Source organism: Paramormyrops kingsleyae, chromosome 13 (genome assembly GCF_048594095.1).
Source record: "Paramormyrops kingsleyae isolate MSU_618 chromosome 13, PKINGS_0.4, whole genome shotgun sequence".
In the NCBI taxonomy this organism is placed as follows: domain Eukaryota; kingdom Metazoa; phylum Chordata; class Actinopteri; order Osteoglossiformes; family Mormyridae; genus Paramormyrops; species Paramormyrops kingsleyae.
The window spans coordinates 13,990,554-14,062,642 of record NC_132809.1 but is presented as its reverse complement, the minus strand read 5'-3'; the positions used below and the strand labels follow the sequence as shown (position 1 = coordinate 14,062,642).

The 72,089-nt window shown below is 44.3% G+C and overlaps 2 protein-coding genes and 1 long non-coding RNA gene across 5 annotated transcripts in view; all 3 read left to right on the top strand.

Moving 5' to 3' along the window:
- The window catches only part of LOC111849710 (dispanin subfamily A member 2b-like), an 11,260-nt gene extending 4,586 nt beyond the window's left edge, over positions 1 to 6,674 (top strand). The window contains exon 2 of one of the 2 annotated variants that reach the window (XR_002839617.1): positions 6,258 to 6,373. Coding sequence is in view for 1 of the 2 variants with exons in the window: in XM_023822827.2 (XP_023678595.1) it covers positions 6,258 to 6,482 (225 nt within the window). In the remaining variant the exon portion in view is untranslated. Of the gene's footprint in view, positions 1 to 6,257 lie in introns of both variants that reach the window. The other variant, XM_023822827.2, reaches the window with a different exon arrangement.
- A 37,407-nt stretch (positions 6,675 to 44,081) lies between these two features.
- LOC140578168 (uncharacterized) lies at positions 44,082 to 47,543 on the top strand. 2 transcript variants are annotated; one of them, XR_011982225.1, is made up of 3 exons: positions 44,105 to 44,366; positions 44,849 to 46,241; positions 47,529 to 47,543. It is a non-coding gene; the product is annotated as an uncharacterized lncRNA (long non-coding RNA). The 2 variants fall into 2 exon arrangements; XR_011982224.1 differs by lacking the exon at positions 47,529 to 47,543 and having other exon boundaries at positions 44,082 to 44,366; positions 44,849 to 45,362.
- A 21,216-nt stretch (positions 47,544 to 68,759) lies between these two features.
- LOC111859487 (interferon-induced transmembrane protein 5-like) lies at positions 68,760 to 71,084 on the top strand. Its single transcript, XM_023842200.2, has 2 exons — positions 68,760 to 69,117; positions 70,606 to 71,084. The coding sequence occupies exons 1-2, from the start codon at positions 68,914 to 68,916 to the stop codon at positions 70,825 to 70,827; spliced, it is 426 nt and encodes a 141-aa protein (XP_023697968.1). The 5' UTR covers positions 68,760 to 68,913; the 3' UTR covers positions 70,828 to 71,084.
- The last annotated feature ends 1,005 nt before the right edge of the window (positions 71,085 to 72,089 follow it).

Sequence of the window (72,089 nt, the reverse complement as noted above, 5' to 3'; positions counted from 1 at the left end):
CCTCCTCCATGTTTCGTGTGTTTCTTGAATGTTACGCTTCCACACGTACTTCCCACGTACTTTTCACGTACGCAGTTTAATGACGTACAGAACGCAATGCCTCAGAAAATCCGATCTGCCTGTTTACATTACAGTCGCATTGGCCCATATCTGATTTATATCTGATTTATTTCCACATATGAATGAGGCCTGAAACCGATCTCGAAATATCCGAATGCATGCGTTTTTTTCCCGTTTACACTGTCACAGAACAGATCCGATCTGTGTCACATATGAGCAAAAAAAATCGGAATTAGGTCGCATTTAACAGACAGTGTAAACGGGGCCTTAGTTCTTGAGGCCAATGTGAACGGTATGTTGTTTTACTATCTGTATTACTGAATGATATAGTTACAAGTTTATTTCATGCCATACATTATTGCAATGTAAATGTTTTGATGTTTTGTGTAAACACATATGATACGTGGATGTTGGGCTAAGAATATAAGTGACATAAAATATGAACATTTCTGGTGGTATTCTAATGTTTCTAGTAATGTAAATTAATTCTTTGGTCCTTGTTCAACTTCATCAACTGTAATCCATGTTGCTTGGGACTCATCGCCCTTTACTACTCTATCAAGGTGAGTGCAGGAAATCTGACCTGATGATAGAAAGATAATCATCATGTAACAGTTAAACACGTCTTTGTCTTTTTTATGGACCACCATTCAAAGAGTAAGATTGTCACCAATTTATAAAAGTTATTATTTTTTGATTTTCTTTTTGGATTAAGTGTTCTGATTGAGCCATATTTTGAAACAAACGTGGAACTTTAGATTGAATACTGGGCGGGATGAGGTCCAAAACCATTCATCATGACAGTATGATTATTCTGGGGGGGGGGGAGTTTGCATTAACAGTTGTTATGCCGAAAACAGCATGCCTGCTGCAAAATGCAGTTTGTTATCTACTACTTAGACTACCACAGGCATGTTTATGTCGAGTGGGTGGATATAAAAAGTGAACCCACCAATATTAAAATTCAGTTGAAAAACAAACAAATCTGTTATAGGGAAAAAACAAACAAACACTAAGCTGGTTACATGAGTATGTACACTCTTAAACTAATACTTTACTGAAGCACCTTTTGAGCTAATTACAGCATTCAGTCTTTTTGGGTAGGAGTCTATCAGCATGCCACATCTTGGCTTGGCAGTATTTATTATTATAGTTTATTATTATTTTGTTTCATTGCAATATTATTAGCCTATTTCTAACTGTTCTGAGTGTATTTCTATGTTCTGAAAAGCTCCTCGTTCGTGTCCATGTTCATCATTCCATTTAATTAAATTCAAATAAAACAAAACCTATTTGTTTATTTTCCGTTTCTTTTCTATATACACCCAAAAGGGAAGCAAGTGAAACAAATAACAGAGTAGCCGCAGTGGTAAAAATAAAACTACTTATATGTTTACCTGTGGGATTTTGCGGGTGGGAGCGGGACAAAACTTGAATACTGCGGGCGGGAGCTGGAGAAAATAATATATATTTTTTTGCGGGAGCGGGAGAAAATAATATATATTTTTTTGCGGGAGCGGGACAGAATCTTGCGGGAGCGGGCAGGAGCGGGACTGAATAATTCATCCCGCGCAGCTCTCTAGATCACAAGCCTAATTATTAAACACATTAAAAATTTTCAGACGTCTTCTATGATGTTGAAATGTCATTGGTTGTTGCTTGGCGCGCCTGCTGCTTTGGTTTGACTATACTCGATGGTAGCCCCCCCCCCCCCCCAGTCGTTAACATGGCACGCGGACTAACAAGAAAATATACAGTATAATTGGCACTCCATGTCAAAAAGATTGCCGACCCCTGCTTTACATCCTTGCTGTATTGCAGATGGCTTTTTGCGAAATTTATTTTGAACTGTGTAAAAAATGTACCTGGTAGATCGTTCCTTGTTTTCCTCTTAATTTCTTCTTTACTAGCTGGCAAATAATCACCATGAGAATAAGTGAAGCAGTTCCGAAGAATACAGAAGAGAAACAGTGTCCCTGTTCCAAAGAGGTGGCACACCCAAAACAAAGAAAAGTTTATATACCTTTACTGAGTTTCCCTAAAAGGGCATTCCTTATGCTATTAGTTATTGCAGTACGCGATTCTCTACGCGAAGGACTATTGTAGTACGTGATTAAAACATTCAAAGACTTTCTCTTTTCACAAAAGGCATCTTCTCTTCAACCCCAAACCCTCTTCTCAGCGTTTTTTTTTGGGGGGGGGGGGGGGGGGGGCGGAGTAGCAGTGCCGTCACGACAAAACCTCAGTGGTATGTTTTTATCTCGACAGGTTCTGAGACATACCCAGTAGTTTCCCTTCATTTCTCTGCTTGCTAACCGCAACTGCGACCCTGACCCAGATTACGAGTTTCATACAAACAACTTCTTTTTGCCTTATGCCTAAGATATGACAGCAATCCCATAATGCCTCCCTCCCAGCTGATCTGGTCAATTTCCTATCCACAGAACTCCTTTTTTGCTTTATAAATATCCCAGTATTTATTGTAACAATATAACATTGCAACATCTGAATTATTTCTAAAATAGTATATTATAGCCCTTTTTTAAAAAAAATTGTCATCCCATCCACATCACGTTGCATGTGTTATTCCGACCAAATCGCAATTTCAGAATGGTGGATATATTTTATGTCCATCCATCCATCCATCATCTACCGCTTGTCCGGGGTTCGGGTCGCGGGGGTAGCAGCTTCAGGAGAGATATAATCCCTCCAGCGAGTCCTGGGTCTGCCCCAGGGCCTCCTCCCTGTAGGACATACACGGAAAACCTCTCCGGGTAGCCGCCCAGGAAGCATCTGCACCAGATGTCCAAACCACCTCAACTGGCTCCTTTCGACGTGGAGAAGCAGCGGTTCTACTATGAGGCCCTCCCGGATATCCGAACTTCTCACCCTATCCCTAAGGGAGAGCCCAGACACCCTGAGGAGAAACCTCATTTCGGCCGCCTGTATTCGCGATCTCATTCTTTCGGTCATTACCCATAGCTCATGACCATAGGTAAGGGTAGGGATGAAGATGGACCAATAGATCGAGAGCTTCGCTTTTTGGCTCAGTTCTTTCTTAGCCACGACAAACCGGTTAAGCGCCTGAAAAACTGTAAACGTCGCTCCGATTCATCTATCCAGCTCCCGATCTCGCCTACCCTCACTCGTGAAGACCCCGAGATACTTAAACTCCTCCACTTGAGGCAGTACATCTTCCCTGACATGAAGAGGGCAATCCACCCATTTCCGTCTGAGAACCATGGTCTCGGACTTGGAGGTGCTAATCTTCATCCCCACCACTTCGCACTCGGCTGCGAACCAACCCAGAGCACGCTGGAGGTCCCCAACAGATGAAGCCAACAGGACGACATCGTCTGCAAAAAGTAGCGAGGCAATCCTGAGGCCACCGAACTGGACACCCTCAACACCCTGACTGTGCCTAGAAATCCTGTCCATAAATATTATAAACAGGATCAATGACAAAGGGCAGCCCTGGCGGAGCCCAACCCGCACTGGGAACATGTCCGACTTATAACCAGCAATGCGGACCAAGCTTCTGCCCCGTTCATACAGGGACAGAATCGCCCACAACAATGGACCCGGACCCCATACTCCCGAAGCACCCCCCACAGAGCATCTCGGGGAACCCAGTTGTAAGCCTTTTCCAAATCCACAAAACACATGTAGACTGGATAGGCAAACTCCCAGGCCCCCTCCAGTACCCTTGCAAGGGTATAAAGCTGGTCCAGTGTTCCACGGCCAGGACGAAAACCACATTGTTCCTCCTGAATCCGAGATTCGACTATCGACCTCACCTTCCTCTCCAGTACCCCGGAATAGACTTTCCCAGGAAGGCTGAGAAGTGTGATCCCCCTATAGTTGGAACACACCTTCCGGTCCCCCTTCTTAAATAAGGGGACCACCACCCCGGTCTGCCAATCCAGCGGCACTGTCCCTGACCTCCACGCACTGTTGAGAAGGCGTGTCCGCCATGACAGCCCCACAACATCCAGAGCCTTCAGGTACTCTGGGCGGATCTCGTCCACCCCCGGGGCCCGGCCTCCACGTAGCTCCCCAACCACCATGGCCACCTCAGCCCCAGTGATGGGCAAGCCCTTCCCAGCACCCTCGGGCTCTGTGCCCTCAGATGTCTCAAAGGCAGTGTGCATAGATGTATCTGAGGCAGGGTTGAGGAGGTCCTCAAAGTATTCCTTTCACCTCCGGGTGATGTCCCCAGGTGAGGTCAACAGCACCCCCTCCCCACTATAAATAGTAGGAACCAGGAGCTACTTCCCCCTCCTGATATTCCGGATGGTTTGCCAGAACCTTTTTGAGGACATGTCACTTTCCATGGCCTCACCGAACTCCTCCCACGCCCGGGTTTTTGCTTCTGCAACCGCCCGAGCTGCGTTCAGCCTGGCCTGCCGGTATCCGTCAGCTGCCTCCGGAGACCCCCGGACTAATAATTCCCGGTAAGCCTCCTTCTTCAGCTTGACAGCCGCCCTCACCTCTGGTGCCCACCATCGGGTACGGGGGTTACCGCCACGACTGGCACCGACCACCCTGCAGCCACAGCTCCGTACGGCCGCTTCCACAATGGAGGTCCGGAACAGTGTCCATTCAGATTCAATGTCCCCAACCTCCCCCGGTATGCAGTTGGAATTCTGCCAGAGGTGCGATTTAAAGCTCCAGCAAATAGGAGCCTCTGCCAGACGTTCCCAGCAGACCCTATGCGCTTGGGCCTACCAGGTCTGATCGGCTTCCTCCCCCACCACCTGAGCTAACTCACCACCAGGTGGTGATCAGTTGACAGCTCTGCCCCTCTCTTTACCCGAGTGTCCAAGACGGAAGGCCGCAGATCAGATGATACGATTATGAAATCGATCATCGACCTGTAGCCCCGGGCATGTTCGTACCATGTCCACTTATGGACACCCTTATGCTTGAACATGGTGTTCGTTATGGACAAACCATGCATTGCACAGAAGTCCAATAACAGAACATCACTCGGGTTTAGATCAGGGAGGCCGTTCCTCCCAATCACCCCCCTCCAGGTCACACTGTCATTGCCCACGTGAGCGTTGAAGTCCCCCAGCAAAACGATGGAATCCCCTCGTGGCACGCTAACCAGCATACCACTAAGGGAATGCAAGAAGGCCGGGTACTCTGAACTGACATTCGGCGCATAAGCGCAGATGACAGTCAGAGACCTGTCCCCGACACGAAGGCACAGGGAAACAGCCCTCTCTTTCACCGGGGTAAACTCCGTTGTTAATGCACCGAGCTGTGGGGCCACCAGTAACCCCACCCCAGCCCGGCGTCGCTCACCCGCAGCAACTCCAGAAGAAAAGAGCGTCCAGCCCCTCTCCAGGAGATTGGTTCCAGAACCCACGCTATGCGTTGAGGTGAGCCCGACTATATCTAGTCGATATTTCTCAACCTCACGCACAAGCTCAGGCTCCTTCCCCACCAGAGAGGTGACATTCCATGTCCCGAGAGCCAGTTTCGTCAGCTGGGAATCGGACCGCCAGGGCCTCCCTTGGCGGCCACCCGATCCACAATGCACCGAACCCCTGACATTCCCCTTGCGGGTGGTGGGCCCACCTGGGGACAGTCCCGCGTGCCTCTTTCGGGTTATGCCCGGCCGGGCCCCACGGGCCAAGGCCCGGCCTCCAGGCGCTCGCCAACAGGCCCCTCCCCCAGGCCTGGCTCCAGGGTGGGGCCCCGGTGACCCTAGTCCGGGCAAGGGAAACAGGACTTTGCTTGAATGCCTTATCATAGGGTTCTTTTTGGATTGCTCTTTGTCTGGCCCCTCCCCTGGGACCTTTTTGCCTTGGGAGACCCTACCAAGGGCAATTGCCCCCGACAACATAGCCCCCAGGGTCACTGAGGCACGCAAACCCCTCCACCATGATAAGGTGGCAATCCAAAGAGGGGTATATTTTATGTTTGCAAGGCAAACAATAACCGGAAAAGTACTCCAGCTGATTTGGTAGCTTTGTTACTGTTACCTTGACCAAAAGTCAATGGAAAAGGGAAAGTACTGAACTTTTAGTACCAAAAATATGGTACCTTGTGCAATGGAAAAGCATCCCTCGTGGTTAGGCCTGCTGGTATTAGTTTTAGTCAAATAACACTGAACAAGTCACATTTTCCTTAGGTGGTTGGGTTGCAATTTACCTTTGCTTTTGTGTTTTTGTTATCTCCTCATTCAGGCCAGGGACCAGAAGGTGCTGGGCGACCTGGAAGCCGCCCGGGAGCACGGATCTAAGGCTCGCTCATTTAATATAGCTGCCCTCTGCATCTCCTTGGTCATCCTGTTCATCTTCATTTTGCTCTTCTGGATACAGATTTCCATACTAATAAGTATGCTTGAAGAATTCAAAAAAGGCCAGAATCGTGGTTTGAAGGAGAATCCCTTTCTTCGTGGGCATTATTAGGCCTACTTTAAAATAAATGAGCTAATTACATAGGCCTCTTATGTGCAGAATGTTCATAGATTCTCATACGTACCCACTTTTAAAACAAATAGATGCTCTGACAATTTGTTGCAGTAGTTTGGTATTCCTTTATATAACGATGTGACACTTTAATATGGAAACAAATTCATTAAATTTTCACTATAAAATCTTTACATGTTTCTTTGTTGTAAATTTGTATAACTGATGAACATGGTGTGCTCTTAGATTTGTGCGTAAATCTCTTTTGAAGTCAACATTTGTAAAAAGGTAAAAATCTCAATTATGGCACATTGAGTTTCCTGTCATAAATTTTTCTTATGATGCTTTAGTTTATTGTCAATCATGACACATTCATGCACCACCCTCATGCAATAGAATATATCGAGAACCCCACCCCCCAATGTACCATTGCCACATTGCCATGTATGTTACATTTTTTGACACGGTATACTGAAAAAGTCTAAAGGCCTATTTGCACTGACACTATGGCTGTATCTCGGAAATGTGGATCATGACAAGCAACTCAAAAGAGCAACAGAACCCACCAAATGATCAAATAATTTATGGTGAAGAAAAAGACCAACACAAACACAACCACGGATTGTAACCGCTTAAAAATTGCACAGCATTCCCAGAATTCACATGGTCTGGCCACAGCTACCCAGGTCAGCTTACTTCCAGCAATGTAATGAGTTCAATCTGAATTGACTGGCCTTCATTAACTGGTAAAATACTCATGGCAATCAATAGCATTGGAGAGAGTTTGAGATTGGGAGGGCACAACTTAGTTTAAATACAACTGTCTGTTTATTGAGGGAATGGATGATGAAGCTAATTAAATATTGGGAGACACTGTCCGCCCCCCCCCCCCCCCCCCCCCCCCCCCCGGTTGGTATGCTCTGATGGAAATGCAAAGTCACCAAAAACATGTAGCTTGAATATAAACTATAGCAGGATGAATTTAAACACTTTAACTTTTATTCCCAGCATCCTAGTTCTTTGTACTTGCGGATACTCTTAAAATGATGTTGAATAACGACTTACGAACATTTCAAGATACGAACGGCCATTCGGAGAAGGTAATCATCAGGGGCCTCGTATAAATGGTGCGTACGCACGAAAATGTTGCGTACATCCGTTTCCACACTCACAGCAAGATGTATAAAAACTAAACTAAACCGCTACGCACATTCTCACTTCAACTCCAGACACGGCATACGCACGTTTCTGCTCGGTTTTGTAAACGGACGGCACCCAGTGGCAAGTCATTGCTACTGCATGTGGTTTCCCTTTTTAAACTCACAATCATGCCGCTGACTTTATCCAATACACCAACATTAATTGTATGTTGTTTACAAATGCACAGCACCTGATTTTTAATCAATTTGTAACAATAAAACGGTGCAGAAAATGACTGAACTATTACAACTACCATGGCAGCTCTTGCGTTATTGGAAGACATAGCTTATGGAAGAATTAGAAGAGATCATAGTGATTTCTTGGCCCATGATGATGACTGGCTTCTAAGTCGATTCAGATTTCCAAGAGCAATCCATTTGGAGCTGTGTGCTGAACTGGGGCCAGCATTGCAAAGGCAGACGATGAGGAATTACGCTATACCTGTTCCTTTACAAGTTCTGTCCACTCTCGGGTTCTTAGACACAGGTGCTTTTCAGTGAGAACTTACGGACCGATTGGATATTTCTCAGTCAACACCAAGTCGCACCCTGCCAGCTGTATGGGACGGCATAATCCGCTTGTCACCCAGAATTTCCTTACACTGTGGTTGAACAGGCAAACGTTAAAGCGCAATTTGCAGCGATGTCCGGTTTTCCCAATGTAATCGGAGCCATCGACTGTACGCACATTGCTATAAAGGCACCTTCAGAGAACGAATTTGCTTATGTAAATAGAAAGCACAAATTATGTGCGATTCGAACATGCATCTCATTAATGCAAGGGCGTCGCCCCCATTAAATCTGAGGGGGACGTGTCACCCTCACATTTCATAATTATTCGGTAGGATCCCCCCACATTTAACATAAAATATTAGTTTTATGCCAGTGTGCCCCCCCCCCCACACATTCAAAATGCTTCTGACGCCCCTGCATTAATGTTGTGGCTAGATGGCCTGACTCAACCCATGATTCGTTCATTCTCAGAAGCAGTAGTGTTGGAAACAAACTTGAAAATGGGGTGGTACGTGATGGCTGGCTGCTCGGTAAGAAGATTTTTCCCATTTTATAATATTGTAATCGTTGCCACTGCGTCAAGTTTCATTTATTGCTGATGCCACTACTTAAACCTCCAAATAATATCACTTTTCTTTTCTTGATTTCTGTTAACATGACCTCCACTTCGCACTCACTGAAATACCTATTTTTCCCACGTGGTTTATCCATTGTTGTATAAGAAATATATAGAACAAAGCGGGTATTTATACAGATTTACATATGCAAATATACATAATCATGGGCGGGTCAGGGGAGTGGCTGTGGGCTCGTTCATGCGCGTAAAATTTCACGCTCATTGGGATTTATAAAGGGAATGTACATAGATCTGTGCTTACGCACAGTTTTGTGCATCTGGATTTTTTCTTGCGTACGCACATTCCTAGTTTTCTCCATATGCCGTGTTTTAGTGTGAATTCTACGCACGTTGTTATACATGAGGCTCCAGGACTCTATTAAGAAGCTGATGTAAACCGTATAGAGAGTGGCTTTGTAACCTTCAGAGAATGCAGACCAATTACTGCTGTGCACAATGTGACGAAAAACAAGTACGAAATAGCACCTTGTGTTGGCTTAGAAGTTTCTGTATCTGTTAGCTATCTTATGTTAGCCTTTGATATGAATATGTATTTTATTAGTGCTGCAGCTTATAACTACTGTATATTGAAGAACAAATATATTATTAATCCTCTAGCTAGACAATGTGCAACAAGTTGAAGTTGCTAAGGTTGTAAGTTGAGCATCAAGGTGCAGAAATAGTTGTTTCAGTAATAAAAATTGTATGGAGTCTAAATTAGTAGGAGGTGAATTGATGAGACGCAGAATGAAGTATTTGCAAGCTTTAATGCAAAAACATTCTCTGTAGTATAACTATGATGATGATGATGATGATGATGATGAAACCCCTTTATTGCTGTTGCAATACACCATGTCACTAGTCACAAGTACCAGCGAAAACTGGCCATCAACCCCCCTTATATATACAAACATCACATTATAGGGGGTAGACAGGTCAGGAAGACGGGGGATATAGGAAGAACAGAGACAACAGAATTACATGAGGAGAGAAGAGGAGAATAAAAAAACAGCCCCCAGACTGTACTCCAGTAGGGAGTACAATGTAGGAACAGAAAAAAACACCTCAGCAACATAAGCACATGGTCACTACACCTTACAACATAAAAAGTCGTGACTCACAACAGGGGAGGGGAATGGGGAGGTGGAGGTAGTCCAGCATAGACAACCACCATCCAGTCCTGCAGCCACTTTTCCAGCGCCGGTCACAGACCCGCCTGTTCACGCTGGGGGTATGAAGCAGCGAAGGCATGGGATGCGGTGAGTGCGTATCTGTACGTATGTATATGTGTGTGTGTGTCCAGGTGTCCTTGGGTTTGGGGGAGAGGAATGCAAGAGAGTCTCACTGCCTTGTTCTTCAGGGGGAGTTGTTGAGCTCAGCAGAGGCCTTGGCCAAGGCCAGTGCTGATTAGGGGGGAGCCAAAAGCAGATAGGATAGGGTTGTTTGGGTTTTCGGGCGAGAAGCTGTAATTTCGCAGCTCCTCTAATGTCCACGCTGGTCTCCGCCATCCAAAATCCTTTGCAAAGCCGTGAGCTTCTCCGTGATGTTATCAAATTTGCAATCAATAGTCACAATAGTCACAGTTAGGGGTGTAACGGTTCACAAAAATCACGGTTCGGTTCGATACGACACAGTGGTGTCATGGTTCGGTATGTTTTCGATGCAGCAAAAATAAAAAAAAATGCCAGATAATTTCTTTTATTTTTTCACTTTTTTATTTATTAAAACATCAAAAAAGTATGATCTCTAAACAATGATGACGCTATTCGTCACCCATCTTCTGAGGTTTCTTTTTAGCAGCAAATAAAACAAAACCTCCTTTATAACCAAAACCAAAAAGCTCCTGATAAAAAAATTTAATGTAATTTTGTAGTAATTATAAACTAATAGAAAGAAAAGAACAATTTTGTTTTTATATGGAACTCATTTTCAATCAATTTTTAAGTTTTTTTTCCAGAAAGATGAGTGTGTCCAAATTTTATCCACCACTCTCTTGCCATCACCCTCATAACTTACAGGGAAACCAAAGTGCTCCCAAACTCCAGACCTGTTGGTTATAGGAGGATCCTCTATTTCTGGTCTGATAATTGCATTAACGTTACTAGCCATTTTGCAACGAGCTAGTGCAGCAAATGCCTGACTGACTGGAGTAGTGTTTGGGGGTGGGAGGGGCAGTCAGCATGTTGCCTGTCACGTCGTTTGGGCTGCCTTGTTGAGCGTAGTAGCACTGAAAACATATTGTACACACTTTATTCTCTTTTATTTTTTTCAAATGTAACCCTCTGGAGTCTTGGGGTAGGGAACACAATTTCACTGATTGGGGCATGATCACACATTTCATTCAATATCATAAACTTAATTCATGGCAAATAAATTATTTCTTATATATTTGTTTTGGCATTAAACTCATCTTTATCTTAGTGTACTTTGTAAATATGTCGGATTTATATTAAGTTTGTAATTTGACATAAAAGTATAGACATTGCAAAATGCAGCTTGGTATAATTGCAGACACATAATAAAAGAACATAGTAAGCAATGCTGGCAGTTAGTTTTGATCCAAGATATCTGATCAACAAAGTCTTGGCTACATGAAGATGACTAAATGGTATAGTTGCAACATTCAGTTGGATAAATTAATAAGAAAAACGAACTCATGTCACTATTTCTGGCTCCTTTCATTGAATATGTATCAACTTTCATGTGTATGAATGAGAGCCATTGTCACCTGGCCACGTCCCTCCCCCCCCCTTTTCATGGCTACAGGAACGTTTCTGGATCGCGTTTCACCGTTGCGCTGTTAATAAAATTACCATGCGAATGCGATTTGAATACGCGCTAATGCGGCTAGTACTACACGCCCCCGATGCAGGTAAAACAAAGTAAGGTGACATGGTTTAATTTCTTGCCGATTTAACCTAATTTTAAAAACTTTAATACTTCTGACAATGGACGTTTTGAAAAGAAGACCGATTAAGGATTTAGTCAGCGTTTTTTTCATGTTTCTATAATAAGATTTCAGCGAGTTATGAACTGAAATAGACAAGAAAGATATTCGGTATCTTTCGCTGACGATGCCGTCGACTCCAGAGGGATAAAAGTATTTTTCTGAATCGTTCGGTTTGTAATGCGTACCGAACCGAAAGCCTCATACCGAACGGTTCAATACGAATACGCGTATCGTTACACCTCTAGTCACAGTGATGTTATCCAATTTGCGATCCATAACCACAATCTGAGTGCCAACAGCTCTGGCAACTCTGTCAATCATCCCGGCCAGCCTAGTGGGGCTTTGAGCGGCTGTCACCGTTTTCTTCAATTTTCGATAAACCAAGGCAATGCCTAATCCAATCAGCATAAGACCTGTAATCATGGTTCCGAATAGGTAGATATCTTCGATGTCCTCCACGGAAAGAGCTACCAGACACACGACCCTCCACTTCTCCCGTCGGTCCATCGTGTAGCCAGCTGCATACGTTCCTGCAGGACAGTCAGGTTCCCCCAAACCTGTGCTTCTCTTTGAGAAGATGGTGTCAATTGCGTTGAGAGACCAGCTGATCAAATCCATGATTTTCTTAGTTTTGAAGAGCAGGGCTGAGAGAGTCTCTCAAGTATGGGTAGGTTACTGTAAAATTTGGACAAATCTTAAATTTAAAGCAGTAATGTGTTGTGATTGGAGAATACAGTATAGGATTAAGCACGCAAGGGAAGAAGTAGTGAAATTAGTGAAACTTTTTTTTCGGGCTGAAGATCTGAGGAGTTATACATAGATGTATGGCACAGGTGCCTGAGAGAAGCAAAACTGAGGTAAAGATATTACAGGAGACTAAGGATATTAACACACATTTTGTGAGAGAGCAGGAGCACATAAAACGTAGAGAAACAAAGCTATGAATGGGGGGGGCATGGAAACGTAAGAATGTAACTCCCGGGTGGGAACCACCGAGACAGGTAGGGAGGGAGAACCCTCACTCCGAGAAAAGATAGAGAGGGTGTCCTAACAGTGGGAGAATAGAACAAAGATACTGGGAACTAGATGGCCTAAGGGGGTCACATGGGATGTGGCAGCGTGTGAGGAGACGGAGACTCTGATAAAGTATCATAAGGCTAATAAGAAGACAGAAAGGCGTAAAAAGGAAAGGAGTGAGGAACTGGAGGGTCTGAGGTTAAAGCAAAGGGAGAGGCCTGGAGAAGAGAGCAGAATGTGGTGAGAAAGGTGATGAGTGAGAATCAGGCAGGAGTCAAAGGTGAAACAGAGCAGGAGGAGTTACGACCTCCGCAGTATCAGGGACAGTATCTGTTACCGGAAGGGCCACCTCTGTTAAATAAGGGCCATTTTCCAGTAATAGTGGGCAAGGTAAAGTTCAGAGGGGATGAAACAGAAGGATGAAGCAAGTAGGGAACAGAAAGAAATGGCAAGTTGTTTAGATGGATACAGGGAAGTGAGCGTCCTGTGGCGGCAGGCGGTGGAGGAAGGACTGTGAGAGAGTGAGATAATAATAGAAGGACAGGCATGTGGGTCTGAGAAAAAAGGGAGTGAGATAAAGGTGGGGTGTGGAGTAAGTGGTAGTAATGCAGAAGGACTGAGATACCCCTAACCATGGGCGTAAATCCCGGGGGGGACGGAGGGGACATGTCCCCCCCTATTCAAGGGTTGTCCCCCCAAAAAAAAATATATATATAAATAAAAAAAAAATCGCACTATCTATTGTGAAAAATATATGTATGTATATCTAAAATAATTCTGTAAGTAGAAAAAAAACAAACGCAAAAAATGCATTTAGAAACAGTTAAGTTCCCCCTCCCGTTCCTCACAGTGGTTTGGCCAACTGCCTGCTTTCCCAGTTCATATCGCCTACTCCACGCACACGAGTCAGGGGTGTGGCTCAATTAATGTTGAACTCTAGTAAGTAGGGTATTTTATTCACTTTAAATAAAGCGATTCTCTTTAATGTAGTTGGTGCAGAATCATTCATAAATTAGTTGCGGCAAAAATGCTGATTACCGATGTAATTTTCCATGAATCTGCTATATTAGCGATTAAAATATTACTTATCTAGTTAACGTTAGCTTGTTTACAATAGCTTGTTGCATAGTGCACTGCAACTAACACGCCAAAGCCGTTTCCCATGCATTGTTTTATTTGTGACGACTTGGCATAATGTTAACTTAACATTAACGGCCACAATTAGCATATTGTTTAGCTGTGCATTTACTAGGCTAAATGAGCACTGTGCTACGTCCGAACTGACCCCACTGTATTTTTTGTATAATCAATTTCTATTATGCATTTAAAGTCATGTTTAAATTTTATTGTATGTTGATGGCTTGACTGTAAACAACATAACAAACAATGCAATAAATAGTTTTGAAGAAAAATCTGCTTTGTCATTGAACCTGAGAAAACCTTTGAAAATAACCATAATGACGCAGTCTCCATGCTACAATGATAATGATAGAAGCAAAGTTTTTCATTGTGGGGACATACCTTCATAAGTACAATTTGACTGTATTATTTGTGTCCCCTTCAAAAATTGCTCATGAGAAATTTTATATTTATTGTCCCCCCCTACTGTTAAATGAAATTTACGCCCATGCCCCTAACCCTCCATCTAAAGGATGGAGTCAGATTCAGGAGAAGGAGATAGAAACTGAGGATGAGGAAGGAATAGAGGAGGATAAAGCAAATAGAACAGTGGGAATCAGGAGGGCTGTGAGGCCCCCCGATAGGGACACTCTGATGCTGCCCCTGGTGGTGAAAGGAGCACAGACACAGTATGTGCCGTGGGCAGGACAGGATCTAGAGGGCCTGCTCCTCAGACTCTCATTCCTGGCAGACGGGGCTGGTAAGTAGATGAAAGTATTTGAGGAGGAAACCATGGGACAGCTCCTGGTGATGGGGGATATAAAGGCGGTTCAGGCTCGTGTCCTGGGGGCAGACGGAATGGAGAGGGTGCTGTGAAGGAGCACAGTCCCTAATTGGAACAGAGTGAGTAGATACAATGGATGGGGGCTTCCTCAGAGGGGACCCATTTACCCACAAATCTGATGATCCAGACTCTGGATATACTGGGGAACAGGTGGTGTGCTGGAGCTGTGATCAGCCTGGACGCACCTGTCCAACCTGCATGTTCCATAATCTTGTTTAGTAGAAGTTCAGATAGGGGACAAAAATGTAAATATGCCCATGCTAATATCAGAGTATATCCCAGTGAATTTGTTAGGCAGAGATGCTTTGTGTCAGCTGTTACATGCTGTAACTTTCTGGAGGATGCCTTGCAAATCTTCGGACGTCCTGCCCACTCGCCCATCCGTCAGCCATTATTTCGACTCTGCCTTCTCAACCTGGCCCCGCCTCCCTCACCTTCATAGCAGTTTCCGGTTCGCCGACAGAAGAGGCCACCGCTTCATCACTTCGTCAGCTCCCCTCATCCCTTTTTGTACCTTCACCCTGGTTTTGACTGCTTGCTTGGTTTTGGAACTTTCGCCTGTACTTCGACTTCGCCTCTTTGATACTCCCTTTGGATACCTTCGCTTTGGCTGTGTGTGTTGACGTGTTTCACTAGGTGTGTGTAAGGGTGACTGCCTTTTTGTTTTTGCGTGTCGTGGCGATTACTGTTTGTTTGGTTAGAAAGTTAGGCTTAGGCATTGTTGTTTTGTTTTACACCTTTTGTTTTCACTTAGATTGGGACTGTGTTCGGTAGATGTGTTTTGTTTGTTTCTTTGGCCTTTGTCACACCTGAAGTCTGTTACACCTATTGTTTGTGAAGTGTCTGTGAAAAAAAACTATTAAAAAAAACCATAAAAAAGACTCCCTTCTCCTAGTCCCTGGTTGTCTTGTCCTTCCCATTCCCTCCTTCCCTTCCACACTGTTAGGCTCCAACCCTAGACTGGAGCGTAACACAGCTGCAGATAAAAATAAAGTGTACAGAGGGGGCGTAGTGGTGCTCAGTAGACAGTACAACCTTCTGTGACAAAATTTGTTGTCCAGTAGGGATAGTATAGCTTATACGAGGTAGAAGATGTTATTGGAGAGGTTTGGGAAATCTTAGAACAGTGGGGACCATTTAAACAGAAACAATATAGCAGCAGCCTAAATTGGAAACAGGACAAATGTAGTAGTTTGTTACGATGGGAGATTTCAGTGATCCTGGAGTGCAGGAAGAGTGAGGTTGGCTAATAGATTCGGTGCCTGGCCAAGAGAAAGACCAGATCCGCATGACAGCAGATGGGATAATATTAGGCCCTGAGGGAGTGGCCATTCTGATACAGAGGACGGGAATAGTGGGAGAATGGTACAACATACCAGACGAGGAGCCTGCAGTAGCAGTGGCTTTTAATCAGTCCACGGTGGATCTGGGAGAAATGATGGGGCAAGAAAAGCAGGTGGTTTGGATGCCGACAGAAAACGAAGGAGTGCAGGCAGCGGCAGGAGAGAAGTTTACGGGAGTCAGTGGAGTGCAGAGAGTGTAGGACATTTAAGAGGTTTGTGGCTATGGGGTATGATAGGAGTGCAGTGTGAAGGAAAATAAAGCACAGAGTAATGTCAGAAGGAGTTGGAAAGGGAAGTGCCTGAGGAGGTGTGGACCACCCGTGATATGGATGTAGGCCTGGTAACATCAGCTAACCCAGGAATAAGGGAGACAATAGAAGGGTCACTGCAGGTAAAGCGTGGTGGTGCTTATCACCAGCACAAGCAAAACTTCCTTCCTGCCTGTAACAAAGGCAGGAGGCAAAATGTGGAGGTTAGTTTATGATTTGTGTGCAGTGAAATCGTTAGTGGAGATTCAATCAGCGGAAGATCCCAGTCCTCACACCCTGCTATCTAATGTGCTGCCCAGTGCAAAGTGGTTTACAGTAGTGGATTTCTTGTCGGTATTTTTCAGTGTGTCCCTAGCAGAATGGTCACAGTTTTTGTTTGCATTCACCTATAATATGGCAGGGATGTGAACACTTGCTTAGGGCAGATTTGGATGGGTTGACTTTATGAAGTACGGTGATGTGGGTGATCTGCTCTGTGCTGCCACACAGTTATATATACAGGTACTGAAGCTGCCGTTGCTGAATGTCTTAGCGAAAGGAGGGCTTGAGGTGCCCAAAGCTAAGCTGCAATACTGATAAGAACAGGCTGCATACTTGGGGTATGAGTTCAGTCAGGGGAGGGGCCCTTATGAGGCCTCTGTGTGGAAACAAAGATGGACGCTAAGGACACTGATGGTCTGTTTCACAACCATGATGGATTTTTGGTTGTGTCTCTGTCGGTGTCTGACACCTTGATAATGAATGCGCATGGTCTTGAACACTGCACAAGGGGGTAGTAGTACGAAAAAAAACAAGGTTTATGGGTTGAAGTTGTACATGGGGTGTCTAACTCAAATATGCAAAGCTATTTTCAAGCAGTTAAAGGGGGAAAGCACAGATGGCACAGGAAGACACAGACGAGGAAAAGCCAACATTACCAATAGTAATGTTAACTAGCTAGCTAACTATCTCAGAGTGAACTATACCACTACTAGCAAAGATCCTTATTCAATGTTACAGCAAACTACAGCATATATATATATATATATATATATATATATATATATATATATATATATACACTGGCGTGCACAGATAGAGACGAGGTGGTGCTGAAGCACTTGCCCTTTTGCCCTCAGTCCAAAAAAGTGCCCTTTTGAAAGACGTGATTTTTATTTTTTTTTTTAAAGCTGCGCGATTTAAAAAGGTGTGAAAATAATGGCTTGATTTGTGCCCCTTCTTCAAAGACACCCGAACCCTGTCGCTTTTTCACTGTCACCGTGTCACGTGAACACGCTTGCAGTTCATTTGTTGTGAGGCGTGTAGCAGCGGCATGACATAGGACTACTTGGAGTAGGCATAGTAGGCTAACTATAGCGACTGGGAGCCACGGCGGACAACACGGCAGCTCTTTCCCTTCCCAACCAGTCAGGTAACCCATGAATCGAGTGAAATTATTCTGTTTGCCCTCTAAGACCAACCTGCAATTGTTTTGTTGTGAAGTAGCCTGTCAGAAACTGCACATGACAAACTTTGCCAGCTTGCCCCCTCCATCCATCCATATGGATAAACAAAAAAACGACACATTTAAAATGTAACCTAAACCATTTAGGCAACCCCACTCTCCATCAATTCCGACCTTTTTGCATACACTATTGAAAATATCACGTTATGCTATAGGCTACATGCCGTTAGGCAGAGGGCTCTTTTGAGCCCATTTTTCGTTACAAATTTTAGGATGATCTCACGGAAATCTGTGAATAAATACAAAGTTTTCAAACTGAAGTCAGTGACGGGAAGACATCACACTTTTTAGAGATGGAACTGCAGAAAAACCTAAAACCTTGACATGATTATGAATAATAGAATTATGGACGTTTCTCCGTTTTTGTGGATTAGCCTTTCCATAACTAACGTCAACTACTGTCCTACTTTGGTAAGATTGAAATTAATGTCTTTGACTGTCTTTAGTAGGTGTGATTTTTGATTTTTAGAGAATGTTTTGAAATAAAAGTCAAATTGCATTTAACCTGTGCGTTTTTTTTATTATAAAAAGAAAAGGTTTTCCACATATGCAAAAAGTGCCCTTTTTTCCCCCTGGAGCACTTGCCCCCCAAAATGTCTGTGCACGCCACTGTATATATATATATATTAACAAGACGGAGCATTAATAGGAATAAGGTAACATTTCTCCTCCACTTTCACAGGCGACTACCAAAGCTCCGCAAAAGGATAGACAGTTGAAATAAACGTGATTGGCAGATTCAGATGGCTGAAGCTGACCAATTTGTTGGGCAGAGCCGAAATTGCGGTGGACATTGCCCACCCTGCCCACTTCTAGATGGGGGAGGGGAGAACATGCAAACTCCACTCTCTACGGCGGAGACGCGAAGCCTTGTCACAGATAACAGGACCACGGCGCCACCCCTAGTCAAATGAAAAGAAACGCAAACGCAGTGGAACATATTAGCGCGGATTTTTCTCAGTTCGATATGCAACCGGAACCAGAATGCAAAATTCTGTAGGGCGGGATCAAAGTAAATATTTAAAAATTAGTCCGTAAAGTTTTTTTTCTGCCTTTGGCTGGGTGGAACTTAAAAGTTGACTTCAGTACAGCCCTGCATATTGTCATTGGCTTAAAATGCCAGCACGCCCCCTTCCTGAATACCAAAGAGCTGGAGGAGTATTATTACACCGAGAAATAACTCGCACTTTGTATTTCAATCCAAGACCACCTCTCTTCCCCAGCGAGATTACTACTAGGTCCGACGTGCAGCACCGACCAGACTTCCTACAAATGGAGGGCGCTAAGTATGAGCAGAGCAATATTGCTGGAAACCAGATTGGGCTGCGGATGTCATCCGCCCCCCCACCGCGGGATCATATTCTTTGGTCTTTGCTCAACTTTGTATACTGTAATCCGTTTTGCTTGGGGTTCATAGCACTTTACTACTCAATCAAGGTGAGCGAGTTTCATTTCTTCCATCAACATCTGTGGAAAAACAATAGGCTATATTATGCAACCCTGAAAGTTCAACACAATTGAACAGTTATTTGTCTTTTTATATGTGTGTGTGTTTTTATAAATCGCCACAGCCAACATTTTTATCCTATGAGAATGATATTTTCCGCGGTTACAAGGCTGGATATTTTCTGAATTCTTTTATTCCGCTTTACTGACCTAGACCAGCAGCCTTCAGGGACACTTAAGTTAATTTTTGCTGTTTTAAGACTTATTTACAAGCGGACATAAATTAGCATAAAATAGGCCTATAAGTTCACCCAGCGCTGTCCCCCCCCCCCCCCCCCCACACATTCAAAATGCTTCGGACGCCCCTGCTTAAGGGTATAGGCTGCCTAACATAATTTTCGGTTTTTTGTCCCCCTCATTCAGGCAAGGGACCGCAAGGTGCTGGGGGACATGGAAGGTGGGCTGGAATACGGATCTAAAGCTCACTGCCTTAACATCGCCTCACTCTGCATCCTTGTGTTTTTCCTGCTCGTGATAATTGTGATCCTTTGCGTTAACCTAACTAAACTTGCCCAAGCATACGAAGAAGCGATTAATCAGATCAGACAGAATGGCTAGAAAGACATTACATTTTCTTACCGCTCGATCATTAAAATGGAGCAAAGACATATAACTATCAAATGCTACTGTAAACAGAATATTTAGTCTCATAATATTGTACCTACCTTAAAGATATACAGCCTATTTGTTTTGTTTGACGTAGTTCCTTTTATTCAATCCATATTCGCCTGTTTAAAGATATGGCATGCAATGTTTATATAAAAGCAAATATACTTAAGGTCCAGTACACAAACCTTAAGTTTCTCTCACTATGATTTTATTAGATAAATGTGAATAAACAGCAGAGTACACATACAAAGTCCGTGTTCACAATTTGTTATTGGAAGAATCTGTATTAACACACATTAACCCTCCGTTTGGCTGCCATCCACCATGGAGTTCGCCCCGAAGTGTATTAAGAAAAGCTGAAACGCTGAAAATCATTCTCATAATCACAGCCAGGGCGTCGAAGATAGGGGGTACTTGTCCCCCCCATATCAACAGATCCCCCCGCCCCCGAGTTCCTTTGTGAAACTGCATCATAAACAGTGTTAATATTATTTTAAATTATGAAATCTTATTTAAAAATATTTCTCACATCACATTCTTTTATGTGCTTGTTAGAAATTCGGTTCCCCCTCATGTCAGACTCCTTTCGACGCCACTGATCACAGGTAAACTGCATGAACCTTAAACTGAGTTAAACATTGGCAAATTTCAGCTATCGGTTAATTACCTTTCACTTGGGATATTGCGATAACCAAAAGTTAAAAAAAATGAGCATTTAAAGAATAAAACGCATGTATTGTGAAATCTTAAATATATATAAGAGCCCCCCTGTGCATCGGGTCCGGTAAAATCCTGGACACGCAGTTATTCACCAAAAATATCGGCACCATTCCAAAGGATTGTTTACGTCTGTTCGATATGAAAATTGATAAGGACATTACGTGTTCTGGAATGAAATTAGTTATTTTTCCCAGAACAAATGACCAAAATCTGGGGTGATCCCAGGAAATCCTGGACGGGTGCATGGCAACCCTACTGGATGATGCATTGCCGGGCACATTAAACTAGCTCGAGGATATAGACCTATATATACAATGACCGAAGGACAAAAAAAGGCAAAAAGTGCCCAACATATGTTTAGAAATGGGACACAAGGCAAATGGTGTAAGAATATACACCGAGCTTGTAATCTCTCTTATGCGTAATTTATGAACACTTTCTATAACCATTAATTATAGCAGTCATACAAACTCGTGTTGCTCCACTGTATGCAGGAATTCTGTAGCTGCACTGATCTAATAAAATGCACGGTTCCTACTGATGTTTTGAAGACTTATTTATTCGTTCCGATCTCCAACGACACCGTGAAAACTACACGAAACAAAGGAAAATTAAAAATACAAAGTATTAGCGTAAGTCCCCCATTCACACGCGAGTGTACATACATCAGTAAATATAACATATAAATAACAAACTTAATAAAACCACAAATTGCTGACAATGTACACACATCATGAAATTTATATATTTACACAGTGCATAATATTACCGTGTGCGCCCCATGACCATGCGCAGACTATTGGCATCCATGTATGGGGCGCCGTTTGTAAAGTTACGAAACATTTTTGTACTTGCCACTTTTTCAACATTTAGTGCAATTTTCTGACATTTAGCTAGAAGTGAATGGTGTTGTGGATCATCATATTTTTTGCTGTGTAGATTATTTGCACAATTGTTCATCATATATGTAAATATAAATGGTAGGCCTATGTCTATATATAAATATTAAATGTAAATGTCAAATATAAATGTTAAATGTAAACGTAAATATAAAAGTTAAATGTAAATATTAAAGTTAAATGTAAATATTGTTGAAGTTCACCGCAGAGTCGTGCTGCTCACGGTACATTCAGAAGAAGACAAGGAGAAGGATTTCTTCTTTAGCCATTTGGCGGCTTATTTATCGGAAGAACAAAACAATGTAGCTGCTCACCACAACAGTTAGGCTCGCACTGGTAAGTACCGAAGAAATTGCACACACAGAATAATTGGCTACGGCAAGTCAACTTGATCAAAATGCACAATGCATATTCACACACATTCATTCTGTGTGTTCTCGCGCCCTCTTGTGATACGAACTGAGGACACATATTTTTCATACATCTTAACACCCACACTTGTACTAAGGTTGGGAAATGAATAACAACAAACAAACAAAAAAATAGAATAAATGTGGACCCTTTCCATACACATTATTCCCCAAAAAGAAGACCTGCAAACTTCTTCAGTTTAAACTTATTGACAGGTTTCGTCATCACATCAGCGACCATCTCATCAGTAGAACAATATGTCAAAATCACCTTACCCTCATTTATAGTAGACCTAATAAAATGATACTTTATGTCTATGTGTTTGCATTGCTTTCTTTTTACAGGGTTTCTGGCGAGAGCAATTGTTCCCTGATTGTCTTCATGTATGACCGTTTGTGTGTACTTGTAGCTATCCATATTCCCTAGTAATTCTTCTAGGTAAAGGCACTCTTGAATAGTAGAAGCAAGTGCCATATATTCTGCCTCGCACGTGGAGAGTGCAACGGTAGGTTGTTTCCTAGTCTTCCAGGAGACGAGTGCACTGTTTTCACTAAGACTCACACAGTATCCTGTGGTACTGCGGCGATCACTGGTATCAGCCGCCCAGTCAGCATCACTGTAGGCTTGTATACCTAGGTTCTCAGTGGTGTTTCTCCTAAAAGTTAACCCTTTATCTGTTGTACCTTTGAGATATCGCAGGACATGCTTCACAGTGACCCATTGCTCCTCTGTAGGCTCAGCTAGGTACTGCGACAGCCTGCTCACCACAAAACTTAAATCAGGCCTAGTGCAGGTTGTCAGGTATATCAGACTGCCCACGGCTTCTCTGTACATCCTGATGTCTGTCATTTTAACCGCATCACCATTGTATTCGAGCTTCTGCTCACAAGGAGTCTCTCTAATCCTACATTCTGACATGTTAAAACGTTGTAGAATCTTGTTAGTGTACTTCTCCTGTGACATCTTAATACATCCATCTGAAAAATCAAAATCAATACCAAGAAAATGTTTGAGTTGCCCCAAATCCTTCATCTTAAACTGCTCTGCAAGCGTCCTTTTTACCTTTTTCAGTTTCTCTGCATCGCTTGCAGCGATAATCAAATAATCGACCCATACGATTATGATCACCTTCCCTTCTTTTGACTCTTGGGAATATACACAGTGGTCGGCTTGGTTTTGTGTGAATCCATTGTCAGTTAAGCAATCATGCAAAACCCTATTCCAATTTCGTCCAGACTGTTTAAGCCCATAAAGTGACTTCTCCAGCTTGTAGACTACACCCTCTTTTTCTTGATAACTCTCTGGTGGATTGATGTAGATCTCATAGTCTATGAGGGCGTGTAAGAACGCAGTTTTCACATCCATTTGGTGCACAAGTAAATTTTCCTGTACTGCCTTCTGTAGCACCACCCTTACACTCGTTAAATCTGCGGTGGGTGAAAACGTTTCCCCATAGTCTACTCCCATTTTCTGGCTGTAGCCCTTGGCCACAAATCGCGCCTTGTACTGGTCCTTCCCATCTATACCAGACTTGATTGCATAAACCCACCTACCCCCCACTGGTTTCTTGCCTACAGGTAGTGTTGTTGGGGTAAAGGTTTTGTTCTCATTTAAGGACTGGATTTCCTCATCCATGGCTTTTCTCCATTCTTTTGAATTGTCTGACTCCATTGCTTCCCCATACATCTGTGGAATGCCACAAACTGCTCTGCAGCAGTAGTCTACCGTGATGTGGACTGCATCACTATCATAGTTTCCGGTTACGAAGTCACCTAAGTAATTTGGTGCCCTCCTTTCTCTAGTTGGATACCTTTTACTCTCAGGCTCAACACTTGTCACACTCTCTTCTGTTTCATTTTGCTCAGTAGACTCTCTTGCTGCTCTTGGACTACTATGTGGATTTCTACCGGGTTCATTTGGCTCTGGAGCCTTTTTTGAACTCCTATTGACCCCCTGCGCCTCACTAGTCCCGAGCCCTACACTGTCATCATCACATGGATCTGGCTCGCCTGTCTGCGTTTGTTTTTTCACAGTGGTCTTGCTCACAAACTTTACTAGCCTGTGTTTTTGCACCTTGTTCGTATCTGGGTGATACACCAAATACGCTGGGCTGTTTTTGTCGTATCCCACAAAACGTCCCTGTTCACATCTGGAGTCAAGTTTTCCTTTTTCCTGTTTGTAAGTGTAGCATACAGACCCAAATCTCTGCATTCTGGACACATTAGGCTTTTTGTCTGTCAACATCTCATAAGGAGTCTGCCCTGTACGCCTATTGAAACATCTGTGGCGTACCACTGCTGCTGTTTGCACTGCGTATTGCCATAGGTGCTTCAGTAGCTCGCTTTCAACTAGCATGCACCTACCCATCTCAAAAAGAGTACGCCAACCACGCTCCGCAGTTCCATTTTGGTGCGGTGAGTACGGAGCTGTCGTTTCATGTCTAATTTTGTTTTTCCTCAACAGAGCCTGGAAATCACTACATGTGAATTCCGTTACATTATCGGATCTGATGCACCTCACTTTCCCGTAAGGGGATACATCTGCAAGGAACTTCTCGGTTGCCTGCACTGAGTCATTCTTTTTTTTTTAGAAAATATACAAACATTGCATTTGAGTAATCGTCAATGAATGATTGCACATATTTGTATCCATCTAGTGACTCTGTGGCTACTGGACCTGCAAGGTCTGTGTGTACCAACTGTAAGGGAGCCTTTGCTCTGGTATCGGGGTTCCTATTTCTGGTTTGGGTAAACTTCCCCTGAATACACACCTCACACTCTTTTTCAGGCTTACTCATTTTGCCTTTGATCTGCATACCTCATGCCATGCTTGGATGTCGTGACTTGCATTACACTTATCATCATTAGACTCAATTTCAGTGTGCAGATAGTACAACCTGCCATACACATGAATGTCTTATAGCTTGTTGGGTTATTAACTGAACGGGTAGAACAAAAAACAGTATATTTCTTTGCTGCTTACTTCCGTTTTCTGTTTGCCAGATGAACATCACTAAACACATCACATGAAACATATCACACGTTCGCGCGTCATTATTTACCGACATGCGAACGAGCGACGGGTAGCAGTGACGATAATCTCAATGGATTACGGTCCTCGCGATTGGACCTGCCGTTTTGCAAGCGAACCACTTAGCGGGCTAATTTCGTTGTTACCGCCCATTTCTATGCAGATAGGCGTGGCGAATTTGCATTTGTTCTCAACATTTTTGGCCAGTTTCCCAGTCAAGGATTAAGCCTAAACCTAGACTAGCTTTGAGTTACAATGGTGAATCTCCATTGAAATGGCAATTTAGTCCAAGACTAGTCTTAATCCTAGTTCGGGAAACCGGCCCTTAGAGTCTACATTTAACATTTATATTTAACATTTAACATTTACCTTTAACATTTACATTTACATTTACATTTAACATTTAGATATAAGCTGACATTTATATTTAACATTTATATTTATATTTAACATTTACATTTAACATTTAGATTTATATTTACATTTAACTTTTACATTTAACATTTAGATATGTTAACATTTAACATTTATATTTAACATTTATATTTACATTTAACTTTAATATTTAAAAACTTTAAACTTTTATATTTACGTTTACATTTAACATTTATATTTGACATATACATTTAATATTTATATATAGACATACCATTTATATTTACATATGATGAACAACTGTGCAAATAATCTACACAGCAAAACATATGATGATCCACAACACCATTGACTTATAGCTAAATGTCAGAAAATTGCACTAAATGTTGAAAAAGTGGCAAGTACAAAAATGTTTCGTAACTTTACAAACGGCGCCCCATATCCATGCTACTCATCCCATGATGCTTCAGACCACTCCTTATCGGGCTCAAGTCATGTGACCATGTAGGTCACACACCAAATTAAGCGCAGCTCAGCAACTTTACAGGAACAATTTATACACACACTTTTTAGCAGAAGCAAAATATTTTACATTTTAACTCTAAATCTAATATGAACTTAATCTTAATTTTATTACTAAATCCATTTTCAATAAACAATGTCTTTAGGACAGTTACACAAGCATTTCAACCTTATGATGAATACGTGGTGACTTTGCTATCTAGTGTGAATAATTGATGATAGACCCTTGAGGGAAAAGCAGTCCACAAGCGGAGGTCTGGTATGGGAGCCTGGAGTCTGTGTCAGGATGTGCAGGGCAGTGGACAAGGGGAATTCAGGATTCAAAAGTTTTATTGTCAGGTGCAAAGAGGTTATATGTATTCATAAGAAAAATAATATAAAAAATAAAAAATATAAATAATCTCTCACCTCAACACTAAAAGAAACACGTAAATCAAAACAAATTGATAAAAATAGAAAGCTAATAAAAATAAATTGCACACTACAGATATGCCTTTCAGTCCCGGCTGCCAACACATTCACTATTTGTGATTCTAACAAGTACGTTTTAATACATGAAGTGTTCACTAAAGTGCTGTACAGCACAGTAAAAAGACATTATAGAAAAATTCCCACCCTAAAATATATATAAAAATATCCAATAATAACAATCACTCTACATAGAATCCAACAAAATACAATCTAACAATGCCAGATTCACAAGGACCATCATCTGACTCCAAAAGGTGGAAGAGATATTGGCTACACTCTTCCCCATGTCGGACTCCCAGGTGGTGATCCGAGTGTGGGATACCCAGTACGACGTACAAAAGAAGGACAGAGCATCCATCAATCAATCCTCACCCCCGAAGGATGTTATACTTGCAGCTCCAAGCCCCGGAGACAAAGAAAGGCCAAAGCTGCAGTCCTTGTTGCAGAGAAACTCACGTCTCCTGTTCATGGCTCAGAAGAAGCTGTTTCCCCAGCATCTAAAATGTCTGCTGCCTTTCTTCCATCAGCATCTGACATGCCCGCTGCCGCTCCACCTCTGGTGTCTGACTTGCCCATGGCCATCTTCCTGGAGGCCTCATTAGTGGTCAGCCGGTCAGACCGGGTAGGCCAAAGCGCATAGTGAGGGTCTGCTTGGAACGTCTGGCAGAGGCTCCTGTTCGGCGGAGCTTTAACTCGCACCTCCATCAGAATTCCAACTGCATACCGGGGGAGGTTGGGGACATTGAGTCTGAATGGACACTGTTCCGGACCTCCATTGTGGAAGTGGCCGTACGGAGTTGTGGCTGCAGGGTGGTCGGTGCCAGTCATGGCGGTAACCCCCGTACCTGATGGTGGGCACCAGAGGTGAGGGGGGCTGTCAAGCTGAAGAAGGAGGCTTACCGGGAATTATTAGTCAGGGGGTCTCCGAAGGCAGCAGACTGGTACCGGCAGGCCAGGCGGAACGCAGCTCAGGTGGTCGCAGAAGCAAAAACCCAGGCATGGGAGGAGTTTGGTCAGGCCATGGAAAGTGACTTTCGGTTGGCCTCAAAAAGGTTCTGGCAAACCATCCAGAATATCAGGAGGGGGAAGCAGCTCCTGGTTCCTACTATTTATAGTGGGGAGGAGGTGCTGTTGACCTCACCTGGGGACATCACCCGGAGGTGGAAGGAATACTTTGAGGACCTCCTCAACCCTGCCTCAGATACATCTATGCACACTGCCTTTGAGACATCTGAGGGCACAGAGCCCGAGGGTGCTGGGAAGGGCTTGCCCATCACTGGGGCTGAGGTGGCCAGGGTGGTTGGGGAGCTACGTGGTGGCCGGACCCCGGGGGTGGACGAGATCCGCCCAGAGTACCTGAAGGCTCTGGATGTTGTGGGGCTGTCGTGGCTGACACGGCTTCTCAACAGTGCGTGAAGGTCAGGGACAGTGCCGCTGGATTGGCACACCAGGGTGGTGGTCCCCTTATTTAAGAAAGGGGACCGGAGGGTGTGTTCCAACTACAGGGGGATCACACTTCTCAGTCTTCCTGGGAAAGTCTATTCCGGGGTACTGGAGAGGAGGGTGAGATCGATAGTCGAATCTCGGATTCAGGAGGAACAATGCGGTTTTCGTCCTAGCCATGGAACACTGGACCAGCTTTATACCCTTGCAAGGGTACTGGAGGGGGCCTGGGAGTTTGCCTATCCAGTCTACATGTGTTTTGTGGATTTGGAAACGGCTTACGACCGGGTACCCCGAGGTGCTCTGTGGGGGGTTCTTCGGGAGTATGGGGTCCGGGGTCCACTGTTGTGGGCGAATCGGTCCCTGTATGAACGGGGCAGAAGTTTGGTCCGCATTGCCAACTATAAGTCGGACATATTCCCAGTGCGGGTTGGGCTCCGCCAGGGCTGCCCTTTGTCATCGATCCTGTTTACAATATTTATGGACAGGATTTCTAGGCCCAGTCAGGGTGTTGAGGGTGTCCAGTTCAGTGGCCTCAGGATTGCCTCACTGCTTTTTGCAGACGATGTCGTCCTGTTAGCTTCATCTGCTGGGGATCTCCAGCGTGCTCTGGGGGCAGTTTGCAGCCGAGTGCGAAGCAGCGGGGATGAAGATTAGCACCTCCAAGTCCGAGACCATGGTTCTCAGCCGTAAACGGGTGGATTGCCCTCTTCAGGTCAGGGAAGACGTATTGCCTCAAGTGGAGGGGTTTAAGTATCTCGGGGTCTTGTTCACAAGTGAGGGTAGGCGAGATCAGGAGTTGGATAGATGAATCGGAGTGGCGTCTACAGTTTTGCAGGCGCTTAACCGGTTCGTCGTGGCTAAGAAAGAACTGAGCCAAAAAGCAAAGCTCTCGATCTATTGGTCCATCTTCGTCCCTACCCTCACCTATGGTCATGAGCTATGGGTAATAACCGAAAGAATGAGATTGCGAATACAGGCGGCCGAAATGAGGTTTCTCCGCAGGGTGTCTGGGCTCTCCCTTAGGGATAAGGTGAGAAGTTCGGATATCCGGGATTGTCTCAGAATAGAACCACTGCTCCTCCACGTCGAAAGGAGCCAGTTGAGGTGGTTTGGACATCTGGTGCGGATGCCTCCTGGGCGGCTACCCGGAGAGGTTTTCCGTGTATGTCCTACAGGGAGGAGGCCCCGGGGCAGACCCAGGACTCGCTGGAGGGATTATATCTCTCGGCTGGCCTGGGAACGCCTCGGCGTCCTCCCCAAGGACCTGGTAGAGATAGCTGGGGAGAGGGAGGTCTGGGTATCTCTCCTGAAGCTGCTACCCCCGCGACCCGAACCCCGGACAAGCACTAGATGATGGATGAATGGATGGATGGATGGATATAAATTTGGCCAATGCGAGAGATTTTGATTATACCGCCCTACCGCAGAAATTTCCGCTCCTCGCCCGCGAAAATTACGTAATGAAGTCGCGTCAAATAATAAATAATTTATTTATATGATTTATATGAAAATTGTTTATATGATTATTGCTGCACCCAGCAGAGCCCTGCACGGGTCTGATTTTGACAAACCGCACCTGCCCATACCCGTCATACCAGGGACGGATTATGGGTTGTGTGGGCCCCTGGGCAAAACGTTCGCGAGGGCCCCCCCCCCCTCAAAAAAAAAACAAAAAAAAAAAAAACGCCAGCATTGTCTGAGATGGCTAGTTGCTACGTCATCATGCCACTTGTGGGTCCAAACTAGTGCGGCGTACCGTGTTGTAAAAGCAGAATGATGTTGACAAAACTATTACCTCGGAAAAAGTGAAAAGAAGGTGGCTTAAGTTGATACAGTAAGTTGGATCTCAAATTATAATCAGTACAGCCTAATGCCATTACCTCACGTTAATGTTAGCACCAGGTTACCATCTCTTTTTATAGAGACAGGTGCCAACGTAGCCCAACCAGATCGTACCATAACAAACATTATTTGTTTGAATAATCCAGAATGTGCTAGTTCGAAATAGAAATGGAGAGTCGGCGAATTGGCCGAACAAAGCAAATTCACTGGCAGCGAAGCGAATTGGGCGACCAGAGCGAAAAAGAGAAGTTAAACGTCAGTTAACCTTATGTAATGAGTTATGACGCGGTTCGGTGAAAACCAATTCTAATATATAGATTTACCAACGCCCCACGGTAACAGGCTAAATCAAACATTCCAATGAGCGAACAAAGTGAATAAAGCAAATTCAACAACGAATCTTCTTCAATGACCTTGGCGACGTGTTCGCTTTGGTCTCTCCTGGTGTGAACGTACAGTGAGAGCCATGTTGGGGCACGGTTAGTGATCACACTACATGTGTACCGTTTCCAGCTGAACCATGCCAGAATCCACCTGCGTACCATATCCCCTTACAGAACGGAGTGATCAGGGGTGTAGTGGTAAAATAAGAGGTGGGTGAACTACGAATTCTGTGATCACGTTTTGTACATAAACTATACTATGATGTGCATTTAGATCAATTGAGAAGTGGGTAAACTCTAATTCTGAAATTTCAGAGGTGGGTAAACCGTGTTTACTTGCGTTTAGCCTCCACTACAGCCCTGGGAGTGATTACACTGGTCAAACTCTTACACTGCTACACTGGTCTGGGGGCCACTCAGCGGGCAGGTTAACCGCCTCCATCCCACCATACTACCGCTCCCTAGTCAGAGGGCCTTCTGTAAGGCTGTTAACACGCCCCCCTCCCCTCCCCCCAGAAGCCAGGGGCCCCATGGTAGGGGCCCTTGTAATCAGATGGCCCTCTAAAGATACACTACACCCTCCTCCCTAGGGCCTCCTAGTAGGGCCCTCATAATCAGAGGGCCCTCTAAAAGCCCCCAAAGCCCCCATCCTCCCTAGGACCCCCTGGTAGTCAGAAGCCAGGACCATAATAGGAGGGCCTAAGAGGGCCTTCTAAAAGTAGGCTCCCATGCACCCATTTCCCTTTAAAGTTCCTATAGCAGGGCCGGGGGCCCCCTGAAAGCACCGACCCCCCCCCACCCCCACCACCACCACCACCACCAGCACCACCACCACAACCACCACAATTCAAGGGCCCTTGGCAGCCAAACGCCCTCCCTCCATGTTTCCATCAGAGGCCCTATAGGGTCAGGGGCCCTTGTAGGCAGAGGATCAAAGAATGTAGGCCCTCTAAAATAGACAAACGAAAATACATTGTTGATAAGCGTTGCAAATTGTTTTGGGCTAGGGGCCCCACGGGCCCCCTGCACCCCAAGGGCCCCTGGGCAGCGGCCCCGCTGGCCCGGTCCATAATCCGTCCCTGCGTCATACTTAAACCCATTTCCGAACCGTTATCCGACAGAAATAAAATAAAATTCCGCACACGATCCGCTATAAATAAATACCGACACCCAACCCGCACCCGAATGAAAATCAGTCAGATTAAAAATTAAAGACACAAGTTTATTGGCACAACAAACGACCAGTGACATGTGCAACATCAGTTGAAAAGGCATAGCCAAATGTATATGTTGCTTAATAACAGCCTAATAATAAGCAAAACAAATGGTAGTAGCCTACCTCCAAACTCAAATAATGTTTGATATTGCCATGCCCACACATAGCCTTACCAGCTTACAATTAAATGTGTTAATAAAACTAATATTATATAAAATGTACATTAGGCTACCCTGCACAGTATTGGGTTTTATAGGCTACCTACGTGCACTGTCCATTTTCCTTTGATTACCCGATTGGAATTCCTACGCGAATGCGAAGACTAGCGTTTGGTGCGGTGCTTTATATTAGTGTAAAAAAGGATATCGTCCACAGTTGATGGCCTCAGCTGACTACTTCAGCATCCATTTCGAACAACTGGAGGAGATCGCATGCGTTTTTTTTAAATGAAAGTGGGAGAGATTTCCGGGAATGCGCGTGCAGGCATAAACTGATACGGATTTCACGTTTTATCATCTTGAATGCAGGGATTTTGTCACTGAAATATAGCCCTAGGGTATTTTTTGTTGGCACATGATGTTTTGAAAACCGCAATTTAGCAATCCTGCGTGCGACCCGACCAGAACCTGTATCCGACACTAGAATATTTTTCACCCGTTTCAACAAAATTTGCAGGTCACCTGTCGGGTACCCGAACCCGTGCAGGACTCTGCCTGGCAGGACCTTTATGGGAGAGATGGTCATTCTAATATAGATGGAGTTATGACACTAGTCTAGTTCTGTCTTGTTTTCTGCTTACCGATACAGTTTACAAAACCAACCTGTATTTTTAATATAAGATAAAACCAGTGAAGTTACTTGAAATGTTTTCATACTTTTTCTATAATTGCAGATTTGCACAATAAATATTCTACGTTCATGACTACTTTGAAATGTTTTAACAGTTTATTATACAACTTCCTTTGCTATGGACATATGTTACCCTTTCAAAAACAGTTATATTGAAATTTACAGATCAAATCATATTGTCACGATCCGCTCCGTTCGATCCCGATGTGTGCCACGCCCCTCATTATCCACGTGTGCTTTCCCGATCGTGCCCAGCTGGTCCTTGTTATGTCGGCTTGTCTTCTGTATTTAGTCCGCGTCTGAGTCAGTCTTCCCCAGATCCGTCATTGATGTATTGTCGCTGTCTTGGTCCTGTCTGCCCGAATAAAACCCCGTTTGCCTGCATTCTCGGCTTGCCTCGCATGTTTCCCGGCTCGCTCGCTTGCCGAACGTGACAGAATGACGGATCTCTCGAAAGACTCACCGCGGCAGGACGAGGACCTATGGCTCGTCCTGCTGCACGAGGTGAGTTATTGGCGAGAGCTGCCGGAGATCCAACGGGATCCTGGCTTATTCGCCCTAGCGGAGGACAGCTGGGATCTCCTCCAGGCAGTTACCCCACAAACGGAGGAGCACGCAATGGCAGAGGTGCACGCTCTCCTCCAGCAGCTCCTTGACAAGGTGAAGGAGAAGCAACCCCAGCCGCTCGCCTGTTCCGAGGCAGCCCCGCCTCCGCCTGTCGGTCCCAGTAGGCGAAAGAAGAGGCGCAGGGGGAAAAGAGAGGAAGCCGCCCCGACGATCTTCCTGGGGGCATGCTATCTCGCCCCAGCGCCCCTTCCCGGGGAATGTCAGGGGGAACCCCTTCTGACCCAGCAAAGCCAGAAGGTCGTCACAGCCCCCGGCGCCTTCACAGAGGAGCCGCCGCTAGCGGCGTATTTTTATCGACCGGAGCGTCTGGGGCACGGCGGCATAAGCGCCGTTAGGGACGCTATCCCTCGGGTCCCTAGAGCCCTTAAAGGGACGGCGCATACACGCTCGACGCCCCTCCTGCCTGCTCTGGACCTGTCAGAGCCGGACCTGCCGGCCACGCCGCCTGCTGCCTCCGCCGATCTGCCCGCGGCACCGCCTGCTGCTGCTGATGCCGCCGCTCTGCCCGCAGCTGCGCTGCCTGCTGTTGCCGCCGATCTGCCCGCGGCTGCGCTGCCTGCTGCCGCCGCCGATCTGCCCGCGGCTGCGCTGCCTGCTGCCGCCGCCGATCTGCCCGCGGCTGCGCTGCCTGCTGCCGCCGCCGATCTGCCCGCGGCTGCGCTGCCTGCTGCCGCCGCCGATCTGCCCGCGGCTGCACTGCCTGCTGCCGCCGCCGATCTGCCTGCAGCACCCCTTGACCCGCCTGTCCAGCCTGACCCGCTTGTCCTGCCTGCTGCAGCTGCCGCCGCTCTGCCCGCGGCACCGCCTGCTGCAGCTTCCGCCGCTTTGCCAGCGGACCCGCCTGTCCTGCCTGACCCGCTTGCCCTGCTTGTCCTGCCTGCTGCAGCTGCCGCCGCTCTGCCCGCGGCACCGCCTGCTGCAGCTTCCGCCGCTATGCCAGCGGCACCACCTGACCCGCCTGTTCTGCCTGCAGTCCCTGCAGCTGCCACCACTCTGGCTGCGGCACCCGCCTCGGTGCCCCCTGCTGGCCGCGTGCTGGCGGCGCCCGCGACGGCGCCCCTTGCTAACCACGTGACGGCGGCGCCCGTCCTGCCGGCACCTGAACTGCCTGTCTCGCCCGTCCTGCCGGCACCTGAACTGCCTGTCTCGCCTGTCCTGCCGGCACCTGAACTGCCTGTCTCGCCTGTCCTGCCGGCACCTGAACTGCCTGTCTCGCCTGTCCTGCCGGCGCCTGAGGTGGCCGCGGTTGCGCCCTCTGCTGGTCGCGTGCTGGCGGCGTCCGCCGAGGCGCCCCCTGCTGACCGTACGCCCGAGGCGCCTACCCAGGCGGCCCCTGCTGACCACGTGACGGCGGCGCCCGCCGAGGCGCCCCCTGCTGGTCGCACGCCTGCAGCGGTCTCTGCTCTGCCCGAGGTACCTGCTGAGGTGCCCGCAGAGGCTCACCCTGCTGGCTGCACGCCTGAGGTGCCCGCAGAGGCGCCCCCTGCTGGCTGCACGCCTGAGGTGCCCGCAGAGGCGCCCCCTGCTGGCCGCACGCCCGAGGAGGCCGCTCTGCCTGCGGCACCGCCTGCAGCTCTGGCTGCCGCTCAGCCCAAGGCGCCTGCCGGGGCGTCCCCTGCTGGACTCACGCCCCAGGTGTCTGCTGAAGCGGCCCCTGCAGCTCCGGCCGTCGCCACTCTGCCCGAGGTATTCACTGGAGTGGTCCCTGCTAGTCGCTTGCCCTGCTCGCCTGACCTGCCCGTTCTGCCCTGCTCACCAGCAGCCATGCCCGCAGCTCCCCCTGCTGATGCTGCCGCGCTGCTTACGGCGGCCCCTGCGGACCGCTCGCCGGCCCTGCCCGTCTCACCGGTCCAGCCCGGCTCGCCTGTCGGCACTGCAGCCACGCCCGCGACTGCCGTCGCCGCTCTGCCTGCAGCACCGCCTGCAGCTGGCTGCTTGCCTGAGGTGCCCACGGAGGCGCTCCCTGCTGGCCGGGACCTGAGGGTGCCTGCTGCGGCGGCCCCTGTTGGCCACGTGCTGGTGGTGCCTGTGGCTGCGTCTGCGGTTCCGGCGCTGCCTCCGCCTGCACCCACGCCTGCCGAGGTGCCTGCTCTGCCGGCGGCACCTCCTGCTGGCCGCACACCCAAGCCCGTCTCGCCTGTCCAGCCGGCCCAGCCCTGCTCGCCGGTCCTGCCCGTCTCGCCTGTCCTGTCCGGCCAGCCCTGCTCGCCGGTCCTGCCCGTCTCGCCTGTCCTGTCCGGCCAGCCCTGCTCGCCGGTCCTGCCCGTCTCGCCTGTCCTGTCCGGCCAGCCCTGCTCGCCGGTCCTGCCCGTCTCGCCTGTCCTGTCCGGCCAGCCCTGCTCGCCCGCAGCGCTCCTGGCTGACCACTCGCCTGTCCTGCCCGTCGCGCCTGTCCAGCCGGCCCAGCCCTGTTCGCCTGTCCTGCCCGTCTCGCCTGTCCAGCCGGCCCAGCCCTGCTCACCTGTCCAGCCGGCCGTGCCCGCGGCTCCATCTGCTGCTACGGCCGGGCCCACGGCCCCGCCTGAGGCCGCCGCTCTGCCCGCGGCCCCGCCTGAGGCCGCCGCTCTGCCCGCGGCCCCGCCTGAGGCCGCCGCTCTGCCCGCGGCCCCGCCTGAGGCCGCGGCTCTGCCCGCTGCCCCGCCTGCGGCCACGCCCACGGCTCTAACTGCCCCACCTGTTGCCTCTTCGGAGGCTTTGACTTCTGTTCGCCCAGCATTAACCTCCCTCTTGACTCCCTCACCCTTGCCTCAGCAAGGCCGACACACCCCAGGACCGCGCCTGTCTGTTTCCCGTAAGGGACGGGGACACAGACGTCGGTCCCTGGTCCCGCCTACCCTGACTCCTGGCTCGCCCGTGCGCCCCCTTGCCGTGGTTCGGTGGCTGCCTGCGGGTCCTACGGCTCCGGCTCGGCTGTCGCCTCCGGATCCCCCTCCGGTGCCTCGTCGCCCGCCTGTGGTCCCTCCGTCGGCGCCTCGTCGGCCGCCTCCGGGCCCTCCCACTTCGGCTGGGCGTCGGAGGGCGACTACCCGGGCTCCGGCTACGCCTCCACCTGCGCCAGCGTTCCCTCCTGCTCCCTCCTTGTGTCCTTTGTCGGTCCCTACGTCTGTCTCCTTCTCCCCTGTGTGGTCCCTTCCTGCTCCGGTCTCCCTTCCGCCTGTGGCCCCTACGACTGCCTTCCCTTGCCCGCCTGGGTTCCCTCGAGCTCGCCCTGTGGCTCCTCCTTCCGTTGTTCCATCTCCTCGTCCCTCTGTGCCTCCTCCGTTCCCTTCTGGTCCCTTTGCTCGTCCTGCCTTTGCTTGTCCCTCTGTGCCTCCCGTGTTCACTCCCGGCCCTTTTGTTCCTCCATTTTCTGTCCCCTCTCTGTCTCCTTTCTTGATCTGCCTGTCTACGTTTCCTGTCGTATGTCGGGTCCTGTCGTTTTTCTGGTCCTTGTTCTTGTTCTGTACCTCTGTCTTGTTTCCAGTGTCTCGTTGACGTTCTGCTTTTGTCTTCCAGGTCCTGTTCCCCGGTCTCGTCCGTCGCCTCCTCTCGGGCGCGCCCGGTGTGCGCGCCTTTGGGGGGGGGTTCTGTCACGATCCGCTCCGTTCGATCCCGATGTGTGCCACGCCCCTCATTATCCACGTGTGCTTTCCCGATCGTGCCCAGCTGGTCCTTGTTATGTCGGCTTGTCTTCTGTATTTAGTCCGCGTCTGAGTCAGTCTTCCCCAGATCCGTCATTGATGTATTGTCGCTGTCTTGGTCCTGTCTGCCCGAATAAAACCCCGTTTGCCTGCATTCTCGGCTTGCCTCGCATGTTTCCCGGCTCGCTCGCTTGCCGAACGTGACACATATACCGCAATATATACCGTCTACCGTCTATGGTTCAAATTATACCGCAATATGAATTTTATGCCATATTGCACAGCCCTAACTTGGAGCATATCTTTTTATTCTTTATTTTTAGCAACTGAGAGTAAAAATCTCCAAGTGAGATTCCCTGCCTTGAATCAGTTAATTTTGCACTCTGAAGCATAGCTGTCAAGTCTTGTCATGCCATTAGTGAATGCCAGAGAGCCACATGAGTGAACATGAGAAATTAAAAGAAAATGTGTAATGAAAATAAAATGTAAATGACAAGTGGTTATTTTAGATTTCTTGTACATCTGTCTTTAAATGTAAGGGATACTGAAGCTTGATTGGGATGGTGGGATGGTTCACGGTGGGTGCCGGAAAATTTCCCTTATTTTCAAATCCAAAACTTGACAGGTTGGCATAGCCTATGCCCTGAAGCTACCAGTGAACCCAGAACATTTAGAAACACAAAGGGAACGGTACATACTACTAAAAGAAAAAATACTTGTTTTTTGGTTTCGATATCAAGGAAACAACTTGTCCCTACTTGCAGAGTCGGATGCCACTCTACCTCCATGTTTCATAACCGAGGCTGGTGGAACTCAGTACACTAGTTAGATAAACGTTTATGTTATATTGTGTTTGTAGTGCAGAGCATGCGTTTCCTTAGCGTGTAACTATGTCATGTAAACTGTCCGTGAATCTGCTAGTGTTAAACTGAGAGTGAGTCTTAATAAAGAGAGTATTTTATTTTAATAGAGTTGCCATCTTTATTAAAATGATTTGACCACTCACCACAATACGCTTCTTGCCCCCTTTATGTGGGTCTGCTGCATCAAAAACATTCTGTGCTATCCTGGGTTGTGGTATTGATTTCTACACTTACTGGACTACAATTGTCTGTGGTTGCTTTTTAAGAGTGATACGATTTGGCATTTCAAACGTTTTCTTACAAAAATGTATATTTCCTGTACAGGCATGCTACAAATTAGATACATTGTTCATTTAAAATTGTATAGGCAAAACATCTGCAGATTATCGAAGATAAGCACTTTCAATTTTAATGTTTTTCTCTCCTTGATTTCATGCAGTACAGACATAAACTAGGCTGTACCGTTAGAACCCTCATGTTTATACAAATTTGGCTGTAGCTTTGGGTTAGAAATTAATGATTTTTAAAACAAACTGGTAAAAATTGGTAAAAAAAATAAATAAATAAAAATGTGCTTTTTTAGTTTCAATTTCTAGGAAGTGAAACTCGTCCCACCTTGCAGTCGGCTGCCACGCCTCCATGCTTCATAAGGCTGGTGGACATTACAGTAAACTTCATCATTCTGCATTTGTTTTCACCTAAAGAAAGACCTCTTAACAGTGGCATTTACTATGGACACCACCCAGCAAACCAGCAAGTCCGAGAAGTGGTGTGAACCTGGATATAGACCTGTGTATCACCATGAGATGCAGATGGAATCTACCCCCCCACCGCGGGATCACATTATTTGGTCCTTGTTCAACTTCATCAACTGTAATCCATGTTGCTTGGGACTCATCGCCCTTTACTACTCGGTCAAGGTGAGTGCAGCAAATCTGACCTGATGATAGGAAGATAATCGTCATATAACGGTTAATCACGTCTTTGTCTTTTTTATGAACCACCACCGCGGACTATTTCATTCACAGTGACTAAGATTATCACCGTGTATGTAGCTGGAGATTTTCTGATTTTCCTTTTTGATTAAGTGTCCTGTTTAACTAGACTGCAGCAGTGCCCTATATGTAACTTTATGATGTAGCCATATCCTGAAACAAAGGCGTAACTTTACGTTGAGTTGCGTCCTACAGCAAAAGCCATGGTTTGCAGAGAGCTTACAAAGCATCAAAGGGATCTCATTGTTGAAAGGTATCAGTTAGGAGAAGTGAAGTGAAAATTCCTGCAACTCCTTCAGTAAAAAATATCTCTTGTGATTAGGCCTGGTGGTATTAGTTTTAGTCAACTGACACTGAACAAGTCACATTTTCCTCAGATTTTGTGTTTTTGTCACCCTCTCATTCAGGCCAGAGACCGGAAGGTGCTGGGTGACCTGGAAGCCGCCCGGGAGCACGGATCTAAGGCTCGCTGCTTTAATATAGCTTCCCTCTGCATCTACTTCATCATGCTGATCATCTTCATTGTGATTTTGTGTATATGGGTTTCAAAAGTGATAGAAGTGTATGAAGACATGAAAAAACACCAGAATCGTGGTTGGGAGACGAATCCCTTTCTTCGTGGGCATTAATAGGCCTACTTTAAAATAAATGAGCTTATAAGATAGGCCTCCTATCTGCAGAATGTTCATAGACTCTCATAGACCCACTTTTAAAACAAATAGTTGCTTTATTAATTTTTTGCAGTAGTTTGGTATTCCTTTGCATAACAATGTCACACTTTGAAACCGAAACAAATTCATTAAATTTGAACTAAAATCTTTACACACTCTGTGTGTAACCTTGTGTGTTCCTAATGTTGTGTGTAAATCTCTTTTGAAAGCAACATTTATAAAAAGCTAAAAAAAATTCTCAGTACTGGCACATTGAGTCTTTTGTCATCAATTTTACTTATGACATTTCACTTTACTGTACAGCAGGAAAAAAGGTTCAGAGGTTCAGTGCAATCAAGGAAAATTGTTAAACCACACCCAGGCTGATCTTTTGTAGGTTTTCAGAGGGAAATGTCCCCTCTTTGATATCACCATCATAATCATTTAACCTACAGTATACACCAGGGGGTGGTCTAGGCAAACATTTGGCAACAGTGAAATACTCATTCATAAAAGTTTGCTCATAACCTTTGGTAAAGTTTCAGTGAACTTTTGACTACATCCCCAACATTAATCTCATTTGAGATGTACTCCGCATCAAACAGTGTATGTTGCTGAAGACTTGGAGCGCGTTCTGTGTATTTACCTCAACTGGTTTCATTTCAGAAGTACTGTAGTCAGTGTCAGTGTAAGAACGCACCAGAGCTTGTCCACATATCTTCTTGTGCTGTAAGCCATAAAACACTCAAACCTTTCCACCACAGATGTTTTGATGTCATTATCGGTAGCAAAGTGTATTTTCCTGTGTTTCTTGTTAAAGCGTATAGAGCAGGGGTCAGCAACCTTTTTGACATGGAGTGCCAATTATATATTTTCTTGTTAGTCCGCGTGCCATGTTAACGACGGGGGGCGGCTGCTATCGAGTAGTCAAACCAAAGCAGCAGGCGCGCCAAGCAACAGCCAATGACATTTCAACATCATAGAAGACGTCTGAAAAAATTTTATGTGTTTAATAATTAGGGTTGTGATCTTGAGACCTGCGCGGGTCAGTCCCGCTCCTGCCCGCTCCCGCAAAAAAATATATATTATTTTCTCCAGCTCCCGCCCAGTATTCAAGTTTTGTCCCGCTCCCGCCCGCAAAATCCCGCAGGTAAACATATATTTTTACCACTTCTTCCCGCTACTCTGTTATTTGTTTCACTTGCTTCCCTTTTGGGTGTATATAAAAAAGAAACGGAAAATAATCAAATATGTTTCGTTTTATTTGAGTTTAATTAAATGGAATGATGAACATGGACACGAACGAGGAGCTTTTCAGAACATAGAAATACACTCAGAACAGTTAGAAATAGGCTAATAATATTGCAATGAAACAAAATAATAATAAACGTTGATTTCTCAAGTGGTCAAACAAAAAAGCATTTGGCCTAATACAGCTTCAGAGTGTTAGCCTTTAATTTAGTCGTTCTTGTTGCTTTTGTGCAGTAGATAAATAATAGAGTACTTGTTTTTAATAAATTAATTTTAAGATAATTCCATTTTGCGGGAGTCCCGTGATTAATTCTATTCTCCCGCAACCCGCACATATATGAGGACCTTACCGCCCGCACCCGCATTCACCCATCAAATCTTGTCCCGCGCCGCACTCGGTGCGTTGGGTCCCGCGGGCTTGCAGGTCTCTATTGTGATCATCGTCAGCGTGCCACCCGAAATTCCTCCGCGTGCCAGTTGTGGCATGCGTGCCTAGGGTTGCCGACTCCTGCATGGTATAGAGTGATGTGTTGAAAAACTCCTTCCCTTGATCTGCTTGAAGCTTTTTGGGGACCCTGCTTTCAGAGAGAATATTTTCTAATGCTTTCTTTACCTCTACACTGGTCTTATTTTTAAGAAACACAAAGGGTAAAGTATATGCATCTCCTCCAGCCAGCCAAGTCGCAGTTTAATTTTTATTTAACTTGTGCCCACTTCCCTCTTCTTCTATCAGAAACCTACCAGTAAACACCCCAGGGTTTGAAGGTCTATTAAATATATGATTCAAGTGCTCGTTATCCATCGTGATCCTCTAGCAAGAATGACACATGGTTTTTAAAGCATATAATTTAATTTAGCAATAGCCACATTACATGTAAGCAAAAATATCCAATCACATTTTAAAGTAAGAGATGTATGTCAATTACAATCAGTTGTATAATTACTAGCTATGAATCAATAATGGTGATTAAAATACTAAATAATGGTAAACAGGGTACAGCGTGCATATTTTGAAAAAATGTCAGACCGCTGTAGTTATCTTTCAGTTTACAGCTGTCGAGGAGTGAACGATCTGGTGCGTTTCCCACAAAGCATTACTTGCCAAGCCCACAGTGCACTCATAATCTTTGCCTTCAACATCATGGTTCAAGCTTCACAATTTTTTGTGAATGTTGACCTCTTTCAGCTCACACATGATGGCCTAGACGGCTCCTTGGACCTTCACCAGTGGAGGCTTTGGATTGGCTTGGACGGTTTACCGCGACCCCAGGCAGGCCTCCTGCATGTCCGGCCACAGAGCTCATCATTTTCAAGACAGGGTCCTGCGATGTGTCCGTGCGGCCAAGTTGACATGGGAATGGGCAACCTGTCAATCATTATGAAGTAACATGATACAACACCCTCCCCATATGACATCATCACTCACTAAGCTCCACACAAACCATCAATGACTACTCTCTGGCAAATGGCAGAGTTTCTGACGTGACTGATTCTTGAGATAAAGGGTCTGGCGTGGCAGGCTCATGGAGGCACGGGATCTGGCCAATCTGGGGAAGTGGGTGTGGCCTGCTTCTTCAACCTTTTCTTTTTGAAATGAGAGCCAGGCATGGCTTGAGCGAGTGAAACTCGCTAACCTCCTCTAGGTCTGGAACGGGCCTTGGAGCCCTTTCTGCTCCAGGGACTTGGGACTCTGGTGAAGTGACTGTCCCCTCCCAGTCAGGCGCCGCAGGCATGGCAGCCTGGGAGACACGTCAGATGCTGGGTCCTCTGTACCAAGAGCTGGAGTCTCAATTTTCCTCCATCCCTGGGGCTTGTTGCAAATGTGAGGCAAGACTTCATCTGGGGGTGAGGATTCTGCAGAGAAGAGAAATCTCTCCCCATTGGGGAGGTTAACACGTTTATCGCAAAATACATATTTTTACAATTGTAGGCAGTCCCCTGGTTATGAATGAGATCTATTCCCTAAGTCTGTCTTTAAGTCAAATAATTATTATTTTATTTAAGTTGGAACAGGTAAATATGGTTCTTATTTAGCATCAGTTAGTCAAATGTTTGTCTTAATATGTAGACCCTAGTATGTACAGTGTTTTACTGTACCTTGATTTTAATGTGTCTTTAAGATGCGTAAATGTATGATGAAGCTGACACAAGCATTGTGTGCGCGATGATCATTTATGCATTTCTTTTTATTTTCTTTTAATAACCGAGAGTCAACTCCTGTTGGGGTTTGCAGGGGAGTTTTTAAACGGGGGAGATGGAGGACTGGGGACAGAAATTATAATTAGTTGATCAGTGATCATTGTTGACAGCACACAGAGCACAACAACGAAATATGTCCTCTGAATTTAACCCATATGTGACATCGTGACATAGCAGGGGGCAGCTAATTCAGCGCCCGGGGAGCCGTGCTTGGGGGCGGTACCTTGCTCAGGGTACCTCAGTGGTACCTTGCCAGTCGGGGATTTGAACCAGCAGTCTTTCAATTACAGGTCTGCTTGTAATTGAAAGATTGGGGTATTGAAATCTTGGGGTGCAGCTTGACATTAGAGGATCACCAGGGCCACTTTCCATTATGAGTCAAAAGTTGTAGTATGTAATACAAACTGTATAGCAATCGATCTCTCCAACCACAAGAAAAACGCACGATGCCCAAACGTTTCATCTGGCTTTTATAAAAGCTTCAAAGAGCCAACAGGATAGGAAACCGCTGACGAATCCGACATCATTGGTCATGTGATACTGCATAAACGAAGCAAGTTCTGACTGCCAGCTTGAAGTCGCTGGGCTTCACTTTGACAAGACCAGCTCTGAAGTCTCCAATTGTATGTCCCATCATTAAAATAAGCCCCTAAATATTTAGGATGCCTTGAACACAATTATGTTTGTTAAGGGTGTAATGGTTTTCGGTATATTAGCGAACCATTCGGTATGCTACCGACGGTTCAATTCCCACACGTGAACCGTGATATTACGATATTTTCGTCATTTTCCTTTATTGGCGCGAATATAAGATGGTGTTTTTTCCCCAAAAAGCACCTAAAAAAAGGGGTTGTCTTATTTGCGAAGGATAGAATTTAAACATCATTATACAACAGCAGATGGCATAAACTGTCCGCCTCCTGATGGCCACATACTTCAGATGTAATCGACGCTGTTTCAGCAATATGTCGCTATGTGAGCAGTGGTCCCACCGCTGCACGCAATAGGCTGACATAATGTGACAACCTGCACTTATCTTAAAATGATGTAAATTAATGTGTATTCATGTATTTATGTTAATGATAAATGTCATAACTATGTAATGTTTATTTCCTTGCGTGTAACCATGAGTGTCATGTAAACTGTCCAAGCCTCTGCTAGTGTTAAACTGAGAGTGGCTCTTAATAAAGAGAGTATTCCATTTTAAATTAGTTGTCCTCTTTATTAAAATAATTCAACCACTCACCACAATACGTTTCTTGCCCCCTTTATGTGGGTCTGTTGCATCAAAAACATTCTGCGCTCTCCTGGGTTGTGGTATTAATTTCTACACTTACTGGGCTAATTGTCTGTGGTTGCTTTTTAACAGTGATAAGATTTGGCATTTCAAAAGTTTTCTTCCAAAAATTTATATTTCCTGTACAGGCCCCGTACAAACTAGATACATTGTTCATTTAAAATAGTATAACATCTGCAGATTATCGAAGATAAGCACTTTCAATTTTAATGTTTTTCTCTCCTTGATTTCATGTAATACAGACATAAACTAGGCTGTACCATTAGAACCCTCATGTTTATACAAATTTGGCTGTAGCTTTGGGTTAGAAATTAATGATTTTTAAAACAAATTGGTAAAAATTGGTAAAAAAAATAAAAAATAAAAATGTGCTTTTTTAGTTTCAATTTCTAGGAAGTGAAACTCGTCCCGCCTTGCAGTCGGCGGCCACGCCTCCATGCTTCATAAGGCTGGTGGACGTCACAGCAAACTTCATCATTCTGCATTTGTTTTCACCTCTTAACAGTGGCATTTACTATGGACACCACCCAGTACCAGTCAGAGGTTTTACCGATGCAAACCAGCAAGTCCGAGAAGTGGTGTGAACCTGGATATAGACCTGTGTATCAGCATGAGATGCAGATGGAATCTACCCCCCCACCGCGGGATCACATTATTTGGTCCTTGTTCAACTTCATCAACTGTAATCCATGTTGCTTGGGAATCATCGCCCTTTACTACTCGGTCAAGGTGAGTGCAGCAAATCTGACCTGATGATAGGAAGATAATCGTCATATAACGGTTAATCACGTCTTTGTCTTTTTTATGAACCACCACCGCGGACTATTTCATTCACAGTGACTAAGATTATCACCGTGTATGTAGCTGGAGATTTTCTGATTTTCTTTTTTGATTAAGTGTCCTGTTTAACTAGACTGCAGCAGTGCCCTATATGTAACTTTATGATGTAGCCATATCCTGAAACAAAGGCGTAACTTTACGTTGAGTTGCGTCTTACAGCAAAAGCCATGGTTTGCAGAGAGCTTACAAAGCATCAAAGGGATCTCATTGTTGAAAGGTATCAGTTAGGAGAAGTGAAGTGAAAATTCCTGCAACTCCTTCAGTAAAAAATATCTCTTGTGATTAGGCCTGGTGGTATTAGTTTTAGTCAACTGACACTGAACAAGTCACATTTTCCTCAGATTTTGTGTTTTTGTCACCCTCTCATTCAGGCCAGAGACCGGAAGGTGCTGGGTGACCTGGAAGCCGCCCGGGAGCACGGATCTAAGGCTCGCTGCTTTAATATAGCTTCCCTCTGCATCTACTTCATCATGCTGATCATCTTCATTGTGATTTTGTGTATATGGGTTTCAAAAGTGATAGAAGTGTATGAAGACATGAAAAAACACCAGAATCGTGGTTGGGAGACGAATCCCTTTCTTCGTGGGCATTAATAGGCCTACTTTAAAATAAATGAGCTTATAAGATAGGCCTCCTATCTGCAGAATGTTCATAGACTCTCATAGACCCACTTTTAAAACAAATAGTTGCTTTATTAATTTTTTGCAGTAGTTTGGTATTCCTTTGCATAACAATGTCACACTTTGAAACCGAAACAAATTCATTAAATTTGAACTAAAATCTTTACACACTCTGTGTGTAACCTTGTGTGTTCCTAATGTTGTGTGTAAATCTCTTTTGAAAGCAACATTTATAAAAAGCTAAAAAAAATTCTCAGTACTGGCACATTGAGTCTTTTGTCATCAATTTTACTTATGACATTTCACTTTACTGTACAGCAGGAAAAAAGGTTCAGAGGTTCAGTGCAATCAAGGAAAATTGTTAAACCACACCCAGGCTGATCTTTTGTAGGTTTTCAGAGGGAAATGTCCCCTCTTTGATATCACCATCATAATCATTTAACCTACAGTATACACCAGGGGGTGGTCTAGGCAAACATTTGGCAACAGTGAAATACTCATTCATAAAAGTTTGCTCATAACCTTTGGTAAAGTTTCAGTGAACTTTTGACTACATCCCCAACATTAATCTCATTTGAGATGTACTCCGCATCAAACAGTGTATGTTGCTGAAGACTTGGAGCGCGTTCTGTGTATTTACCTCAACTGGTTTCATTTCAGAAGTACTGTAGTCAGTGTCAGTGTAAGAACGCACCAGAGCTTGTCCACATATCTTCTTGTGCTGTAAGCCATAAAACACTCAAACCTTTCCACCACAGATGTTTTGATGTCATTATCGGTAGCAAAGTGTATTTTCCTGTGTTTCTTGTTAAAGCGTATAGAGCAGGGGTCAGCAACCTTTTTGACATGGAGTGCCAATTATATATTTTCTTGTTAGTCCGCGTGCCATGTTAACGACGGGGGGCGGCTGCTATCGAGTAGTCAAACCAAAGCAGCAGGCGCGCCAAGCAACAGCCAATGACATTTCAACATCATAGAAGACGTCTGAAAAAATTTTATGTGTTTAATAATTAGGGTTGTGATCTTGAGACCTGCGCGGGTCAGTCCCGCTCCTGCCCGCTCCCGCAAAAAAATATATATTATTTTCTCCAGCTCCCGCCCAGTATTCAAGTTTTGTCCCGCTCCCGCCCGCAAAATCCCGCAGGTAAACATATATTTTTACCACTTCTTCCCGCTACTCTGTTATTTGTTTCACTTGCTTCCCTTTTGGGTGTATATAAAAAAGAAACGGAAAATAATCAAATATGTTTCGTTTTATTTGAGTTTAATTAAATGGAATGATGAACATGGACACGAACGAGGAGCTTTTCAGAACATAGAAATACACTCAGAACAGTTAGAAATAGGCTAATAATATTGCAATGAAACAAAATAATAATAAACGTTGATTTCTCAAGTGGTCAAACAAAAAAGCATTTGGCCTAATACAGCTTCAGAGTGTTAGCCTTTAATTTAGTCGTTCTTGTTGCTTTTGTGCAGTAGATAAATAATAGAGTACTTGTTTTTAATAAATTAATTTTAAGATAATTCCATTTTGCGGGAGTCCCGTGATTAATTCTATTCTCCCGCAACCCGCACATATATGAGGACCTTACCGCCCGCACCCGCATTCACCCATCAAATCTTGTCCCGCGCCGCACTCGGTGCGTTGGGTCCCGCGGGCTTGCAGGTCTCTATTGTGATCATCGTCAGCGTGCCACCCGAAATTCCTCCGCGTGCCAGTTGTGGCATGCGTGCCTAGGGTTGCCGACTCCTGCATGGTATAGAGTGATGTGTTGAAAAACTCCTTCCCTTGATCTGCTTGAAGCTTTTTGGGGACCCTGCTTTCAGAGAGAATATTTTCTAATGCTTTCTTTACCTCTACACTGGTCTTATTTTTAAGAAACACAAAGGGTAAAGTATATGCATCTCCTCCAGCCAGCCAAGTCGCAGTTTAATTTTTATTTAACTTGTGCCCACTTCCCTCTTCTTCTATCAGAAACCTACCAGTAAACACCCCAGGGTTTGAAGGTCTATTAAATATATGATTCAAGTGCTCGTTATCCATCGTGATCCTCTAGCAAGAATGACACATGGTTTTTAAAGCATATAATTTAATTTAGCAATAGCCACATTACATGTAAGCAAAAATATCCAATCACATTTTAAAGTAAGAGATGTATGTCAATTACAATCAGTTGTATAATTACTAGCTATGAATCAATAATGGTGATTAAAATACTAAATAATGGTAAACAGGGTACAGCGTGCATATTTTGAAAAAATGTCAGACCGCTGTAGTTATCTTTCAGTTTACAGCTGTCGAGGAGTGAACGATCTGGTGCGTTTCCCACAAAGCATTACTTGCCAAGCCCACAGTGCACTCATAATCTTTGCCTTCAACATCATGGTTCAAGCTTCACAATTTTTTGTGAATGTTGACCTCTTTCAGCTCACACATGATGGCCTAGACGGCTCCTTGGACCTTCACCAGTGGAGGCTTTGGATTGGCTTGGACGGTTTACCGCGACCCCAGGCAGGCCTCCTGCATGTCCGGCCACAGAGCTCATCATTTTCAAGACAGGGTCCTGCGATGTGTCCGTGCGGCCAAGTTGACATGGGAATGGGCAACCTGTCAATCATTATGAAGTAACATGATACAACACCCTCCCCATATGACATCATCACTCACTAAGCTCCACACAAACCATCAATGACTACTCTCTGGCAAATGGCAGAGTTTCTGACGTGACTGATTCTTGAGATAAAGGGTCTGGCGTGGCAGGCTCATGGAGGCACGGGATCTGGCCAATCTGGGGAAGTGGGTGTGGCCTGCTTCTTCAACCTTTTCTTTTTGAAATGAGAGCCAGGCATGGCTTGAGCGAGTGAAACTCGCTAACCTCCTCTAGGTCTGGAACGGGCCTTGGAGCCCTTTCTGCTCCAGGGACTTGGGACTCTGGTGAAGTGACTGTCCCCTCCCAGTCAGGCGCCGCAGGCATGGCAGCCTGGGAGACACGTCAGATGCTGGGTCCTCTGTACCAAGAGCTGGAGTCTCAATTTTCCTCCATCCCTGGGGCTTGTTGCAAATGTGAGGCAAGACTTCATCTGGGGGTGAGGATTCTGCAGAGAAGAGAAATCTCTCCCCATTGGGGAGGTTAACACGTTTATCGCAAAATACATATTTTTACAATTGTAGGCAGTCCCCTGGTTATGAATGAGATCTATTCCCTAAGTCTGTCTTTAAGTCAAATAATTATTATTTTATTTAAGTTGGAACAGGTAAATATGGTTCTTATTTAGCATCAGTTAGTCAAATGTTTGTCTTAATATGTAGACCCTAGTATGTACAGTGTTTTACTGTACCTTGATTTTAATGTGTCTTTAAGATGCGTAAATGTATGATGAAGCTGACACAAGCATTGTGTGCGCGATGATCATTTATGCATTTCTTTTTATTTTCTTTTAATAACCGAGAGTCAACTCCTGTTGGGGTTTGCAGGGGAGTTTTTAAACGGGGGAGATGGAGGACTGGGGACAGAAATTATAATTAGTTGATCAGTGATCATTGTTGACAGCACACAGAGCACAACAACGAAATATGTCCTCTGAATTTAACCCATATGTGACATCGTGACATAGCAGGGGGCAGCTAATTCAGCGCCCGGGGAGCCGTGCTTGGGGGCGGTACCTTGCTCAGGGTACCTCAGTGGTACCTTGCCAGTCGGGGATTTGAACCAGCAGTCTTTCAATTACAGGTCTGCTTGTAATTGAAAGATTGGGGTATTGAAATCTTGGGGTGCAGCTTGACATTAGAGGATCACCAGGGCCACTTTCCATTATGAGTCAAAAGTTGTAGTATGTAATACAAACTGTATAGCAATCGATCTCTCCAACCACAAGAAAAACGCACGATGCCCAAACGTTTCATCTGGCTTTTATAAAAGCTTCAAAGAGCCAACAGGATAGGAAACCGCTGACGAATCCGACATCATTGGTCATGTGATACTGCATAAACGAAGCAAGTTCTGACTGCCAGCTTGAAGTCGCTGGGCTTCACTTTGACAAGACCAGCTCTGAAGTCTCCAATTGTATGTCCCATCATTAAAATAAGCCCCTAAATATTTAGGATGCCTTGAACACAATTATGTTTGTTAAGGGTGTAATGGTTTTCGGTATATTAGCGAACCATTCGGTATGCTACCGACGGTTCAATTCCCACACGTGAACCGTGATATTACGATATTTTCGTCATTTTCCTTTATTGGCGCGAATATAAGATGGTGTTTTTTCCCCAAAAAGCACCTAAAAAAAGGGGTTGTCTTATTTGCGAAGGATAGAATTTAAACATCATTATACAACAGCAGATGGCATAAACTGTCCGCCTCCTGATGGCCACATACTTCAGATGTAATCGACGCTGTTTCAGCAATATGTCGCTATGTGAGCAGTGGTCCCACCGCTGCACGCAATAGGCTGACATAATGTGACAACCTGCACTTATCTTAAAATGATGTAAATTAATGTGTATTCATGTATTTATGTTAATGATAAATGTCATAACTATGTAATGTTTATTTCCTTGCGTGTAACCATGAGTGTCATGTAAACTGTCCAAGCCTCTGCTAGTGTTAAACTGAGAGTGGCTCTTAATAAAGAGAGTATTCCATTTTAAATTAGTTGTCCTCTTTATTAAAATAATTCAACCACTCACCACAATACGTTTCTTGCCCCCTTTATGTGGGTCTGTTGCATCAAAAACATTCTGCGCTCTCCTGGGTTGTGGTATTAATTTCTACACTTACTGGGCTAATTGTCTGTGGTTGCTTTTTAACAGTGATAAGATTTGGCATTTCAAAAGTTTTCTTCCAAAAATTTATATTTCCTGTACAGGCCCCGTACAAACTAGATACATTGTTCATTTAAAATAGTATAACATCTGCAGATTATCGAAGATAAGCACTTTCAATTTTAATGTTTTTCTCTCCTTGATTTCATGTAATACAGACATAAACTAGGCTGTACCATTAGAACCCTCATGTTTATACAAATTTGGCTGTAGCTTTGGGTTAGAAATTAATGATTTTTAAAACAAATTGGTAAAAATTGGTAAAAAAAATAAAAAATAAAAATGTGCTTTTTTAGTTTCAATTTCTAGGAAGTGAAACTCGTCCCGCCTTGCAGTCGGCGGCCACGCCTCCATGCTTCATAAGGCTGGTGGACGTCACAGCAAACTTCATCATTCTGCATTTGTTTTCACCTCTTAACAGTGGCATTTACTATGGACACCACCCAGTACCAGTCAGAGGTTTTACCGATGCAAACCAGCAAGTCCGAGAAGTGGTGTGAACCTGGATATAGACCTGTGTATCAGCATGAGATGCAGATGGAATCTACCCCCCCACCGCGGGATCACATTATTTGGTCCTTGTTCAACTTCATCAACTGTAATCCATGTTGCTTGGGAATCATCGCCCTTTACTACTCGGTCAAGGTGAGTGCAGCAAATCTGACCTGATGATAGGAAGATAATCGTCATATAACGGTTAATCACGTCTTTGTCTTTTTTATGAACCACCACCGCGGACTATTTCATTCACAGTGACTAAGATTATCACCGTGTATGTAGCTGGAGATTTTCTGATTTTCTTTTTTGATTAAGTGTCCTGTTTAACTAGACTGCAGCAGTGCCCTATATGTAACTTTATGATGTAGCCATATCCTGAAACAAAGGCGTAACTTTACGTTGAGTTGCGTCTTACAGCAAAAGCCATGGTTTGCAGAGAGCTTACAAAGCATCAAAGGGATCTCATTGTTGAAAGGTATCAGTTAGGAGAAGTGAAGTGAAAATTCCTGCAACTCCTTCAGTAAAAAATATCTCTTGTGATTAGGCCTGGTGGTATTAGTTTTAGTCAACTGACACTGAACAAGTCACATTTTCCTCAGATTTTGTGTTTTTGTCACCCTCTCATTCAGGCCAGAGACCGGAAGGTGCTGGGTGACCTGGAAGCCGCCCGGGAGCACGGATCTAAGGCTCGCTGCTTTAATATAGCTTCCCTCTGCATCTACTTCATCATGCTGATCATCTTCATTGTGATTTTGTGTATATGGGTTTCAAAAGTGATAGAAGTGTATGAAGACATGAAAAAACACCAGAATCGTGGTTGGGAGACGAATCCCTTTCTTCGTGGGCATTAATAGGCCTACTTTAAAATAAATGAGCTTATAAGATAGGCCTCCTATCTGCAGAATGTTCATAGACTCTCATAGACCCACTTTTAAAACAAATAGTTGCTTTATTAATTTTTTGCAGTAGTTTGGTATTCCTTTGCATAACAATGTCACACTTTGAAACCGAAACAAATTCATTAAATTTGAACTAAAATCTTTACACACTCTGTGTGTAACCTTGTGTGTTCCTAATGTTGTGTGTAAATCTCTTTTGAAAGCAACATTTATAAAAAGCTAAAAAAAATTCTCAGTACTGGCACATTGAGTCTTTTGTCATCAATTTTACTTATGACATTTCACTTTACTGTACAGCAGGAAAAAAGGTTCAGAGGTTCAGTGCAATCAAGGAAAATTGTTAAACCACACCCAGGCTGATCTTTTGTAGGTTTTCAGAGGGAAATGTCCCCTCTTTGATATCACCATCATAATCATTTAACCTACAGTATACACCAGGGGGTGGTCTAGGCAAACATTTGGCAACAGTGAAATACTCATTCATAAAAGTTTGCTCATAACCTTTGGTAAAGTTTCAGTGAACTTTTGACTACATCCCCAACATTAATCTCATTTGAGATGTACTCCGCATCAAACAGTGTATGTTGCTGAAGACTTGGAGCGCGTTCTGTGTATTTACCTCAACTGGTTTCATTTCAGAAGTACTGTAGTCAGTGTCAGTGTAAGAACGCACCAGAGCTTGTCCACATATCTTCTTGTGCTGTAAGCCATAAAACACTCAAACCTTTCCACCACAGATGTTTTGATGTCATTATCGGTAGCAAAGTGTATTTTCCTGTGTTTCTTGTTAAAGCGTATAGAGCAGGGGTCAGCAACCTTTTTGACATGGAGTGCCAATTATATATTTTCTTGTTAGTCCGCGTGCCATGTTAACGACGGGGGGCGGCTGCTATCGAGTAGTCAAACCAAAGCAGCAGGCGCGCCAAGCAACAGCCAATGACATTTCAACATCATAGAAGACGTCTGAAAAAATTTTATGTGTTTAATAATTAGGGTTGTGATCTTGAGACCTGCGCGGGTCAGTCCCGCTCCTGCCCGCTCCCGCAAAAAAAAATATATTATTTTCTCCAGCTCCCGCCCGCAGTATTCAAGTTTTGTCCCGCTCCCGCCCGCAAAATCCCGCAGGTAAACATATTGTAACGAACCTAAAATAGCGTTGGAGGGTGTAAGGGAGGCATAGACCACCACAAGATTTCTACTATAATTAGAACAAGTTTTATTCAATACAATTCATACAGCGACCGATCAGGTCGGATCTGGGTTCACAAAAGGGTCCGGATGCGCTATCTCCCCGTAGCAAACCAGTCTTTCCAAACGGGTGTTAATCCACGTTACCACACACACCACATCCCCGTCAGGGCACGGCACACCAATAGCACTGCAATACTCAGTGATCCCCACACTTCTGGCACAGGCAAGCGTCACGGAACCGGTACCCCGTCTATAGTCCCGCCCCGACTCCTAGCGGCTACGCTGCTTACTTTAAAACACAAACAAACATACACGGACAAGATTAAAACATAGCGTTCCCCCCGAGGCTCAAGACCCTCCCACGGGGAAAGAACATTAATTCGCACAGGTCCACAATCAAAGACACTACGCGGAAAGGGAATTCCCCAGCCGCTACGTCACATGGGGATGCCGCGATTCACCTCGACCCAACACTCTAAACTCAGCAGCGAACATGCACTCCTAACTCCCCCGTCCTAACTCTCCTCTCCCTACCACACCGGAACCTATCCCTGCAACCCGCTATCTGGCTTCACCGCCGGCAGCCCTACACGGCATACGAACGGCACCTCCCTCCCAGAACCAACCAGTGCTGTGTCTAACACGCAATCTCTTATTCAGCGCGGCTCTCGAACCCTGTATTCTCCCTCTTTTAATCCCACACCCTAACTACCCAGGTGTGGCCACTTAATTAACTTGCCATGCCAATCCCTCCCCCCTCCACACACACACCTATCATTACAATATATTTTTACCACTTCTTCCCGCTACTCTGTTATTTGTTTCACTTGCTTCCCTTTTGGGTGTATATAAAAAAGAGATGGAAAATAATCAAATATGTTTCGTTTTATTTGAGTTTAATTAAATGGAATGATGAACATGGACACGAACGAGGAGCTTTTCAGAACATAGAAATACACTCAGAACAGTTAGAAATAGGCTAATAATATTGCAATGAAACAAAATAATAATAAACGTTGATTTCTCAAGTGGTCAAACAAAAAAGCATTTGGCCTAATACAGCTTCAGAGTGTTAGCCTTTAATTTAGTCGTTCTTGTTGCTTTTGTGCAGTAGATAAATAATAGAGTACTTGTTTTTAATAAATTAATTTTAAGATAATTCCATTTTGCGGGAGTCCCGTGATTAATTCTATTCTCCCGCAACCCGCACATATATGAGGACCTTACCGCCCGCACCCGCATTCACCCATCAAATCTTGTCCCGCGCCGCACTCGGTGCGTTGGGTCCCGCGGGCTTGCAGGTCTCTATTGTGATCATCGTCAGCGTGCCACCTGAAATTCCTCCGCGTGCCAGTTGTGGCATGCGTGCCTAGGGTTGCCGACTCCTGCATGGTATAGAGTGATGTGTTGAAAAACTCCTTCCCTTGATCTGCTTGAAGCTTTTTGGGGACCCTGCTTTCAGAGAGAATATTTTCTAATGCTTTCTTTACCTCTACACTGGTCTTATTTTTAAGAAACACAAAGGGTAAAGTATATGCATCTCCTCCAGCCAGCCAAGTCGCAGTTTAATTTTTATTTAACTTGTGCCCACTTCCCTCTTCTTCTATCAGAAACCTACCAGTAAACACCCCAGGGTTTGAAGGTCTATTAAATATATGATTCAAGTGCTCGTTATCCATCGTGATCCTCTAGCAAGAATGGCACATGGTTTTTAAAGCATATAATTTAATTTAGCAATAGCCACATTACATGTAAGCAAAAATATCCAATCACATTTTAAAGTAAGAGATGTATGTCAATTACAATCAGTTGTATAATTACTAGCTATGAATCAATAATGGTGATTAAAATACTAAATAATGGTAAACAGGGTACAGCGTGCATATTTTGAAAAAATGTCAGACCGCTGTAGTTATCTTTCAGTTTACAGCTGTCGAGGAGTGAACGATCTGGTGCGTTTCCCACAAAGCATTACTTGCCAAGCCCACAGTGCACTCATAATCTTTGCCTTCAACATCATGGTTCAAGCTTCACAATTTTTTGTGAATGTTGACCTCTTTCAGCTCACACATGATGGCCTAGACGGCTCCTTGGACCTTCACCAGTGGAGGCTTTGGATTGGCTTGGACGGTTTACCGCGACCCCAGGCAGGCCTCCTGCATGTCCGGCCACACAGCTCATCATTTTCAAGACAGGGTCCTGCGATGTGTCCGTGCGGCCAAGTTGACATGGGAATGGGCAACCTGTCAATCATTGTGAAGTAACATGATACAACACCCTCCCCATATGACATCATCACTCACTAAGCTCCACACAAACCATCAATGACTACTCTCTGGCAAATGGCAGAGTTTCTGACGTGACTGATTCTTGAGATAAAGGGTCTGGCGTGGCAGGCTCATGGAGGCACGGGATCTGGCCAATCTGGGGAAGTGGGTGTGGCCTGCTTCTTCAACCTTTTCTTTTTGAAATGAGAGCCAGGCATGGCTTGAGCGAGGGAAACTCGCTAACCTCCTCTAGGTCTGGAACGGGCCTTGGAGCCCTTTCTGCTCCAGGGACTTGGGACTCTGGTGAAGTGACTGTCCCCTCCCAGTCAGGCGCCGCAGGCATGGCAGCCTGGGAGACACGTCAGATGCTGGGTCCTCTGCACCAAGAGCTGGAGTCTCAATTTTCCTCCATCCCTGGGGCTTGTTGCAAATGTGGGGCAAGACTTCATCTGGGGGTGAGGATTCTGCACTGAGAGAAGAGAAATCTCTCCCCATTGGGGAGGTTAACACGTTTATCGCAAAATACATATTTTTACAATTGTAGGCAGTCCCCTGGTTATGAATGAGATCTATTCCCTAAGTCTGTCTTTAAGTCAAATAATTATTATTTTATTTAAGTTGGAACAGGTAAATATGGTTCTTATTTAGCATCAGTTAGTCAAATGTTTGTCTTAATATGTAGACCCTAGTATGAACAGTGTTGTACTGTACCTTGATTTTAATGTGTCTTTAAGATGCGTAAATGTATGATGAAGCTGACACAAGCATTGTGTGCGCGATGATCATTTATGCATTTCTTTTTATTTTCTTTTAATAACCGAAAGTCAACTCCTGTTGGGGTTTGCAGGGGAGTTTTTAAACGGGGGAGATGGAGGACTGGGGACAGAAATTATAATTAGTTGATCAGTGATCATTGTTGACAGCACACAGAGCACAACAACGAAATATGTCCTCTGAATTTAACCCATATGTGACATCGTGACATAGCAGGGGGCAGCTAATTCAACGCCCGGGGAGCCGTGCTTGGGGGCGGTACCTTGCTCAGGGTACCTCAGTGGTACCTTGCCAGTCGGGGATTTGAACCAGCAGTCTTTCAATTACAGGTCTGCTTGTAATTGAAAGATTGGGGTATTGAAATCTTGGGGTGCAGCTTGACATTAGAGGATCACCAGGGCCACTTTCCATTATGAGTCAAAAGTTGTAGTATGTAATACAAACTGTATAGCAATCGATCTCTCCAACCACAAGAAAAACGCACGATGCCCAAACGTTTCATCTGGCTTTTATAAAAGCTTCAAAGAGCCAACAGGATAGGAAACCTCTGACGAATCCGACATCATTGGTCATGTGATACTGCATAAACGAAGCAAGTTCTGACTGCCAGCTTGAAGTCGCTGGGCTTCACTTTGACAAGACCAGCTCTGAAGTCTCCTATTGTATGTCCCATCATTAAAATAAGCCCCTAAATATTTAGGATGCCTTGAACACAATTATGTTTGTTAAGGGTGTAATGGTTTTCGGTATATTAGCGAACCATTCGGTATGCTACCGACGATTCAATTCCCACACGTGAACCGTGATATTACGATATTTTCGTCATTTTCCTTTATTGGCGCGAATATAAGATGGTGTTTTTTCCCCAAAAAGCACCTAAAAAAAGGGGTTGTCTTATTTGCGAAGGATAGAATTTAAACATCATTATACAACAGCAGATGGCATAAATTGTCCGCCCCCTGATGGCCACATACTTCAGATGTAATCGACGCTGTTTCAGCAATATGTCGCTATGTGAGCAGTGGTCCCACCGCTGCACGCAATAGGCTGACATAATGTGACAACCTGCACTTATCTTAAAATGATGTAAATTAATGTGTATTCATGTATTTATGTTAATGATAAATGTCATAACTATGTAATGTTTATTTCCTTGCGTGTAACCATGAGTGTCATGTAAACTGTCCAAGCCTCTGCTAGTGTTAAACTGAGAGTGGCTCTTAATAAAGAGAGTATTCCATTTTAAATTAGTTGTCCTCTTTATTAAAATAATTCAACCACTCACCACAATACGTTTCTTGCCCCCTTTATGTGGGTCTGTTGCATCAAAAACATTCTGCGCTCTCCTGGGTTGTGGTATTAATTTCTACACTTACTGGGCTAATTGTCTGTGGTTGCTTTTTAACAGTGATAAGATTTGGCATTTCAAAAGTTTTCTTCCAAAAATTTATATTTCCTGTACAGGCCCCGTACAAACTAGATACATTGTTCATTTAAAATAGTATAACATCTGCAGATTATCGAAGATAAGCACTTTTAATTTGAATGTTTCTCTGTCTTTGATTTCATACAGTAGAGACATCAACTAGGCTGGTAGTCATTCTGTAATTTTTCTGAATGAAGAGTTAATATATGGAAAAATAAAGGAGTTGTTGTTTAATAAACAGGTTATGTGTTTTATTTTCTTCTTTAATATAAATTTACCAAAACTATACCATTATCACAGCCCAATACCTGTAACACATACCAAACAATGGAAAAGCTGTATCGTTACAACCCTCATGTTTATACAGATTTGGGCTGTAGCTTTGGGTTAGAAATTATTTTATGTGTTCTTATAAGGAAAAGCAAATATGTGTTTTTTTTGGCTTCAGTACCGAGGAAGTGAAACTCATCCCACCTTGCAGTCGGCTGCCACGCCTCCATGCTTTATAAGGCTGGTGGACCTCACAGTAAACTTCATCATTCTGCATTTATTTTCACCTCAAAGAAGATCTCTTATCAACAGGATTTACCATGAACACCATCCAGTACCAGTCAGAGGTTTTACCGATGCAAACCAGCAACTTCGAGCAGCGGCGTGAACCTGAATATAGACCTGTGAATCACCGTGAGTTGCAGATGGCATCTACCCCCCCACCGCGGGATCACATTCTTTGGTCCTTGTTCAGCTTCATCTACTGTAATGCATTTTGCTTGGGATTCATCGCCCTTTACTACTCGGTCAAGGTGAGTGCAGCAAATCTGACCTGATGATAGAAAGATAATCGTCATATAACGGTTAATCACGTCTTTGTCTTTTTTATGAACCACCACTGCAGATTATTTCATTCAAAGTGACTAAGATTGTCACCAGTTTATATAGCTGTAGATTTTCTGATTTTCTTTTTTGATTAAGTGTCCTGTTTAACTAGACTGCAGCAGTGCCCAATATGCAACTTTTTGATTTAGTCATATTCTGAAACAAAGGTGTAACTTTACTGTACATTGAACACTGGTGGGGAGTTGTTACATATACATACTGTATTACATTACATATAAAAATAGTTGTTTCTGTTTATGGTAAACTCATAAAACGTATGTGACGTATCATACGATATTGTGTTTCGTTAAAATACAGTTTGGTACCTACAACTTAGACCATCACAAGCATGTTTATGAAGTGTGTGGATAGAAAAATATTAAAATTCAGTTAAAAAACAAATCTACTAGGGGAAAAATAAAAAATAAACAAACAAACACTAAGCTGGTTACATGACTATGTACACTCTTAAACTAATACTTTACTGAAGCACCTTTTGAGCTAATTACAGCATTCAGTCTTTTTGGGTAGGAGTCTATCAGCATGCCACATCTTGGCTTGGCAGTATTTGCCCACTCTACCTTGCAAAAGCGCTCAAAATCTGTCAGATTGCGAGGGCATCTCTTGTGCACGACCCTCAACAGGTCACCTCACACATCTTCAAGTATATTGTGGTCCGGGCTCTGGCTGAGCCATTGGAAAACTTTAGCTTTCTTCTGGTGAAGCCATTCTTTTGTTGATTTGGATGTTTGCTTGGGGTCATTGTCAGGCTGTAAGGTGAAATTCCTCCTCATCTACAGCTTTCTAGCAGACACCAGAAGGTTTTGGGCCAAGAGTGACCGGTATTTGGAGGTGTTCATAATTCCCTCCACCTTGACTAAAGCTGGGGGCTGACCATGCACGTTTTTTTATTCTTTTTATTTTTGCCTCTCACAGATTTGTTTCTTTTTCAATTGAATTGTACAGGTTATTGGTCACATTAAAGGTGGGAAAAGTTTTGAAAAGATTTATCGTGGTCTCATTATTTTACATCACAAAAACCTGCCATTTTAACATGTGTGTATAATTTACTATCCACTGTAATAGCTCAAAAGAAAAAACATGAATTTGACAATGTGTCTCTTGTTACATTATAAGTGTGTATCACATCTCCAGTAACACTGTTTTTGTTTTCATGAAGAAAAAAATTAATTTGCTCACATACAAATCATAAAAAGCACTTGTTGATGGAAGCTACAGAAATTCAGAACTAAAGGGGATGCCTTTTTCGGTCAGCTATGGAATTTTGCTGGTATGATGTCAGTATGACTAGCAACAGATCTTTTAACTGCATATTTGTGCTGAGAACCGCTCTCCGCACGTGTGAAAAACAGATGAGGTGTGAGGCCGTGTGGCCGCTCTCCTCTGTTAACATGGACACTGAAATGAAAATCTATACTTTCCACAGCCGCGATGCACTCACTACGCAAAATATTTTTACCGTTATTGGAAACAAAATTTAGCAAACTTTGCACTTGTAATGATTCCTTTTAAAGGTTATATAGTATCTGTATTATAACTTAGGTTAAAGTTTACTGTGGATGCCTTCAGATGAGCTCAGCATACGCTCTCCAAACCGATCACAATCCTTTACATCCTTGCTGTATCGCAGACGGCTTTTTGAGAAATTTATTTTGAACTGTGGAAAGTGAAAAATGTACCTGGTAGATCCTTCTTTGTTTTTCTATTAATTTCTTCTTTACTAGCTGGCAAATAATCACCATGAGAATAAGTGAAGCGGTTCAGAAGCATACAGAAGAGAAACAGTGTCCCTGTTCCAAAGAGGTGACACACCCTGAACAAAGTAAAGTTTATATACCTTTACTGAGTACCCTAAAAGGGCATTCCTTATGCTATTAGTTATTGCAGTACGCGATTCTCTATGCGAAGGATTATTGCAGTATGTGATCAAAACATTCAGACTTTCTTTTTTTACAAGAGCTGTCTTCTCTTCAACCGCAACCCCTCTTCTTATCGGCCCCACATAAGGGCGGTTCTGGGGCAGGAGAGTCGCAGTGCCCCCTGTGCCAAAATGCATGCCCCCCACCCCCCGTGGCTCCCTTAAATGTGTATGCTACTTCGGTCTGGAATAAATGTATTATTATTATTGTTGTTGTTGTTTACATTTATATATGTGGGCTAACATTTTGTGCCTTGAGAACAGGCGAAACACAACCGTAAGAACATTTTCTTGATGGACTCTTAATGTCGGTCCGTTGGGTGGTCCAGTCGCTTCAGGTTTTGAAAAGCAAAGTTAACAATAGAAAAAAAATTATTAGGTTTGTGGAAGCAAGACAGTCTAAACAAGAAATCAGAGTGAGTTACGTATTTGTAAAAAGTGCAAAATATAACTGCAAAGCATTGCATAAATAGCTTTCAAAAATGTCTTTTGCTTCTTCATTTGCCCGCTATCTAGTGTAATATGCATCTGCCCCCCCAACAGAAGAACTGGATTCAGTCTGCGCCCCCCCCCCCCCCCCGCATTAACTGAAGTGGTCTAAAACCTCCACTCTTAACCTCAGCTGAGTATTTTTATCTCGACAGGTTCTGAGACATACCCAGAAGTTTCCTTTCATTTCTCTGCTTGCTAACCCCAACTGTCACCCTGACCCAGATTACGAGTTTCAGGATGAAATACATGCAGTACCATCAGCAGAGCAACTTCTTTGTGCCTTATGCCTAAGACATGACAGCAATCCCATAATGCCTCCCTCCCAGCTGATCTGGTCAATTTCCCATCCACAGAACTCCTTTTTTGCTTTATAAATATCTCAGTATTTATTGTAACAATATAACATCATAATATCTGAATTTTTTCTAATGTAGTATATTATATTAATTTTTTAAATAATTTTAAAATTCATCACATCACATTGCATCTGTTATTCCGACCAAATCGCAGTTAAAGTTTGGGTCTCCTCATTCATCCATTTTCTGGCACCTACCCTTTTTCAGAATGTGGATATATGTTGTGTTTGCAAGGCAAAGAAGAACCGGAAAAGTACACCAGCTGGTTTGGTAGCTTTGTTACTGGTACCTTAACTAAAAGTCAATGGAAAACGGAAAGTACTGAATTTTTAGTGCCAAAAATACCGTCCCTTGTAGATAGGCCTGTTGGTATTAGTTTTAGTCAACTGACACTGAACAAGTCACATTTTCCTCAGATTTTGTGTTTTTGTCACCCTCTCATTCAGGCCAGAGACCGGAAGGTGCTGGGTGACCTGGAAGCCAACGGGGAGTACGGATCTAAGGCTCGCTGCTTTAATATAGCTGCCCTCTGCATCTCCTTGATCATCCTGTTCATCTTCATTGTGACTTTGGGTGTACGTCTTTCGATAGAGACAAGCATGTATAGCTACCAGGATGCTCGTTGGAAGGGGAATACCTATGGTCGTGGGCATTATTAGGCCTACTTTAAAGTAAACGAGCTAATTAGATAGTCCTTCTCTGCAGATCTGCAGAATCTTCATAGACTCTCATATGTACCCACTTTTAAAACAAATAGTTGCTCTGCCAATGTGTTGCAGTAGTTTGGTATTCCTTTGTATAACGATGTGACACTCTGATATGGAAACAAATTCATTAAATTTTCACAATAAAATCTTTACGTGTTTCTTTGCTGTAAATTTGAATAACTGAAGAACATGGTGTGCTCTTAGTGTTGTGTGTAAATCTCTTTTGAAAGCAATTAACATTTGTAAAAAGGTAAAAATCTCAATTCTGGCACACTGAGTTTCCTGTCATAAATTTTAATTATGACTATGGAAGTGAATTAATGACAAAAATCGCTGATGGAAAAATAACATGTTGAATTACACTTATCGTATAAAAACGCAGTGCATTACTGTTGTTTTGAATTTTCGGTGACTGTAATTTAATTTGTATATACATTTAAACATTGAATATTTCAACTGAAAAAATATTCAATTGCAATTTCATTGCTTAAATATTCAATACAAAAATATTCGGCTTCCAAAATTCAGTTCCAAAACATACAGCTTTTAAAGTGCATATATATAATTCAGCCATATGAATTCAGTTAATTTATTTTCGCCTCAAAATAAATTTCAAAAGAACAAATTCAGTTGAAAATATTCGATGTGTTTTATTCGCATCTTTATTATTCAAGTGGTAATATTCAGTCCTCTTATTTTTGCTTTGCAATATTAAGTCCTGTTATTTTCGCTTTTTCAAATACGCTGCCACAATTTCCATGGTTTAAAATACCGTCCGAACTCCGAAATTCAACCCTCTACATCCGGGACTAGCAGGATGAGCGATTGACTGCCGATAGTTCTCCTCGGGAACCACGGTCAAAGTGGAGCAAGTGGCAAGTACGAGTACTGATTGTCACGCCCACGGAGGCGGGACGCGACAGGTGTAGCTCGTCCACAAAGGACTGACTGCCTTTATAAGCAGAACGGGACCCGCTATGCGTCGCGAAGTATTGAGCTAATGATTTGCAGCCATACCAAGCGTTTTTCTCGTCTCTCGTCTGCCCTTCTCTCCCATCCTTACCTGTTATCCTGTTGTGCGACCCTCACCCTCTTGCCTTCCCTCCTCAGACCCGTTCCCGTACCTGACCTGCCTTCCCCGCTGAGCCCGGCATCTCCTGTTCCCCCTTCCTTGTGTGTCCTGGTCTCGTGCTTACCCGTCGGACGGATCTCCCAGTTAACGAACCCAGCCTACGGACTACGACACCGATTCCTGCTCGCCCCCTCGGTCCCGTGCCATCGGATATCTCCTGGAGAGATCGCTCCCTCGCCTACGGCGCTTTCCCCCTGCGCATCGGCAGAGAAGGTTGCGCTCCTCCGAGGCAGGAAACCCATCTCCTCCTCTCCCCTCCATCCGGAGCCTTTAATAAAGCTCCTTCACCCCTGCATACCTGGATCTCCTTCTCCATTCTTGTTCGGGGCTGACACTGATTGACTTGGCAGCAGATTTTCTTTGATTGTGTCATTTATGTTTCTTGTCTGCATTAATTATCACCGAACTTATCTTGCTAATGTAAGATGCCTGCGGGCAACTACAAGGTCCGCTAGCTTGCAAGATTATGGAAATTGCTGTTTAAGTTTTTTTTTGAGATATCTGTGATATCAGGCCCGCTTTGCTGTACTAGTTCGTATGGAAAGCTGTTTGAGCATTTATTCTGATATCCGTGATATCAAGCCCGCTTTGCTGTACTAGTTTATGGAAAGCCATTTGATATGCAAAGCCATTTGAGCATTTATTCTGATATCCGTGATATCAAGCCCGCTTTGCTCTACTAGTTCGGACTTTGGCCATACTAGTAAGATATCCTGGTGCACTAGTACCCGACTAGGTCGTACTAGTACTGCAAAAATGCTTACTAGTCAAGCTTTTTCATCAACTTGTTAACGTGTGGGCCTGAAATTTGCTACTTGCTCACTAGTTAACTAGTAAGGCTTAATTAAAATGCTTACTAGTAGCAGTATAGGTCAAAATGTCCACTAGTGCAACTAGTGGACATTTTGGCCTTTACTAGTGTCACTAGTGGACATTTTGACCTGTACTGCTACTAGTAAGCATTTTAATTAAGCCTTACTAGTTAACTAGTGAGCAAGTAGCAAATTTCAGGCCCACACGTTAACAAGTTGATGAAAAAGCTTGACTAGTAAGCATTTTTGCAGTACTAATTAAAGCCTCTAAATCATAAATTTTGTTTCTAATACTCCTAGTGTTTAAACACAGACCGCAAAGGGTAGGCCTTTTACAGTGCCCACTTTTAATATTAATTGGGGCTTTCCAGCTCTCCCCTCCTATATTCTTAACTATCCTCCCCCCCCAGTCCCTAGTTTAAACATTCCTTAACTACTCTATACATACGCCTCCCCAATACACTGGTTCAACTCTGGTTCAGATGCAACCCATCCGGCTTGAACAGGTCCCACCTATTCCAGAAGGTCTTCCAGTGCCCCATAAACCTGAACCCCTCTTTCCTACACCACCATTTTAGCCACATGTTTAATCTCCTTATCTCAGCTAACTTAGCCTGACTCGCACGTGGCACAGGAAATATCCCAGAGAATACCACCGTGGACGTTCTGCTTCTCAGCTTATCCGCAACTTCTATAAATTTATCCTGCAGAACAGCCCTCCTGCCCTTTTCTATGTCGTTTGTGCCAACATGCACCATGACCACTGGATCCACCCCAGCTGGGGCCAAAAGCCTGTCCACTCAATTCGGAAGGTCCCCCACCTGGGCACCAGGCAGGCAAGACACCGTACGGGACCCTCTATCACGGGTGCACACATAACTATCTACACCTATAATAATTGAATCCCCTACTACCACAACCTCCCTCCTCCTGTGAGGATGGGGTTCCTTGGTGCCCAGGGGCCCAGCTGCCTCCCCAGTCTCTTCAGGCTCTAAAGCTGGAAGCACCTGAAAGCGGTTAGACACAGTCACTTCGGGTGATGCTGCCCCTGTAAACTGTGTACGCCCTTTTCTACATCTATGACCTACGTTCATCCAGCTCTCTCGACCTCTGTTCTTCATACTCCCCCCTCCCCGCTTGTGACATACACACAGTCTCCCTAAAATGCATATCAACTCTCTCCTCTAACTCCTTGGTGTGTTGGATGAGAGCCACTTTGCCCCATAATTACCTAACTCACTATGACCCCGTCCTTTACTCCCAGCCCAGTATATTTATATAGCGTATTTAACTTTTAGTTGATCTAATGCCGAGTACAATAAAACACTAAATTAACTTTTTTAATTATCTGATAGCGTCAGAGATAACAACCTTTGAAATTAAACTTTTAAAATAACCAAATTAACAATTACCTACCTGAGACTAACTTCCTGCTTAACAACGTTTAACTAAAATAAAGCGAAGTTGCTCTTGGGAGGCCAAAAAACCACAAACCCCCAAGAGAGGGTTTAAAATGAAACAACAGCCACCCACGCCACCATACTGGCACACAAACACTCAAATATACTTCTAAATAATTCCAATCAACCACTTCAACAGGCGCACAACACAACACAAGTGCACCCTGTGTCTACTCCACTCCCTCACAGTGCAGCAATCCCAGCAGCCTCAAAACCAGCCGCAATGCACTCGCCACGAATCCAGTGTCTTCCAGGCTTCACACTGCAGGGACCATAATAGGCAGATCTCTTGAGACGAGACTATTTCATATTGTCACATCATACCGCTGGTGAGGGGGGTTTAAATTTTGCAAAGCATTTTTACCGTTATTGGAAACAAAATTTAGCAAACTTTGCACTTGTAATGATTGCTCCTTTTAAAGATTATATAGTATGTGTATAATAACTTAGGTTAAAGTTTACCGTGGATGCCTTCGGATGAGCTCAGCATACGCTCTCCAAACCGATCACAATCCTTTACATCCTTGCTGTATCGCAGACGGCTTTTTGAGAAATTTATTTTGAACTGTGGAAAGTGAAAAATGTACTTGGTAGATCCTTCTTTGTTTTTCTATTAATTTCTTCTTTACTAGCTGGCAAATAATCACCATGAGAATAAGTGAAGCAGTTCAGAAGCATACAGAAGAGAAACAGTGTCCCTGTTCCAAAGAGGTGACACACCCTGAACAAAGTAAAGTTTATATACCTTTACTGAGTTTCCCTAAAAGGGCATTCCTTATGCTATTAGTTATTGCAGTACGCGATTCTCTATGCGAAGGATTATTGCAGTACGTGATTAAAACATTCAGACACTTTCTCTTTTCACAAGAGGTGTCTTCTCTTCAACCCCAAACCCTCTTCTTATCAGCCCCACATAAGGGCAGTTCTGGTGGGGGTGGGTAGCACTGCCGCCATGACAAAACCTCAGCTGAGTATTTTTATTTCGACAGGTTCTGAGACATACCCAGAAGTTTCCTTTCATTTCTCTGCTTGCTAACCCCAACTGTCACCCTGACCCAGATTCATACAAACAACTTCTTTGTGCCTTATGCCTAAGACATGACAGCAATCCCATAATGCCTCCCTCCCAGCTGATCTGGTCAATTTCCCATCCACAGAACTCCTTTTTTGCTTTATAAACATCCCAGTATTTATTGTAGCCTGTTGATCCTCTGAACCACAAGGAATGGGAGGCGCTGCAGGAGGTGCAGGAGGTGCACGGTTTTGGAGCCATTGGAGCAGGTCACTGTGGAGATCAGTGCAGACAGGTACAGTGTACAAATGCTATTAAGTTATTATTGTTGTTATTAGTTGTTGCATTATTGGTATGAAAAGTAGATTAGACATGAATGGAAATAATACATACTGCTAAATAAAACAAAGCATAATTTTAACAATTATTCTTTACTCATTTTCAGCTATGTTATAGCCTCTAAAATGCTGATCCTGTGCAAGGGTCTGCAGAGAGTGACGGCTGAGCAGCAGACCAGAGTAACCACAGAGTAACCACAGAGTAACCACAGGGAAAGTGGCAGAGTTAGTGGCTGCTCTCTGTGCATCCATGGACAGAAAGTTTCACAGAATAGAATGCAAAGATTCGAAAGGTTGGCCTTTAATGAAAACAGAGCGGCTGATGAAGCTCTTCAAAGAATAAGTGCAGCAGCAGCAAGATACGGGCAGGCAGCTCCACTGACAGGGGGCCAAGAGGGGGAAACGGGAACAGAGGATGAACAAGAGGAGCCACAAGCATCTGCTGTTTGGAGGTTCTTTGAAGAACGAGCAACTGGAGACACTACAAGAAGGAATCCCACAGCAGATGCAGTACTGGAAGTGAGATCGTATCTTAAGGAGCCTCTTTTCCAGAGAAGAGCAGATCCGCTGAGCTGGTGGGAGACCAAGGCTCCAGTTTACCCACGTCTTACACATGTGACGGCAGCATCAGTCCCCTCAGAGAGAATCTTCTCAAAAACAGGGCAGATAATAACAGAGAGAAGAAACAGGATCAACCCCTCAAATCTGAGGCACTTGGTTTTTCTTAATGCCGACCTTCTTTAAAGACTAGAGCTAAAATTACCTGCATGCTACTTTTTGTTTTACACATTATTTATATTTTGTTTTGTCATTCTCTAAGCTTATGTTGTTTCACTGTAAATAATTAAAAATATTGGATCTTCTTCTCAAATTGAGATGGTTTAGTTTTTGTTCCTTAAAATTTATTATTCTGCACCATGTTATAAGCCATATAAATAATAAACATTTGATATAATTTATGTTTTGTACGTTAGTAATTCATTTCACTTATAATTTTACATTATTTTTGGTAATAAATTAATTTAAGCACCAAAAAACTCTGAAGAGCCACTTGGGAGCCGAAAGAGCCGGAATTCCCATCACTGGAGTACAGGCGTGGGGATGCGCGCACATGTGCCTTAAATCAGTCTGGGCCATGACAATGTCACTTTTTCTATATAGTTGGGTACCTGATGTGTACTGAGAAGTTGATATTTGCCTGGCACAGAGAGATTTATGGTATTGAAATGGGCATGGAAACCTGGCTTCTCATTCACACCTTTGTGCGCTATAGTATGACATGACTTGTTTCCATCAGATATTTAAATCATTAAATCGGTCTGGGCCATGCAGGACAATGTCACTTTTTCTATATAGTTGGATACTTGACGTGTACTGAAGTTCATACAGTATTTGTCTGATTGGGCATATTTCCGGGCCTGATTGGGAGTGGAAAGACGTTTGCGTTTGTCTCATTTTCTGATAAAATACACACGTACTATTATTGAATCTGCCCAGATATGTACTTTTCTCAAAGTCGTAACAAGTCAGTAGTATCGTGTTCAGGTAATACGTATCGAAAGCCAAATGAAGTTCTGAAGGTAAGCCTTGCTTAATGAGCCCCTCTACAGGCGCAATCGCGTCATTGCATTGGGCTGCGCAGCATTTAAGGTGGACCGGAAAATCGAATAAGGAGCCAACTTCAGCCTCGTCGTCACAAAGCAGTGTGTACGTCCGTCATTACGAACCATTGCATTTAATCCGATTTTTAATGTAATACACTTTATGACAGATTTTTCATACGTACGAGTTGTCCATAAGTCGGACGATCTTATCCTGGGGACTTTATATTAATTTTGCAGTGTTTAAGTGAAGCAATTCTGAAATGAGCAGTGAAAGTAGTTAAATACTTTATTTTGTAAGTAGGTATTTAACCTTAACAAAAAAACAAAAAAAAAAAAACTAGAAGTTACTTTATATTAAGTTGTCATCCAAGCAACTAAATATAAAATGAATTGATTTAATTTACTTTATTTATTTTTTTAAATACAGAAACTTAAAAACAACATTTTAAGGGCACTTAAGCGTGCACTTGCGGTAAATTTTTGTCACAAAAAAATCTGTCACAAAATCTTCTTACATATGCAGTATTTATTAAACATTTCCAAGTGCCTTTAAAGATGGGTGTCATCCAAGCGACTAGGCTAAATGTGAAATACATTTGACTCTATGATTTTCAACAGCTATTTTATTATCTTTTAATAGACGTCGTGCCGTATGTGAGCAGCATAATGACTGAGCAGATAGTACGTCACGTTGCTGTTTGCGGCAACCACTCATTTGGAGTTTTTCAGTCAGATTTGTTTCTGAAATTAAAATACTGCACAGTTGAAATGATGAATGCTTCTTTGATATGTGACAGTGCAATGCCTTATTTTTCATTATAAACAGAAGACAGAAAAACAATCTGGAAGAGAGAAAAAAACCAACAGTGCCTTATTGACTGATGACTGAAAAAACAGCTGAGATTGTTGCATTATTATTGATTTTCTTGCACAGAGAAGTATGTGAAAACTTGAATAGAGATGTGGAACAAAGAACAAGTGAACTGCAATGGCAAGACTGAAGCTCCGCCATCATGGAGCAAGGTGGAGCGCCACAGCCGTAACCTTGAGGCTTGACCACATAATGACAGACCATCGGGACCAGCCCAGCAAAGCGGTCCTTTCCAGTCCCCACCCTTGTGTCAGGCTGAATAAAAGCCACTGTGTGGGAAGGGGTGCCAGCCGTTGAGGAAGCGTCCAGCAGAGGATCCACAGACGCCCAGGACAGAATGGACAATGCCACCTACAGCTACCCATCAGACTGCACGCCGCTCACCAGCTGCAAGTCCTCCCGTAAGCCTGCGGGTGCCACCGTGATCCACATGGGCCACGCTGGCAAGCCACCCAATGACTACCTGATCTGGTCTCTATGCAACACCCTCTACGTCAACTTCTGCTGCCTTGGCTTTCTGGCCCTCATCTACTCTATCAAGGTGAGCGGGGCTCCTGTGCCACCTCATTCTACTCTATTCAGTCGATTGCCTTCTGTACATTTCCTTGTACTGTATATTGACTCCATGCTATTGTTCCCAATGAAGGTATATTTAGTTTATCCAAGAAGGGCATTATGTTATAATTAAAACACTGTAATTTCTGAGGAAGATTAGCATATTGCGTTCAGGATCTTAAAATGATTGCTGCCCCATAAAAATTGCTGGCATGTATCTGCTCCATTATATAATTGTTGTGGACTCCTTAAAGCAGTGCTTCCCAATCCGGTCCTCGGGAACCCACATTCCACATTTTTGCTTCCTTCCAGGAGGGAGCAAAAATGTGGATTGTCTGGCAGGGAGCTCGGAGGGAGCAAAAATGTGGCCCGTCTCCGGGTACCTGAGGACCAGATTGGAAAACACTGTCTTAAAGGCTTTGCCATCAAAAGAGAGCATTGCTTTGACTGTACCAAACTCTGCTGTGGGTTCTGTTCGGAGGCAAACACCTTGTCTCACAAGCCACAGGAAACTAAACGGGGAGGGGATATGTACCCGAAGTAGCAACGACATTCCCCGCAAGATTAAAAGAAGCACTTCCTCTTTGGCATTGACAAGCTTAAATTACAGACGGTTACTACCAGCTTGGCTCAGCGAATTAAAATCAGCATAATTGACATGTTACAAATGAAAGATTTTCAAGAGATGATTAGAGGCTTGGGTCCTGAGATAGGGCTGTGCAGACACACACTGTGCACGACAGATGGTCTAAATATGACAAGATAGTGTAGTAAATGAGTATAGTGTAAAACAGTACAGGATTAAATTTTACACAGAGAAGTCAGGATGCCTTCTTTGCCCTTGGAACCCAGTGACTAAGATAATGTCTAATTTGTGCATGACTGCCGGCATTAGGAACAAAACAAAACAAGACAACAAAATTGATAGGAATGAAACCAAATCTGTTAGGGGCAAACTAATCTGATAAAATGGCTGCAGCAACAATAAGGAATAAGTTTCGTCTCCCACCTGTGACACTCACTCGCATGTTGTTAAATAAAAAAAGCCACTTATTACTAAACTGCCGCCGTGACTCTGGACGTAACTCATTCTCAGCTTCAGTGATTCAGAAGGATTGGAAACTGCAAACAAAGCCAGATGAAACTTAGGACAGCACTTGTAGTTGGAGGTGCAGCTGAATGGAGATTGTGTGCAATCACAGCCCACCTCGCTGACCGTGGGTCTGGTCTAGGAGCTGCCGAGTGACTCCCCAGCAGTTGCAGATCGTGCCTCCTCCTTGCTGGCCAGTCTGAGTTCAGCTTTCTTGAAATTGCAAATCAGCTGAAATCTTTTGTTTCTTGGGTAAGCAGAAAGCCTCACAAACTGCGGAGCGGGGTCGAGAACCACTGTTGTTTTACACTCTGAAATTGCAGCACAGATCATGCATGGAGAGCCATCTGACATCGACCTTACTCTATGCTCTGCCCCCCTAAGGCTCGTGACCAGAAAACCCTTGGAGACATGAGAACTGCTCAGGAGTGTTCAGACAAGGCCAAGTGGTACAACATCCTGGCGTCGGGCTGGAACCTGCTGGTGCCACTACTGCTGCTGGTGCTGTTGGTGCTGTTACTGGTGCACCTGGGCAGCTCTGAGGGCTCCTTTGACTTTTTCGGGGAGGACGGCTACCAGAGCTTCATGAAGCTCTTCAGCAGGTAGACCAGACGCTGAAAGAGGCAAGGACACAAAGTCCATGTGACAGAGATCAGGTCCCCAGCCAACAACCAGACGCTTCCTCTCCTTGATATTCTGTTTCCTTTGTACCTTTTCTTTGTTACTAATTATTGTTACTTTCATTTTAATTATTATTTGTACTGTATTATTTTCAATATTGCAGTTGCAGAATTTTCCAGAAGTTTTATTACACTTTTCCTCTTCTATAATGTGATGAATACAAATAAAGTGTTAAAATATAACAGTTTGTTTTCATTGCTATGACTATAACTATTATTTGCTTTTAGTGGCAGGCTGAAAATTCCATGAATGAATCTGGACACAAGACAGCTACAAAAATACTACACAGTGTAAAACGGCCATAATTATTTTGAGCTTCTGACCAGAGACTGGCTCATTCTCCCATGTTCCCTGGTATCTTCAGTGAGATTTGGGTGGGGCTCAATAACCTACTTCTCGTCTGATTTTAGCTCCTTATGCAAGGGAGCTCTGCATGTCACAGAAGCCTGGCGTCGAGGCTCGATGTGAATCCTCTGGCCCTCCACAGTGCCATATTGTTGCCGGTACCACTAAGTAGATGCAGTTTTACAGATGCCAGTTGTGTGAGGATCACTAACTACAGAGCGCAGCATGTAGATCTGGGCTTGACTGGGAAACCTTCACTGGTTTGTACCTGGGGAGCATCATCTCCGCAAACTTTGACCCCTACTCCTCAATCGCCTTACAAGCTAGCGGTCAAATTCATAGAAAATGATCTTATAATTAAAGTAGGGTAAAGAAACCAAAATGGCAGTAATAAACAGCAATATTCTACTTTTTTCCATCAAAAAAACTCAACCAATTATACCCTAGATGCATGTTTAAGTTGGACAGGAGGACAAATATATTGTTAGCAAGGAAAGCAGAATGTCAGCCATAATCCCGATCCATACTGTTGCAGACACAGCGCACTGAACACACCTGATTCCATTTGTTTAATATTAAATGTCTGATTTAAACTCCTTATGGTATTTGAGGTCAGGCTGTAACCAGAGTAACTAGACTTAACTCTGAAGCCGCTGGGCAGGCAGTGTGCGCTATAGAAGATCTCCTCATTCTGTCACACAGTGTCTTGACACCAGTACTGGTGGTGGCCTAGGCGAGGTTCATCTGGGCTTTCAGTCTGCTGGGGACTTTCTGTTCGCCTGGTCTATTCCTGCCTCTCACCATCCATGGTCCTGCTGTTACTGGCCACGTTCTCCAGGGTC

Bases quoted from the DNA above. Each gene is read 5' to 3' on its own strand.
- LOC111859487 (XM_023842200.2), top strand. From the start codon at position 68,914: ATGGACAATGCCACCTACAGCTACCCATCAGACTGCACGCCGCTCACC. The intron at 69,118-70,605 runs GTGAGCGGGGCT...TGCCCCCCTAAG, and splicing joins CCCTCATCTACTCTATCAAG to GCTCGTGACCAGAAAACCCT.